Source organism: Lethenteron reissneri, chromosome 23, assembly GCF_015708825.2.
Source record: "Lethenteron reissneri isolate LAM-NWPU_2019-01 chromosome 23, ASM1570882v1, whole genome shotgun sequence".
NCBI classification, from domain to species: Eukaryota; Metazoa; Chordata; class Hyperoartia; order Petromyzontiformes; family Petromyzontidae; genus Lethenteron; species Lethenteron reissneri.
Window position 1 is genome coordinate 7210104 of NC_083801.1, and position 58315 is coordinate 7268418.

The 58315-nt window shown below is 43.5% G+C and overlaps 1 protein-coding gene across 1 annotated transcript; it reads right to left on the bottom strand.

Annotated features, from left to right (window-relative positions):
- Nucleotides 1–43493: 43493 nt before the first annotated feature.
- NEUROD1 (neuronal differentiation 1) lies at nt 43494–49833 on the bottom strand. Its single transcript, XM_061557004.1, has 2 exons — nt 49595–49833; nt 43494–47964 (listed from the first exon to the last, which is right to left on the bottom strand). The coding sequence occupies exon 2, from the start codon at nt 47960–47962 to the stop codon at nt 46646–46648; it is 1317 nt and encodes a 438-aa protein (XP_061412988.1). The 5' UTR covers nt 47963–47964; nt 49595–49833; the 3' UTR covers nt 43494–46645.
- Nucleotides 49834–58315: the final 8482 nt, after the last annotated feature.

Sequence of the window (58315 nt, forward strand, 5' to 3'; positions counted from 1 at the left end):
GAGTGCAAACTATGGGAATGGTTACCAAACCACTAAAAAACAAATTGGTACTGATTTGTGGGCAGTCAGCAGTAGTTCCATTGAGTGACTGGCCCCCACCATAGAAATGTGAAAGTCCTACCACTAGCTTATCGCCACGAATGGCCAATAATGGGGAGGGTCCATTTGGGTACTGACAAACTTTGCTTTGACTCGATGAATAAAATGCGAGCAAATATCATTGTGGGAGCCACCCACACACACCACGAGGACTACAGCAATGGAAGGGTCAGGCCCAGCATCTCCACTCACCACCCACTGAGGACAACTCTGGAAGGGCATTCGAATCTTGTCCATCAGCTACGTCCATATCTCCCCGGGGAAAAAAAAAACACATAACCTGCTGTATACATACAATTTATACTAAAAAAAGGTGGGAAATGTATGGCCGAATTGAAAAAAATATTGTAATTAATTTGAGAAAGAAATACTCCACTTAAAGACAGGGCGCTGCCACAGATGTCTCTTCACTGTCAATAATGTGGCAGTTGTGTCCTCAGCATATCCACTAGGAGGAACTCTACCGCAGGGCACTTGGCAAGCTGCCTGGGGAATCACTCCTGTCCGTGGACCGACAGAGGCTTCTGATGGAACGCGCTCGCTTCCTCAATATTTCATCCGCACAACATTGAGTGCGTCATTCGACGTGAGAATTGTGCAAGATGTGTTTGAATATAGGAACAAAATACATGTGGTTAAATTTCGTTTATTGGTCACCTACTATCTTTATCATAATCCATTTACAAGTTCGCATAGTCTGGACAAAACAAAGCTGTTTTTTGATAATACGAGTATACAAGTTTTTTTTGTATTTCTAAAAATGATTGCAGCGTTGTTACTGTCGTATAAAGGAAGATACTGCAATGAAATGTAAACAACAAATTGACTCTGCTGTATCGATAAATAAGCCCGGTAATTACGCGTGTGGCGTTGTTACGCCGGTGGTTTGCTTCGGAGTTTGATCTTGTTATGTGGCAGCATTTTGGGAAATGCTGGCTTCGTGTTAAACTCACTGGCATTCATGTCTGTTCAGTGACTTTAGACTTGGTTTCTGCTTTGCTCTGAGCGGATTTGCAGGTATTAATTACCTCCCACGAGATATCAAAGGGAAATTTTAATTCCCTGCGTGCTTCAATACAGTACCCACAGTCTGTATCTCTATATACGATTTACAATTGTAGAGGAGTAGTGGAGAGTGGTGGCGTCGTGTGCGCTGTCAGGTGCGGTGACCTCACGGGACGTGGGGTCGCACGCGCTGGGCAGTGCACGCGACATCACCCCTCCGAGGGTATATAAGGGAGACCCCGTAACGTAAGCGGGGTCACTATAGGAACGGGGATAGTAAACAGGGTGAAGAGGGAACCAGGGATAGTGAGAGGGATCAAATAGGGAGTCTGGGGAGAAGCCGGTGGTAGCCGAAGAGGTGCTTCTCTCTCCGGTCGGTGGAGTCGGCAGACTCCACGATCCGACACGAGAGAGAGACCGGAGCTAGCCGGCAGGGACCCAGACTCAGAGTAGGACCCCTAGCCCCTGGGAGTTGTGTACCCTGTGTAGTTTTGACCAAGAGTAATAAACCCTGGCGGAAGCCCCTAACCATACCTCCGTCTCCGAGTACGTCCGTCGGTATTTCTCTACAACTGGTGTCAGAGTGTCTGCACTGCTGCTACAATGTTTACATCGGGAGCGGAGCGCAAGAACCCAGCGACGGGACGATCGGAGGATGAAGACGGCGGGGAGGAGGCTTCGGCAGTGACCCCGGAGTCCGGGGCTCCGGTGACAGGCCCCGAGAAGACGACGGGCGGGGGTGCCAGCTCGCCGCCACCACCGCTGGAGACAGGGAGCACCCCTGCAGACCTGCTGAGGCAGCTCCTGCAGGCGATCGCGCAGCTCTGCGCCCGTCTCGACATCGCGGAGGCGAAGTTGGGTCCTCCCGGTCCGCACTCGGGATGGGAGCAACTGTCAACTGCCGGGACGCCGCGAGAGGCGGCCGCCATCTTCGCCGCGACGCCCCAGCTGGCTATTTTGCCTGCGACGTCGCCAGCGGCGGCCATGTTGGTTGGGGCGCCTCAGGCGGCCGCCATTTTAACTGCGACGCTGCAGGTGGCGGCCATTGTTCATGCGACGCCGCACGTCGGCGCCATGGCTGCCATGGCAACTGCGACGCCGTTGTCCACCGTGGGTGCCGCCGCGACTTCGTGCCACACCGCGCGCGCGGGGTCTGCCAGCGGCGATGCCACAGCTCCGCACCATGCTGCGCCCGCCGGGGGAGCCCCAGGTACGTCCGGGGCTCCACACCTCGCCGCACCACGGGAGTTGCCGAGGGTGCCGCCGTGGTTCCGGCCATCGCCGCGCTGGCGGGGTACGCTGCGGGTGTCGCCGTGGCCCCGTGCATCGCTGCCGCGGCTCCTCACGATGCCGCGCCGCGGAAGTTGCCGCGGTTCCGAGCATCGCCGTGCCTGCGGGGTTTGGCGCGCCCGCCACCGCGGCTGCTATAGTTGCCGCGGCCGCGGGGTGGGCCGAGGGTCACGCCGGGGCACCGCACCTCGCTGTGCATGCGGGGTTTGCCGCCGGCGACGCCGCACCAGGCTGCTATTTTACCTGCAGCGATCGCGGTGGGGGCCGCCGGCGACGACGCGGCCCCGCACCTCGCGGTGCCTGGGCGTTGCCATGCCGACGCCGCGGCTCTGCATCTTGCCGCGGCATGGGCAGCAGGAGCCGCCGCTCGGGCCGGCGCGCGCCTGGCAGGAGCTGCGTTGGGCTGCTGGGCTGCTGCGGCTCTCCCGGGGCCTGTCACTAGCTGGCACGGTGCCTGCCCTGGCGATTCGTGCCACATGGGGAGGCGTGCGCTCTGTTGATGGCCTGTGGAAACGCTGCCGTCGGCCTCCAGCCCTCATCGCTCAATTGTGTTATGTTGGCGTGTTTTGTCTAAGACTGCCCAATTGTCCGTTTTGGTGTGTTTTGTCTGGGCTGCTCAATTGTTCAATTGTTGTTTGTTGGTGTGTGTTGTCTGGGCCATCGGGATTCCGCCTTTGTATTGATGGCAGCGCGTGATGAGAGTTTCAAAGTTTTGAAATTTGATTGATTGTTGTCATGCTGCCTGGATGTTGTCGGTTGGTTGTGAATATGTTGGTTTGTGGTTCTGGGACTCCTCTACTTTTATATTGTTTACAGCCGAGTCGGCTGAATTTTTTTCACAGGGGGGGGTGATGTAGAGGAGTAGTGGAGAGTGGTGGCGTCGTGTGCGCTGTCAGGTGCGGTGACCTCACGGGACGTGGGGTCGCACGCGCTGGGCAGTGCACGCGACATCACCCCTCCGAGGGTATATAAGGGAGACCCCGTAACGTAAGCGGGGTCACTATAGGAACGGGGATAGTAAACAGGGTGAAGAGGGAACCAGGGATAGTGAGAGGGATCAAATAGGGAGTCTGGGGAGAAGCCGGTGGTAGCCGAAGAGGTGCTTCTCTCTCCGGTCGGTGGAGTCGGCAGACTCCACGATCCGACACGAGAGAGAGACCGGAGCTAGCCGGCAGGGACCCAGACTCAGAGTAGGACCCCTAGCCCCTGGGAGTTGTGTACCCTGTGTAGTTTTGACCAAGAGTAATAAACCCTGGCGGAAGCCCCTAACTTACCTCCGTCTCCGAGTACGTCCGTCGGAACTTCTCTACACAATCACCGAAATATACATTTTCTTGCATGCACTTTGCATTGCTTATGTACATTTTTCGTGATTTGTTTACCTTTCTGAAAAGAAACTAACAGCTGAGTGGACTTTACCTGGTAAAATAAAAAGTTTAGTTTCACTTTTTTTGTAATCTACGTACCTTCCCGATATGTTGCACTCGTGTCGTGTTTTTGTATCGTGTGTTGTAACTCCCTGGCCCGCCCTTACTGGACAGCTGTGAAAAAAAGCTTTACAGCTCATCGGATTCCTCCTGAAGATGCCGAGTCCTGAACGTTAACTCGTGAAAGCACTGCGCAAACTTATCCTTGCTGACGAGCCACGCGCGTCGTGAGAAACGAAACGACTGTCCGCACAAGTCTTTCTCCGCAAAAATCTTGCCGTTCCACGTACCCGCCACGAGACCAGCTCCGCTAAATGGGTATGCAAACACGTACTTCTTTTGAATGTCAATAAACTGCGAGGGGTGTTTAATGCCGCGGCGTTACAAGTAATGCATGTAAATAAACCTGGTAGGGCACTGGAGATGTAGAACCGCTACCAAAACATGCGCTGCTGTAATTACACACGCTGTGCCTCCAAGATCCAAATTAGGGCACATGCATATTCACGCAGCGTCGCGAGCAACACATCCATACACATGCGTCCATTCTCACTTATATGTCACGGGGACCACTCCTGCCTTCCGAGCTGCCCGAGGCCAAACCGCTTGATCATTATGGTTTATGCAAAGCTGTGTGTGTGTGGGGGGGGGGATATTGTGCAGGGCTGCAGTATATACTCAGTGTTGAAAGAGAGGAGGGTGAGGTGGCGGATTGTGGGTGGTGGGGGGGAGACATGGGGGGGGGGCGCGGAGCACGAGGCATCAGTGATGTCCCTGGGGGTGCCGTGGTGATGGTGGGGGGGGGGTGCCCTGTGTGGATGTAGTGACATTGATACCCCCTCTCTGCTGGATAGTGACAAACACACGCGCATGCACACGTCCACACACGCGCACACGCGCACGGGCATACGCGTGTACACTCGTCCGCCTCCCCCACCACGCTATGTATATGCACGCACGCACAGCAGCCTTTGCTGGTAGCACCGGCAATGACTTCATAGGATGAGCTAATGCTTTTTTATTACCTTTGAGGGTGATGTGTACTGCGTGTTTCAGTTCTGGCAACAATTTTCTTTTGTTCTGCGCGTGATGGATACAATGCGTGCAAATGATCAGACGTCGTCATGATGCACTTGGACATAATTACATGGGCATCAGATGACAGTTTGAAAGTCAAGATTAGCCCAGGAATGAAGAGATGATGAATAGTATTTCATGAAAAAGAATTACTATTCACTAATTCCTCCTTACGGCACACACACTGTATGCATCAGTATAATGAATGCCAATTTGGCTTGTTATAGAGCGATACTGTACTAAATGTGATGGGTTTCATTTATATTTTACTAATAAAATGTGCAAAAAAATTTGATGCGGCTGCAATGTGCGAATCAGTCACATATAATCACGCCACTTCTTAATGTTCCGTCGGCAGCATCTGCCACGTAACGCTGCCAAGCACGACACAAACTTCCCTTTTATCATTCTCTTCTCATCGCGCACGTCAACAAATCCATGGTTAATCGCCCTTCCTCTGCATCGTCCCATAGCCAGTCATAGCCCACGGCTGTCTTGCCCTAATTGACACCCAATCCGCAGTGTGGGGGCTTTTGGGCAAGTGTCCAGCATCGAGGACTCCCCACCTGCGCACCGCAGGAGCCGAGAGGGAGATGGGGGGGGGAGGGGGCTGGTACGGAAAGGTAATTAATCTGATGGAGTGGCCCCACGTCCGCACCTCTCCTTTTTCTCTCTTTCTCTCAGTTTGTCTCTGCAGTGCTTTTGCGTGCGTGCTGGGTGGTGGGGGGAGGGATTAATTGGTGGCTGGTCCTTCTGCCTGAAACCTGAGCGCATGGATCCGATTTCCCAGACACGCGGCAGAGATTTTTTGGGCCGCACGCATCTGCTGCATCATAGGACCATCTGTTTTCGGAGTGCGGAGACCAATTAGCCTTACCTGCATTATTCACAATCACAACTTGTACTCATCCGCTGATGTTTGTAGCCATGTATGTGAATATATTCAACATTTTAATGCTCCCCCGGCTTTTCGAAAATGAATATTGGATCAAGATAAAAGTTTGCCTGAATTCGTGTCTATGTTGATTATTAGTCATAAGTTTAGTTTTTGTTTATGCTCAACACTTAGACGATTGTAAATGTAGCGCGTTTTTCTAAATCAATATTTTCCAATTAAAAAAGCTGTATGTCAACTTTCTGGAGCTTCTGTTACCCTGTCGCTTTCACACGTATAATTTGCGTTCACACATTCTGAACTAGAAGACGTATTTTTAATTTGAGTGCACCTTCAAACAAGTACATCAAGTAAATGAAAAACACAATATCATATATTATACAACATTTCACTGCATATTCCGAGTTTTTTTTCAAAATCATCACGGCTCAAAATGCCTTGAGTAGAGCAAATTGTAACGAGATTATTCAGTGTTGGTACAACTAACCTCAATGTATCTTCAGCGTAAAATATCACTGTCTTTGCACCCAAATGTAGACATTTATACAGGATTTACACCTATTGTGGGACTGGTCTGAAATATAAATAATGCCAATTGAGATTTTATTTTCTACCATGTGTTGCTTTTTTCTTTTTAAACGATCCTATTTTGCAGACAAATTCAAGCCAGGTTCAACTACAAACAAAACCGTTTGTAAACTTGTAAAGAATATTTCATTTCTTGTCGCTGTCCAAATCAATTTTCATAATATAATCAAAGCCCAGCAAACTGATTTTCTCCGGCAAGCTTTCAAAGACTTGTTGGAGCAAGTATCAAATAATGAAACATGGATCAGGAAACCATTGAAGCAGTTCATTGTAATCAGTTGTGAGTGCAGTGCAAAGCCTAATCTGATAAACTCCATCTGATGCACTTGGGCATTTGTGGCTCAGTGGACATGCAATACCAAACCCACCTGCCCAACCCATCTGATGGTCCTGCCTGGTCTCAATAACATATGGTCATATTTCCACCATTTCTTGCCAGCAATTCCTTTCGTGAATGTATTTGTTATTCAATAATTGTTGTCTAAGATTCACTCGGCTTGATATTTTGTTCAATACGATTGTAAAGCAATGTTGTGTTTCCATTAAGTAGGTTACACTCTGCATCAGGCAGACATGGTCTGTCGCAGAGCACACAACTCAAAGTACGGCACAAGTCTAAATCCTAGCTATCGAGTTGACTCTTTCCCTCATCCTCCCATGGTTGATAAAAGGAATATCGCTTTGTAGAACATTCTGCAATTGTAACCACTTGCGCATGGCTACCAAAAAAAAAGATGAACACTGCCAGTGGTTGTTTGAATATGGGGCTACAACTATGACACTTGCCAAATATAACATCGACCAAAAGAGTTACAGCGTCCATACATGCTTATTTACACTCGTCAGTTGCTATCTACTGATCACGTATGGCAAGACCACTGGTGCAGTGGTTCAAGCGCTGCGCTATAAACCCTGGCACCATCTCCCTGTCGCAGCTCACATCAGTGACGAGCGATATCTAAGCAGTCCCGGTTCCCACCTTTAACAACCCACACTAACCGGTATGGTGAAGTATGGTCAAACTCCCCTTATCGACATGGCATGAGGGCCTTCATCCAGCAGTGGATTGATATGTCCAAAAGTGCATATGGGAATGTTTTTTTCCTCTGTCCCAAATTAATTGTACACACAAATATTAAACAGTGATGTTTTAAATAATAAATATCTTGTAGCGTGTGTTTTAAGTTATATCATGAAAATCGGCGTGCATATCTCTGTTACAAAAACGAATGGAAATCACGCGATGCGTAAATACTCATGACGTTAAATGCAAAACGAAATCTGTGCAGATGTCTTTCGGTGTCAATGAATTCAATGTCAGCATTGCTCATTTATGCTGAAGAGCTGTCACCTGTTATTAAAGCTGATGAGTTTGAGAAATTATTATGCTGGGCTTTGTCTTCAAATAATAAATGTCGGGTTGTTTATTTTTAAAGGCACGACCAGGGTTTTGTGTCATAAAGTCACGTACACAGAAGCCAACCAAAACAAACACTTCAAGAGGGATGCTCTTCAGCTCCAGTCTTCTAAGAACAACATTTGCTGGACCTCCTTAGCCCTGTGTACATTTCCCTGGTAGCTATACCAGCCGGCATGACACGACTCAATTACGGGTACCTCAGACTTTCACAAAGGCCAGCGGTGAGCATACGGTGCTAATGTGTGTAACGATTAGCTACGCTCCCTCGATTTCCACTAATTCAATTTCTCCTGCTGCAGCCGCTGGCCATTAGCACGTCACGACTGAACGGGCGTGCGGTGTTCGGTCACCAGGATCGTGACCCCCCCCCTCCCTCCCTCGCCCACCACTCCCCCACTCGCCTCTCCGTCGCTGACAACTGACTGCGGCTCACCCTGCCCGGGGCTCAGACCTCATCGCAACCCGCCCCCTGGCACAGCAGACCCACCCAGAGCCGCCCTCCTTCCCAGGGGTGATGAATGAATAGGGCAGCATTGGTGGCCGTAAGGAGGAGGGGTTGGTGATTCTGTGCGTTTAACGGAAGTTCTCCACGATTATCAGTGGGATCGTGCAGCCACGGGACGTGCGGACACGGCAATCCAAACAAAGGCAAAGTTCACCCGTGTAGCCTTCACAGGCGGTCGGGGCAAGTGCTGTTAGAGAGCACCTACGAGGGTGTGGGTGGCCAGCACCACGCCCGACCGCCTTTGTCTCCCCAGTGGCGATGTTTAAACACCGCAGCAGTTACTCATTTGAGGCTGAGTCGACCTAGGGGAGGCCCAGGACCGATTCAGATAATCGCCACTGGGTGTTGGCCGTGAGCGGCAATCGAACTCGGGTCGCCGGGTTCACAGCGCAGCGTAGCGCTAAACCACTACTACACTACCACTAACCATGGTAATCCACACACACACGCGCACCCTTCCCCCACGCACACTAAATAAATAGAATGTAAATACAGTTAAGCCCCTGTCCATCTCGTAGTATTTGTCTTTTTATTGTTACTCGAAGATAACTCGCTGCCCTACGAAGGAAAATAAGAAACAGCTACCGTATTGATGTACTCGCAGTGCTTAAAGTAATCCGCTTTTGATATTTTATGGCGAAAGAATGACAAGTTGAAAAGTCAGAGCAATGTCAATCTTCTGTGCTCGTTATCCCCGCCTCTTTGGTGTCACTTTCTATGATGCGTCTTCCAAACTTCTTCCCCCATTGTGGATGGAAGACCCGTGTCATTGGCAGCCTTGAATGCTAAGTCACGTGTTTTTTGTTAAAAGACATCCACGTATAAAATAAGTGACAGACATATTCAATAACTTAAAAACTAAGTAAATAAACTCATCTACGAACTCGATTTCAAGCTCAAATGAAACACACCGTAAAAATATTAGCCTCCCCGTGTGAATTGTCCGTTATTGTCTTTGGACAATGAGGGAGACGAATATATGATAACATATCTGGTTCGTGCTCACGGATTACTGTGAAACAAAATAAAAATACTAAATTATAACTTTAAAATATAAATTACATGCCAGTGAAAGGGATAATCGTCCTGGGGCATACAAAACAAGGTTTGGAGTTGCACAGTGGTGCTATCATCACCGTCATGGTCTACATGTCTTTGGATGCTTATTTGCCATGAATTACACTTAAAAATGTATTTATCTCTTAATAACACATACAATTGATGAAATATTTAATTATGAATATCAACTGAAAACAAATAATTAAGGTATTATCACAGCAAATTGCATCGTAAGTGAGCATGATTTTTTATCCCTATGATGTTAACTACCTCACTCGGTATACAGGAGATTGTGGGTTTAATCTCGACCCCGACGCCTGTATATTTGGAGATAGCATGTCTATCTTCTCGTGGTCGCGTGGATTTTTGTCCGGGTCCTCAGGTTTTTCCCTCCACATTTCGAAACATGCGTTTAGAATATTTGGCTGTTAAAATTTGCACGTGATAAGCCACTTCGTTGAGTTATCAATTGTGTCCAAGTCGCTTCTGAAAAAGAGCTACATAGCTCAGTGGGGCCTTACCTGGACAAATGAAAACAAGTTTATAGTTTGAGATGGAGAATGTACCAAAAGTAATTAATCAATACCAAACGTTATAAAATTGCAAATATTTTCCCTCAAGAAACTACATTTTAAAACTGCTTCATTAAACCGAACTTAATATATATTTCTGATCTATTATTTGGCCGGTTTGCTTTTATTTTCAAGTGAAAGCAGTGATTAGAAATGTCCCCCAATAGGACCCAGCTGGTGTGATTGTATTGAGTATTTTGGGCTGCTGTGTCACACGTAGCGGTCATGAATAATTAAAGGTGTTCTCTTCGGGAGTGACTCAGCAGCTGTGACATTCGATGGAGCTCTCCGACTGCCTCTCCACTCCAATTGGCGGGAATGCCTCCTCGTTTCCATGATCTCATTTCTCATCCATCCACCGCACCCACAGCAACATGCGTCGGCCGGACACACAGTCACTGTCCCGGAGGGAATGCCAATCAGGGTCACGGTGATTCAAAAGTGCGTAACCCCTCGTTCTCATTTTTCTTAATTGTCTGACGTCAGTGCCTGTCTCTGTTGATAGGCGTGATGTAAAGCTCACTCCGCCATGCAAATATGAATCCTGTGCGCTTGTAAAAACGTCAGCTTCATATGGTTTATGAAAGTCACAATTGAACATGACTAGAAATGGTATGTTTTGGCAAATTAATTGGAACATGCATTCTATGTTTAATCAGTTATTCAAACTTTTAATGTGTAAACCAAGTCGTTTACATTTAAAGGTGCAATGAGTGATACTAATTTATTCCAATAGCAACGCAATTGCTCTTGTAACAATCCCTAAAGTCATCTATAATACGTTGTAATGCCTAAAACACACACAGCATTTGTAAAACAGAATACAATTGAATCCTGAACGTGGAATAAGACAGGCATGGCTCTGAATGGGAAATGAAGCACAGTTAAAGCCTTGCTCATGATAGGAGATGCAGATAATAATAATAGTACAATTTGTAACGCGCGCAAATTTGCAGACGTAGTGGCCGCAACTCAGAGGCGCGGAGCCAAGCTCAGAGTCGCTCAAAAGCATGATTGTAGAGGTGAGTTTTTAAGTGTCTCTTGAAGGAGGCGATTGAGGTGATGCTGCGAATGTGCAGAGGGATATCGTTCCAGACTGTTGGGGCTGCCACCGAGAAGCGGCGCGTAGATACCTTGCATGAGGGCCCATCTGGACCATAACATCCTGACACTTAACATTTAAAGCTTTTGATTCACGTGTCACAGCCCAATTAAATCAAGTGATTCTTGTACAAGGGAAATCATAGGTAACATATCCAAAGTGTGATCATATTTTTTAGATCTTAGGCGTTGTAATTTTTCACATTGGCAAATCGGTTTTGACTACAATGGCGTACTCTTTTGCAGGATCTTTGACACCTGCTTAACACATTTTGGTGAGGACATGCAAAGCGAAGTGGGAGGGAGCGGGAATTAAACTGCCAACCTCGTATAAACTGGCTCCTTGGCAAGACTGTTTGCCTCGTGACATTGTTGTTCACAAGACAATTGATTAAAATATAAATAAATAAATACATTTCTAAGTACATATTGCTAAGAAACATAAATCCAACGAGTCTCATGTCACGCCACTTTGGCCAACGTTTTGGTTAAAGTAATAAAAACGACGCTTAATTTATCACGCAGACGAAAATTCGTTCATTTTTGTACACTATTAGCAGTGTGTTGCAAAACTGGCGTGCTTCGTTTTTCACTTTGTCAAGCATTAGACAATGAACTTCACACCTAACAATACAGTGAATTTCACTGCAATGGCGATGTTTAAAAGGAAGTATTCATTATTTAAAAAATCACGAAATAACACATGCAGAATATTGTCCACATATTAGCAGGAGGTTGTTCATTCTGCCTCATTAACAGTATATTTGAAATAAAAAAGAGACACCAGTGCAGAGTGTTTATAGATCTATTACATGAGCACATCTTGGTCTCGGATGTCCCTTGGTGGAGGAAATAGATCAGTGACTCCCAGCCTCCAGAGGCCCATAAACATCCACTTAAGGCCATTTGTCCTTGTCCCCCTGGGCTATGCAAGTGGTTTGTGTCCATTTCATTGTGAGCCGGATGAAAACTACTGTCCTCAACTCTCTATTCACGAGTTCTGTTCTACACTTTGTGCTGTGATCTTCAGTGCCCGCATGTCTTCGTGGTGAACTCGCGATGGCGTTCGCCATGCTTTAATGATTGATAGCAATAGCCCAGTAGAATGGTCATCTCTTTGTCGTAAATATCATCGCCATTATATTTGCATGTTTTTTTTTACGCTGTGTTGGCATTGGTACATAAAAACAAATAACACTTCCCTAAAAGTAAACAATACATATACGATGGTCGCATATATTAATAGTTGATGATGGCAATTGCCCTTTTTCATAGCGGATAGATTGTGATATGAAGAAGGGCCATTAACCAAAACGTGGCCAAGACGTCACCTGGTCTCATCTTTTCCTTTCAGTTCAGTGTTATCGACTAATGTGTTGAGTTTTCGTTATTAGGGATGTAGTATTGGTTTGGACGATAACTTAATTCGACTTGTTTTTTGCAAATATAAATATTGGAACGAGATGGGATGATCGTAGAGTGCAAATGTGAATCGAACAAGATGGGATCACATCCTGAGCAGCTGAACGGAGAGCATCTCATCAGCCGATCGGATAGGAAGCGCGTACATTAAAAAAAAAAAACATTATATAATGATCTAAACTAAATAGCGTACTGTAGACCTCAGGAAGTGATCTACTGTATTCGCTCAAATCGCCTGCTGACAGCTCGTGGTGCTATAGTGCAGGGTGGTAGATGGCCGGCAGGTAGTGACTTACCTCCCCGTCATAATTTGATGAACTGTCAAAATTTTAGGTTGCAATTTTATTCGATAATTAATATTTTGTGTATAATTCCTACTGCCTCGTTATTTGTGTTCCTCGTTTGTGTGCACCATTTGTGCATTTCATTCCTACAAGTTGTGAGGAATGTGCGGTGAATAATCATTGCACCCTTTGAAACCACGTGGATTATGAATAGGCAACATTCCCTCAAAGTGGTGTGGCAGTGCTGTTGCTAAGGATTCTGAGATGTGGAGATACATTTGCGAAACACATGCTGCCTTACACAGTTGTCCTTTTCAGTTCTGTAAGTGATGTTTCACGTGTCAAACTGGCATATTACTCTGCTCTGCAACTCCCAGCAAAAAAAAACATGCCCTCTCTAGCAGCCCCCCCCCCCCCCCCAGAGATGACCATGCCCCTCTCTAGCAGCCCCCCTAGAGATGTCAGTGAGCGCACATACTCCCGTGCAGATGATTGTAGAATTGCAATAGATCCCTGCCTTATATTTTAAAAGGGTTTTGTCTTGCAAGTATAACCTCTTCACGTGTCATTATGGATGAATAGCCGAGCGGTTAAAGCACTTTGCCAATGAGCAAACGTATAAAGTGTTTTATCCCTGTAACCACCCAGTAGCTTATTTATGGAATTATCACAGCACACCCGTTCTGCTGCAACGTGGATGTTAAATACCAGAGGTCTGTTTCTTTTAATAATGAAAAGGCAGCAATAGCTGCTCGTTTATAGCAAACAGAGCATATTTCCCACTATTTTATGATAAGATCCGTGATCTGGTCCCGTCTGTAAAAGATGTAGTTCCAGACATACAGTACCCTGGCGTCTACAAACTAAGTTGCCTCTGTAGTAGCAGTTACATTGGAGAAACCAAACGACATGTCTCGGACCGCATCCGTGAACATAAAGCAGACTTGAAACACGGTAGGACAAACACCTCAGCCGTGGCAGATCACTGTTACAATTCAGTGGGCTCACATGATATTGACTTCTCCAAGACAGAGGTTCTCTGCAAGCCATCTGGCTACCATAAGAGATTCGTTCATGAGGCGATCCACATATACAAACACAGAGACAATTTCAACCGAGAAGATAGATTCCGGCTTAGCAATCATTGGAAGGACGTAATAAACCATTTCGGATCTTAACTGATTGTGTTCACGTTTACGGTGACTTTCAGACCGCGTTCCACTCACCGGCATTGTATTCTCCGCAGGGAATGGATTCTTTGCTCCGCTGCAAGTTTCCTCCCACTACTCTTCCTCTTAGTATCTTTCACACGACGGTCAATGGTACAGTGTATAATAACAAATAGTATAACATTTATATGCTTAATACAATGTACAAAGTAATATATAGTATCGTAATTGTATAGTGAATATACAGCAGTGTGATATACATTAAGGTGGGTAGAATAATACATAGTGTAATATTACAATGTATAAGGTTTATAGCAATACAGTATATAATTTAATGTTGGGTTTGTCTGTGGCAGTATATAGTACGGTGTAGACTCGTGTGATGTAAGAGAATAAGGTTTAGATGGAAGCATATTATATATATATATTTTTTTACGACGTAGAATTGTAATGTATTACTTACTGTTAGTAGCTCAGCTTATTGGAGAGCATATTTAGTATATTGATGATACTGATGTAGTTTATATTTTAGTTCTTTATGTGGTGGTTTAGCTGCTGCAGCTCCTTACTATTAAAATTCCTTCCCTCTATTACTGCTAACCCTACTCCCTCCCTTTGATGCTGCTAATCCTGCATACTGCATAATGCACGGGCATAATATGACTTTGAAACCCCCCCCCCCCACCACCTCCTACGCATTCCACAAGTAGTGACTAATCCCATATCTGCATTTCCCATAAATATGCTAAATTCCTCTTGATATGCAAATTCCTTTGTCAAGGCGCCCCTTCCCCCTCCAACCCAGCTTAAATATACGCTGCCAAGCCTGGTGGTGCCCATTCAGATGCTGTCTTTCCGAAAGACCTGTTCTTCACCTGAGGACGGCTGCTTGCATTGTGGCCGAAACGTCGTGAGAATTAATTTATTATGTTTTATTATTTTATTATTTCCCTTCTACATGACTTTACCGAAAGAACAAAGAAGATGAATCCCTGCAGTCACGAACGCTTTAAATCGAAATTTATTTTATGATAACTGACCACTTTTTTGCAATATAAAATGACGAAAATTTCGATACACGAATTAGGCCCCACGTGTTGCCATTTCCCAGAATAAGCCATTGCGGCATGGCACCATAGCCGAAATGATAAATGACTTGGAACTAAACTTGGACAGGATAACAGCTTTGCGATGTGCGGTGGTTTGTGCACCTTTTTGAAACCAATTGCCACTTCTTTGTCTCTTCGTTTGGGCACTTTGAGAGCTGGTTGTGAGGAAACGCTGTGTAAAACGTGTACTCAAGTACTCGTTGATGAGGAGAAGCCTGTCCATGAAAATGCCTTTTCTGTGAGGGTCATGATGTTACTTTTTGACTATGAACACCTAACGTGATTTTCATTATTCACATATTACATTTTGGATCATTAGTCCGGACTTTTAGGATGTATATATATAATTAGTGTTGCAGTGATTAGCCCAACGTGCTATGAACCTGGAAACCAAACTTTGATTTCCGGCCATGACTAACAGCAGTGGTAGTGATATGTGACCGAATTTCTCCACCTCCTTCACCAATCTGCACTGGCCATCATGGTGAAGTATAGTAAAAAAAATATATAACAACCCCACAACTGACACGGTGTGGAGGGTTTTCATCCAGCAGTGAACTGACAAAGAGCTGTAAATTACTATTATATATTATTATTTGACACATTAATATTACGAGCCTCCCATGAAAATGGGCATATTGCATCCCGATGGGCTCTCATCTGACTTAAAATAAACCTCTGACTTGATTAGAATTTTAAAACAGCTCTTATCGTCATTGGCGTTCCTGTCCACAGGGGGGTGGGGGAGGGGTGGGGGGGCTGGCACGAGCCTGTGGATTGCGCGGTGTTACAGGCGGGCACGGGGCATGAGTGCGGTTTGGGACTGGGGTGGTTGGGAAGAATTGGGGGGATGCAGGGGAGGTGGGTGGGGGGGTTAAAGAATGCGGGCAGCTGGGTAAATGTCACTCGGCGTCGTTTTGCATTTTACTGTAAAGCTTTGCATGGCCCGTGGCAGATGGGACTGGTGTTATTGGCATGCAATAAAGTGCAGAGGAGAGAGTTGAGCGAGAGCAAGTGGGAGAGAGGGTTTACTGCAGGCAGTGTGGTAATAATAATGCGTTAACTGCCACCTTAATAAGTGGAGGTAGAGATGCAACCTCCTAAACGTTTCTCGTGCAGGTAAAGCATGCGCAGACGTGGGCCACTGCAAAACATTTTCATCATTGAGTGTGGTTAAAAAAAAAAAGTCAGCTTGTAAAACCCTGACCTCATCAAGGTGTTTTTACTCCAGCAAAAGTAGTCAAGTATGTAGGGAATTCAAAAATATTCTAAGTTAAATTTCATTTGCCTGTATTTTGAGGGATGTTAATCCTGGTCCTTGTAAAGCCTTCACGGAGTTAATAGATAGCAAGCAGACGCTTTTTGCTACTGTGCATGTTTCTGGTAATTTTGACATTAATTTCAGGTTTTATGATTGCAAAGTCCAGATGCACATTTAAGAGTTAGTGTTGAAAGCAATTTATTGTTAATTGATGGATGGGGGTAAGGCAAACTGTCCACTGAACAACAGACCCATCGCGAGTTCTGGATCTGTTCATGTTGTATAAAAGCATATGACCAGTTTTCTCGTTGTTATGTTTGCATGATTTTATGATTGAAAAAAATTCAGCACAAGGGAACATGAGAATCAATTGTATGTCTTTGTATGTATGTACGTGATACTCAACCTCATTTCAAAAAGTCTAATATGTTGCAAATCCATCACCAATAATAAACATTTCGTCATACATCATATCAATACTAGTCATGATATCAAGTATGATGCCCAAGCTGCAAGGGCTGTAATGTGCTAGTTAGCAGATGGTAGTACTATAATTGGTTTGGTCCACAGATAGATGTTGTGCACTCATTGGATTGAGTCTGCCTGTGATATGAATCGTACTCCAGTTTCCTCCCAAATACCAAACACTTATCAGTGGAATTGGCTAAACATCCATATGCAGGATCATCCTGCATATCTTTTTTCCAAGTAAATGTCTCTTTGTCATCATTTATGTTATGGCCGGTTCACGTGGGATGCACCAGATCTCATCACATGTAAGAAGATAAGCATGATCCGAGGCTGGATAGTGCTTTGGTGGATTATCACCATATCTACACGAGGAGTTACAGGCTGCAGTGGGGCAGTGCAGCAAAATACACTTTTGGATTGTAGTATGCTCTAACGTCTATGCTCTCAGTCTTCACCAACCCACACTGAGCAGTAAGGTGAGTTATTTTCAAATCACCACAATGATCTGCACAGCGTGAGTAGGCCCGTCAACCAGCAATTCCAACTGCTAAAGATGGAGAACATGCAACACCAGTGTTCTTCATTGCAAGGCACGCGAGCCACCGGCAGCCCCAGGTGACCTTTCGTGTGGCCCCTGACGTGCGGCCCTCGAAAATACACGAAATGTGAAAACGCCCCATCACGCTGTCAATCCCAATGGTTTCGAATATGTGGTGGCTCTCACGCTAATGTCTTAACGGGATGAAAGTGGCCCCCGTCTGAATATTTAGTGAAAAACACTGTTCTGTACGAACCGGCATTGAGCCACGTTGAATTATGCATGCATGTATTTGTTTGACTTGTGGTGTGATGTTCACTGTAATAAATGTATACTTAAAAGTTGTAGATTTTCAACTATGTTTGAATACGTGCCATGATGTGTTTTGCTATGTATGTGTCACTTAACACTCTGGAAATACCCTTGCCAAAACGAGATGTTCCATCTCAACGGATTATCCAGGTAAAATGTTTTAATAGATTAAATAAAATGCAATGTTACATGCCTAAACCCCACTTACCATAATCACTGCAGTCATATCTGGATGATCAACAGAGCCACATTACGCCACACATCAGAATGGTGGCTCAAGCCTCTTGTTGACGTTGAGATAAACCAGTGGCATTGGTCTAATGGGTCTCACTGAGTTGCGATCTGTTAGAATAAAAAAAAGTCCAAACGTTATTCAGGTTTTGGCTTGGAGTTTGTCTTGTCGGGCTCCTTATTGGACCAATGCTTCTGGGAAACATGGGGTAAGAAAGCATCACGCAATAGACAGTATTAGATCATATATTGAATCATAAAACTATTCTATTTCAGCAACGAAAGAGCAATGAAAATGTAACAAAAGCTGAAAAGCGCAACGCAGCGCGGAGACGTGCATGATTGGAATTACACTGAGAAACAAACGGCTAGGCTGGAAGATGCATCACTAGAAGTGATGATGGGCGGTGGCCTAGACCAATAACAGAGCCGTGGCAGCCAAAGGAGGAAACCCGCCCAAGATGATGTAGGCCGCAGAGACGGAGTAAGGAAATCAGGTCATTTGCATGAGCTGGAGAGATCATGGCATTCAAATGTGCACCGGGCCCTCGTGCTCGTTTGAGCGGTGGGAGACCTTTGGGCTCGGAATATTCACGCACATTTACACTGGGCGAGCATCTTGGGCACAGCAGCGAATGCATCTCCCTTCAGCGCGAAGTACAGGAGGAACTCTAGATTTGAAGCTTTCGTGACTGCAATGATTTATATTCTTAGGTTTTTTCGGTAAAGTCACGTAGGTAAAAACATTAAAAAGTAAAATAAAATAAAAAATCACGACGTTTCGGAGGCAACACAAGCTTCCGTCTTCAGGTGGTACCGTCACAGCCACGACAGCTGTATCAAGTAAATGAGATAAATGCAATCTCTCATTTAAATAAATGCAATATCTCATTTACTTGATACAGCTGTCGTGGCTGTGACGGTACCACCTGAAGACGGAAGCTTGTGTTGCCTCCGAAACGTCGTGATTTTTTATTTTATTTTACTTTTTCATGTTTTTACCTACGTGACTTTACCGAAAAAACCTAAGAATACAGGAGGAACCTTCGTTCGGCCGACTCGTAACCAAGTCAGCGCCACGTCCCTGCCCCCTCGCACACAAAGGAGTCGGTGCCACAGCCGGGCCCAGGAGAAGCAGCTCATCAGCTGTCAGGCCACGCGGGCAACGCAGGGACGGCAATAAGCTCCCCACGGGACTTCCCGGGCCAGGAGTGGCGACAGCTTCCAAACGCCTTTTACATGGCCTGTCAGCTTCAAAATGTCACCCCCGCTGTGGCTGATCGCTCAATAAACAAGCAGTGGTCGGGTCCTCATATTGGAATAAAGAGCGAAATGAGGGTAATTAGAATAAGTCCATCATGTGTATCCACAGGATGTTGGTGGTCTGGCTCATAGCTGAGTTAAATTGGTATTCTAGTGTGTTTTTGTTTTTAATGTGTTGCATTTATATGCGTCTTTTTTTAAATAATTGTCATTGCTCATACCACAAGCAATCAATGCAAATTAAGAATATCTTAATTGTATAGGAATAGTATTTTTATGATTTTTCATTGAATGTACATCGTGTATCCCTTAAATGTAATTTTTTATAATAGTCGACTCAGTATACAGAATCAGAATATGTATTGACACCGGAGAAACCCGATGAGCTATAAAGCTCTTCTTCTTGGTTCTTTCGGTAAAGTCACGTAGAATGGAAATAATAAAATAAGACATAATAAAATAATTCTCACGACGTTTCGGCTACAACGCAAGCAGCCGTCCTCAGGTGAAGACCAGGTCTGTCGGGGACGCTGTCTCCCCGCTGTCTCCCTGACAGACCTGGTCTTCACCTGAGGACGGCTGCTTGCGTTGTGGCCGAAACGTCATGAGAATTATTTTATTACGTTTTATTTTATTATTTTATTATTTCCATTCTACGTGACTTTACCAAAAGAACCAAGAAGATGAATCCCTGCAGTCACGAAAGCTTTAAATCGAAATATAAAGCTCTTCTTCACAAATATCTATTAGGGGCGGGTCAGTACGCTACAACGACAAACACAATACAAAAACAGGACAGGAGTGCAAAGTATAGAAAAGATAAGCACATCACTTTAAAACTATACAAATAAAACTAAACCATTATTTGATTTGAAGCTTTCGTGACTGCAAGACTTTACTCTTTGGTTCTTTGAGTAAAGTCACGTAGAAACAAAAATAAATTGAACTATTATTACGCAACGAGCTTGTTTGCCCGTCCAATGACGGGTGTATATTGCAGTAAATCTGAAATATTCAATAGCAAAATAGTTCAGCTCATAATTATTAATGAGGAGGAGGTTGCCCCAGGTGGAGTGACGTCACCCGCTAATGGTTATTGGGGAGGGGTGCGGCATGTGGAGTGACGTCACCCCCTCATGGTTATTGGGGAGGGGTGCGGCATGTGGAGTGACGTCACCCTGCTCATGATTATTAATGAGGAGGGGGGGGGGGCTCATGTAGAGTGACGTCAAACGTTGGACAAATACACATTCTTGGCTAATTATATGAGTAATTATATGACGAACTTGTGCAGCCAGTTTGTCAATCCGCTCCTGGATGAGGGACTCTACAAGCAATGCAGGCAGTAAGGGTTATTTTACCATACTTTGGCATTCTGGAAAAAATATGATATTATCATGAAGTTATTCTACAATCTGCATACTCATGTGATTTGTTCCTTCGCTTCAGGTTTCTAATTTGAGCTTACCGCACTGCATTGTCTATTTCCAAATTTCACGTGCAGTCTTAGAGTAGGCTACTTTGTATTATGACATTAGATAGGCCCAAAATTGTATTGTAAATTGCATGTGCGTTTAATAATATTCATATCAAATTCTGATTCTGAAAATGTTTTCCTGTGACTAAATTATGCAGAATAATATGGCTAAATGCTATCAGATCTCAGAAGCTAAGCAAAGTTAGGCGTGTCAGCACCTGCACTCGTGGGAATAGCAGTTGTTGTAGGTTTGGGCTGCTAGATGATGGTCATGGTATGACGGTCATTGGATTAGAGCCATCTCTGTGGATCTCGTGTTAACGGGGTTTCTCTGGGTTACTCCAGTTTTCCTCCCACATACTAAATGCTCTTCTGTAGACTTGGCCAACCTATTCCAATGCAGGTATCTCACGAATGACGTATCTTGAAGGCCCGGTAAGAATTGTATGACTGTACCATATTGTATTAACCCAACATCATTGTGCAACAAGGAATACGAATTTTGACTTGTATGCTCCCTAAAAGCCGTCATTTGGAAATCTAAAGCCTCTTGCCAACCGATGCACAACATGTGCCGATACCTTTGAAAAAACAATTGTGCAGTTGTTGCTGTCAAATTTAGGAAAAAAACACAAGCTTGTATTTTTCCCCACTCTGAATCTTTCATAGTCAAATCAAAGTGGTGTCAGCTCTTCACTCAGAGATAATGTATGAAACCACTGAGATGCCTATCCAGCTTTTAAGATGTCGTATTGTTTGCAAGCACTGGCCTGCCTTGTTTAGTCATTGCTTTAGACTAATTTATAACCTTTACTTCAGGGGTGATTGCCAGTTTTAAGGTATAGTATTGTATCACACTTGCCTACTGCTAGATAGAGAGTTAATGCTGCAGCGGCTGAGTCACTTTTGAGTGGTAGTGTACAGTAGTTTTTAAGCATTCATACGCTATATCCATAATATATGTGTGTGTTTAGCCAAGCAATCTAAAAATCTGTGTCAGCATCCTAAGGATTGCAAGTGACCTCGAACACTGACTCATTTGTAAAAATATAAACCAGCATAAGCCCCTAATGCTCTTACAACCACTAAATCAGTGTCTGGTTTTGAAATAACCGCAGATGAGTTTATTTTAGGATATAGTACAGTGATCATTAAAAACTGGTGGTGGTAATTGTATTTTAACAAAAATATCTAGAAAAGCTCCATTGAGTTGCAAGACTCGTTTTTAGAGAGTCTTGTATTGCTTTCAAATAATATTTTGCATTACATATTCACTATGGAATTAAATGAAATATGATAAACATTACAGCATTATCAACATTGTTTTCCATCAGTGCATCAGTAAAATATAAAGTATGATAACAAAAGTTAAAGCCTGTCTTTAAGTCCATACAATGTTTTTTTTAAAGAAACAAATGGATATTATGGGAGCACTTTCTGTACCCTACCTTATTATAAACTGTCACCGTATTTCTATTCTTAACTCGGCTCATGCATTTCGCTTACATGTATTCATCTCCACGTCTGCACGTCAGGCATACACGTTTCTATTCATCATGTGGTAGTCTGCAATTGCACAAGCTAACCCGATTGTCTGGTTATGTGTGGAAAATATGGGGACTCCCACCTCATCCAAGATCAAGATGTCTTGCCAACATGGAAGAGTAGGCCAAGTCCCATCTAAAACTCCTTCTTGTAGAGGCCCCTCCGCCAGCAGTCGCATAAGCAAGCAACTGTCAGGGCTGGAGCTTTATCTTTTACATTCACCGCGTCCGCAGATTGTTACTCTCACAGTTGACGCATTGTGACTTCCACCACGGCGCTCGTCGAAACAATTAATCTCAGTGGGCTCTCACCTGAGCAAATAAGGATGTCATTCATTCATTCATTCGTCCCGGCATAGTACCCCCCATACGCCGGCTCGAGCCAGCTCTTTGTGGCACTCACTTCCCCCGCTGTATCTGCCCCGACGCACGCGCTGCGCTGTTATCGCTGCGCACCTTCAGCTACCACGGACAGCGGCATCGCACGCGTGACGCGCCGCCCGTGGCGTGTTGCTTCGTCGTATCGGCGTGCGCCTGCTTGCCCTGAGAGCCGCGAGCTGATGCACGCCTCTCTCTCTCTCTTCGCCCTCGGGTGATGGACCGAGAGAGTTCGCCGCAGCGCGAGTGCTCTCGCTCGCGTCGTCCGGCTCTCGTTTTTTTTTACACACGAAGCTGCAATTCCTCCCCCCCCCCCCCGTGAAAATAAGTTGAGTCGTTACTACGTATATCTCTTTCGATTTAAAGCTTTCGTGACTGCAGGGATTCATCTTCTTGGTTCTTTCGGTAAAGTCACGTATAAAGAAAAAAGAATAAATTAAATTATTTATTTGATTTATTTCTAATAAAAAAAATAATAAATTTAATATTTTACTTAATTTATTATTTTTTCTTTATACGTGACTTTACCGAAAGAACCAAAGAATACGTATATCTCTTTCGATTTAAAGCTTTCGTGACTGCGGGGATTCATCTTCTTGGTTCTTTCGGTAAAGTCACGTAGAAGGGAAATAATAAAAAATAAAACAATATAAAATACAATTCTCACGACGTTTCGGCCACAACGCAAGCAGCCGTCCTCAGGTGAAGAATAGGGTTGTCGGAAAGACAGCGTCTGAATAACCACCACCAAGCTTGGCAGCGTATATTAAGCAGGGGTTAGAGGAGGAGAGCGCCTTGACAAAGGAATGTACATATCAACAAAGGAATTTCACCTGAGGACGGCTGCTTGCGTTGTGGCCGAAACGTCGTGAGAATTGTATTTTATTATGTTTTATTTTTATTATTTTATTATTTCCCTTCTACGTGACTTTACCGAAAGAACCAAGCAGAACACGTATATCTCGTTCATTGTTTTGGAGACACCCAATCAAAACTCTGATCCTGAAGGACAAGAGCCAATTGAGACGAGAAGTCTGTGGCTCACAAAACATTACAGGGCATCATTGGACAAATGATCAAAGCAGCAGTGCGCAGGGATAAATGATTAGTCAAGAAAAAAAGTCATGAGGGGGAAAAAATACCCTTCTGGAATTCTCAACATCTCGCAGACCATTGGATTGCAAGACTAAACTACATTACTACCTGAAGTGTAATTTCATTCGGCATCTGTTGCCCAACACTAGGTAACACTGTTTTGTGCTATGTAAGCAGTGTTTGGCACATTCACTTTTTCAGATATAGGTTCATAATTAAAAAAAACATCTTTAAAAAACACATTTTACGATTTTTTTTATTTGGGCATTACTGTAATGATAAACTGGGTATACATTGTCATCACACTCCACTGGTAAAAACATGTGAGTGTTAAAAGTTACCGCTCCAGCACGTATATTCTCAGAAGAGTCAGTGACACAGAATTCTGCATAAATTAAATTCCACGAACATAATCTAAAACCAACAGTGGAACTTTCTTCTCTCTGGGGATAAACAAACAAAAAATTGGGCTCCGTTCCGATTGCGCCCGGGCCAAATCATTTCCGTGCTGCAACACTGCGTTTGTCACGCGGCCACCAGTGCAGCTCGGGGCCTGTAATTGAGAAGCCACGTTACTGTCAGGCCAACTAATCACCCATAGCTGATCGCTGGAGCTCCATGAAAGGTGACGAGCATCCTGGAACATAATCGCTTTGATCCACTGTGACGGTTCTGTGACACCAGAACAATGTTTCACTGCCATTGCCATCTGTTTCTCAGTTGACGGACGCTTTCTGTGGACGTTGTGCTCCGTGTGTGGTGGATGAACGCATTGTCACTCCGATGTGCATTCCACTCTCTTGGAATTCAGAGAGCGTTAAGACACGTGCGTACATTTTCTACTCTTAATTATATTACAGGTATGGTCGCGCGATGGCATCGTCTGTAATTAAACACAGTCGTTGAAGGGGTTGTACTGGTCGATATTCGGTGTGGTTACGTGAAATGCAACGTTGTTTTATATACTTCGGTGAAGGTTGTTTCGTGAAGCAATTTTCTCATTGATAAACACAGGGACTCAATTAGTAATTGCTGTATAACGATGAAACAATCTAATAATGTGCAATTTGAATTAATATGTATGGATTGGCTGTACAGGCTAACCAGCATGCCAATAAATGATTTGCTCATACTGCGTTGGCAGCAGTGCACAAGCACAAATGACAAAATAAGCTCCACAAATTCGTCAGTGACAGTGTGGCCTTAAAATGAAAAATAAACAAAATAGATTATGTTTCTGGCATTGTGTTGAGCTTTTTGTTATTTCAGCATTACAATAATAATGTACATTCAGTAACGTATTCATTCACTTGTGGGGTAAAGTGAATGTACTTACGATACCTTGTTATGCTCATTTTCAATAGGATGAGCACTGTTTGGAGCACATTTAGTTCCTAATATATTCTAAATACATTAAGAAATATGACACAAAGTGATTATACAATCTATATTGTGATATAATGATATCACAACTGTTGTTTTCATTTACTCTGAGTAGTCATTTAAATGTGCCCAAAATAATTGTGAGCGATGCCAACAGATTTTCCTAGAATTCTATGCTATTGAAAGGGAAATATTAATGTCCATAATCATTATGGACAAATTATTTCAGGGATATAATGATTCTGAGTAAATAAATTAATTACAGTGTTATTACAAATACACAATCACAACAACATGTGATTCCATTCGTGACGGAATGTAATTATCTGTTTGATCAGTTCAACAACTGTGAGTGACAAGAGTAACCCTCATATATAAACAATGTGTACACACAGACTCATTTTATTTTTGTCAAAATCTTCAGTCACTTGATAATTTTGCAAGCAGTGCATGCATTTACATAATGCGTGAATACTGTTGGATAAATATTCCTGATGTGCGTTTTAACATTTGTTTCACATAAAACACGGACCAGAACTAGCTCTGCGTGACGCAAATTTCAGCATCGAAACGGCGTGGGCCAATTTGTGGGCTTCAGGTAACGTGCCCAACAAATACCCTGCCCGGCTTCAATCTTCCACGCAAACAATCGTCAGTACCAATCCGGGTGAGAACACAACACGGAAGATGTAGACGCCTCACGCACAAGTGGGAAACAAAAGGCTTTCCTCTGTGTGACCGCAGCTACGAACACCAAACCACGGACCATGCAACTTGGCATTGCCACAAATATTAATTTGAAAGCATTGGGCAGGTGGGTGTGTTGGCGAGTGAGTGGGTGATTGAGTGGGTAAGTTGGTGAGTGATTGGGTGGATGGGTGAGTGACTGAATGGGTGGGTGAGAGGGTGGGTGGGTGAGAGGCGGGGTGTATCTGTAATTCACAAACTCTCAGACAAAGCAATGGAATTGCAAAATACTCAGAACTGAATCTCTAATAGTTTATCTTCATTGGCCGTATAGAATTATCATCAGAACTAACGTGGACTTATTAAACAAAAGCAAAGAGCTTCGTATTTTACAGTTCAGGGCATGCCCGTGCCACTAATACAGTTGTGGAAATGCCACCACAGCAGTCATCTCTAACTGGTCTTTAAATATCATGTGCTTTAGTCTCATAGACGTCAAAGTGTCTTTCTACTCAACCGAACACAGAGCAGTTCACATCTCTGTTGATGGCCTATAGCCACCAGTGGCAAGTTCCACGCTCGTATGTTGAGAGCCAGTCTAGCCATAGTGTAACCTCTGTAGCCCATCATCACTCCAGAAACCGAGAGATGTAGATGATGGGCTGATGTGGCTCACAACCGGGATTTGAGTCCTCATGCTCGAACCACAGTGCCACATAATGAATAATCGACAATAGCAAGGTGCTGCATTCTGGATTTTGGTGGTGATGATAATAATGAAGGACAATTATGACTGATCATACCAAAAGAATATTATCCGTTCCATTCGACATTGTAATTAAGTCATTCAAATATGTGCTTGCCAAGACTTGTTACGAAGAAAGCATGTGCAATGTTAAATTTCGATTTGAAGCTATTCGTGACTGCAGGGATTCATATTCTTGGTTCTTTCGGTAAAGTCACGTAGAAGGGAGATGATAAAATAATAAAAATGAAACATAATTAAATTATCACGACGTTTCGGCCACAACGTAAGCAGCCGTCCTAAGGGAAGAACAGAGCTGTCGGAAAGACAGCGTCCTAATGTGTTTAATTTGGATATGTTGCATTTAAAGGGTCTAAGTGATCCCTCCAGCCACTAGAGGCCGTGACATTCACTTTAACGTAGAAACGAATAATAATTGATTGGAATTGTACTGTGATCTTTTTATGATTATGATCATTTGAATAGCGGGTTGCGGGGGACATTACAGCCATAATGCACTATTTCTTAATGACTAGCACACTATGAAAACATGTTTTATAGATCCATAATAGAGATTTTTTGGGTTAGATAGCGTAAATATATAAATGTGTCGTTAAAACCCTCCACCACCCGACACAGCCAACTAGTAAGGGTTGTCACGTAAACAGAACATGCCAATTAGTCACTAGTACAGCACACCCGTGTGTTGGAGAGCCAAGCCACAACATTTACAATCTGAGTACAATGTTTCGCCAGTAATTACAGCTAGCTAATGTTGTGATTTATAATTAAAACAAATAAAATGTAAACAGGCAAATGGTACTGACTCGCAATTAACTATATTTCCAGTATTATTTTTTTAACGAATGCGTATAAAATAACACAATTTCCGTGTTGTACATCTCAACATTGGAAACCCTTGAGACTGCAGCCACTATGAACGTAGGTTAGTACGTAGCTTTTCATGACCAATATTTGTCATTTATAATTGGATTTTAGGTCGGATTGCCTCAGTATTAAACCAAATTAACTAAAACACGATTAAACAGTATTTTTAATTCATCTATATAATTACTCTTTGGTTCTTTCGGTAAAGTCACGTATAAAGATAAAATAATAAATTAAATAATAGCATACGACGTTTCGATTGCAACACAAGCAATCATCATCAGGTATAAATGAAATAGCAACAAAAAATCTAACCAGAAAACTATAGACAGACATATAAGCAGACAGATATCACCTGCTTATATGTCTGTCTATAGTTTTCTGGTTAGATTTTTTGTTGCAATTTCATTTATACCTGATGATGATTGCTTGTGTTGCAATCGAAACGTCGTATGCTATTATTTAATTTCTTATTTTATCTTTATACGTGACTTTACCGAAAGAACCAAAGAATAATTCCTGCAGTCACGAAAGCTCCAAAATTAAGATTCATCTATATAGCTCTTTTTCAGAAGCGGCATCGGCCATGAAAGAAAGCTCAATGAAGTGGCTCATCACGTGGAAATGTATAGCAGCCAAAAACTCTAAACGCCACTTTCTAAATGTGCAGGGAAACACCGGAGGATCCGGAGAAAAATTCCAAGCGACAATGGGGAGAACATGCAAACGACAAATATACGGGCATCAGGGTCGGGATAGAACCCACGACCTCCTGCATAGCAGGCGAGGTAGTTAACATCTCCTAGCCACCGTGGCGCCATCCACCTGACTCAATGCATTACACTCTCCTCCACTCGACTCAGGCAAACCAGTCGAATTGTCAGATTTCGTGTGCATTTTCTGACAACATCAATTGGCACGGGTTGTTCATGTGACAACTTGATTTGTTTGGCTGTGTCAGGTGGAGGAAGATGGATGACACCATTTGTCTTTTTTTCTTACGTGGTGTGACCCAGAAACAAACATTTATGAATCACTTTAAGGAAACAAGCTTACGGAGACATTTGTTACGTTGCAAAATGACAGTCTGTTTTTCTTACGAGTAGTCCAATTGTCTTGGTGTACGCTAACAAAATTTTACGAGGTCAAAAATTATTATTTTCTCAAGTCCGTTAGTTTTGTTATAGCGAACGTTGTTTGGGGCACTTAACAGAAATATTGTATATATTAAAATGCGTATTTGAAAAACTGCATATTTAATACACCATTTTTATTTTCGTTTAGCCAGCTAGAGTGTGGCCAATGAAAGAGTACAACGTATTGACAGGTAAAATCCCAGTAGGTATAACACTGACTTTACACGTAATATCTGGCTTTATATTTTTTATAAAATTAACTGCACGATGTAATGGAACATCTTATGTTACATTTGATGGCAAGCCAAATAACGCACACCATCACCCTTTAATGGTATCAGTGCAGTGATTAAAGAAATGAAGAAAAGAGTTTTAACCTTGTCATGGTTAAAGATGATATGATTGAAGTGTGTGCGTGTGCACGTAGGTGTGTGTAAAACGGCCATAATTTCCACTGGGCCTCATTACGACTTGTTAAGGATTTCCATACAACGTCTATCAGACGTGTTTATATTCCAGGTTTGTTGCACATCTGTTCAGTGCACGGTCCACTGTGTGCACTGAAACCAAAAATATGATGCAGTGATTTCTCCTGGGGCTGCGCTCATAGCTGCATAATGATTGCAAGATATACATGAATGGTGGTATCCCATTGTCACCGTGGTGATTAAAGTCAACTTCATTTAGTCGTATTCTTCATCGGAACAGATACAAACTTGCATGCTTAAAACGTGGAGTGTGCGACGTACCCCTGGCGAACCCCGGTTCCGAACGCTGTCCCACGAGCGATGAGAGAGCAGGTTTTTTCTCACTTGACGTACCGTGTTAATGGCAGGTTTCTCATCTGTGCATGCTCTGCTGAAGCCAATTGAGCAATTGAGCCATGTGCACCAGACGCGCACGGATGCGGTGAGACAAAACGCACGCACCTAGCGTGCTGTGGCCCTTAAGAAATTAATTTGAAGGACATGACATGGTTTGAATTAAGCCGTGCCTTCTGAATATTCTGCAACTGCGTACCAAAGTTTAGATTTAAAGCTGTCGTGACTGCAGGGAGTCATCTTCTTGGTTCTTTCGGTAAAGTCACGTAGAAGGGAAATAATAAAATAATAAAAATAAAACATAATAAAATAATTCTCACGACGTTTCGGCCACAACGCAAGCAGCCGTCCTCAAGTGAAGAACAGGTCTGTCGGGGAGACAGCTGTCGGAAAGCAGTTTTTCCAACAGACCTGTTCTTCACCTGAGGACGGCTGCTTGCGTTGTGGCCGAAACGTCGTGAGAATTATTTTATTATGTTTTATTTTCATTATTTTATTATTTCCCTTCTACGTGACTTTACCGAAAGAACCAAGAAGATGCGTACCAAAGGCCACGAGTTGGCTAAAGTATATGTAACGTTCAGTTTGCAGCGTAGTCGAGGGACTGTATTGTCTTGGTGTGGTCTTGGACTGTTGTTGTTGTTTTGCTGCCTTGCCCAAGCTTGCATTTGCTCTTGACAAATATTGCAGGAATTGATGTACTTGTGCAATTTGTTTAGTTATGTTTAAGTGACTTACCCCTTATGTCGTTTTTTTTGTATCGGTTGTTCGTGTAGCTGGCTGACCCGCCCTTACTGTACATCTCTGAAGAGCTTCATAGTTCATCAGATTGTTTTCAATCTAAATAAAGATCTTCTATGGCATTAACAGTGAGTTCATAACTATTAGCAGATTCGACTGAAAATTGAACACAAATGTTACATGTGAAACGCTCGCGCAAAGACTGAACTTTAAATGTTACTTTGAGAATAAGATGTGATTCGGTTATCACAGTTGGAATATGAAATTATATCCAAATCTGCGTAATTCGAAATTGATTCCAGCCCCATTAATGACCAATTTACGTTCATAGCACAATGGTGCATTGGTCCTCGGCACTGTGCAATGAGCCTCGTGACAGAATCCTATTACCATCGATGGCTAACATCAGTGGCGATTGTTATCTGACCTGCCCCCCCCCCTCCTTCTCATCTTCACTCCAGAAAACCACACTGACCAGCGTAGTGAAGTGGGGTCAACCCCCCCCCCCCATGACTGACACAGCTTCCATTTCGCAATGGATTTGCAACAGTATGTAAATTAAACATTTTCTTACGATTCTTTTTCATAATTAAAACAAATATGTTTGGTTTCTTAACTATCTTCGCATTTGAATTACATAAGTGTAATTGTATTCAGTTCCCATTGCAAGATGGTAGCCACCTCATGGACAAGTTGTTTTTGTGCGAGACCCTTATTGGCAGTCCTTATTTCGACAATTTGATCTATTATTCAAATTGGGATGATGCAATAAATCTGCAATGTCCCGCAAAATAAAAAATAAAAACCGGAGAATTGTCCCAAGCCTTGGACTGGGCAAAGTCTGGTAATGAAATCATAATCATATCTGGGTTATTACTGCTGGACTGTTCTAATAATTACACGAGCTGATTTCCGTAATTTGAGTATAATTTTTGTAGCCCATGTTCCATGCCTGCAGTAAACTGATGACTGGTGTTCGTGAGGAGGCAAATTAGCCCATGGAGCAACCCCTACCACCATTTTAATCATTTTTATTCATAAATTATGCCTGCAATTTTCTAAACCCATGCCCAAAGCCAACAACAGACATCTGCATTATCTTAATACATTATTTACAAGTGTTGACCTTTAGTGCCATTCAAATTAAAGCTCGACAAAGGTCATTGCGAACCTTAACATTTGTGTCAAACATTTGTCCCCTTATCATGCCAAATATTCCAATTTCCCAATACTCTAAATAACACCTTACACGTCTCATTCAAAGGCACCGAAGTGTCTGCAGTACACCTATTTTAATATAATTATTTCTACACAGAATGGCACAGGCATATTGTTGTGACATTTACTTGTATGTTTACAAAACATATTTAAAAATCGTGTAAATGTACTAACAATACTCATCAATGAGATATCACTCCTCACTAATAGTAGCCATGGCTGAAACTCAAACTGAGGTCACCAGGTTCAGATGTGTGGTGCACTAATCACTGCACCATCACTTACTAAACACCTATTTTTCTACTTTAAATGTGCAATAAAAAAATATATAGTGATGTTGATATACCGCATTCCCGCAATTAGGATAGTATTGCACATTCAACAGTTTTAAAAGGCAGTTTGTAAATTCTGAGTATAAAAACACACCTGAGAAAATGGCATTCTTCCACTTAATTCTTACACACAAAGTAACCGTGGCATTGCCCTTGTTGGCGAGTAGAATAATTATGTTTTCATCCTTTCGGAGGTCTCTCAGGATCCGTTGTTCATTTGTCGTGGAGTTAAGAGTCGGGTTTATTTCCTTATGCAGTGTCCGACTAACCTCGTGTCTCTCCTCCTCAGCCTCATCAAGGAACAGTGAATGTACCACGGCTTCAACTTTCATTGCTGTTTCTTCCACTGGGATCTTGTTTGGGTGCGATGGCAAAGTTGAAACCCTTGGATATGGCAGTCATAGCTGCCTCAGAGAGTGATCTATCAGAAATGTTATCTCGAACTGTTATTAACGACCGAAATCTGGAGGAGTTTACATAATTAGTCAACATGTATGGTGATTTGGTCAAATCCCGACCGCTCACGTGTGTGAGTTCTGGACAGAGGTTTCTTTGCTTCATGACATGTTCATCACGGCACTAATGAGATATAAACAGTCAGTGATATGAAATTAAATATTGAGCATTCTCGAAATGATCCATACCACAATTTGGTGACAGCTTCATAAACATGCAGCAACATGCTTTGTGTGTGTTGACATCCGAGACTTGCGATGATCAAACTCAGTTCACATGACGCCCGTGAAATTTGCACCAGAATGAAATGAGCTCTGTCTTACACTTTATTGAACACTGAGTCCCACTGCGCCCAGGGGGTAATGGACACCATAACCTCATCGGCGGGGCCCTACTTAGACGCCCAGCAATCATTGATTGTCATCGTCATTCATTTATTTCTACCACAACGTGTTTCATATCTAGAATGTTCGAGCCCAGCGCAGGCAGTTTAAGATTTGCATTTCTTTACCCAAATGGAATTAAACCGTTTCGCAATTTAGAGTTGAATACTATTATCATCAATCTGTATTCCCTGTGGAGATATTGACAGACAAATTAGCAGTATTAGTTAATACAGTGTCTGCTGTATAAACAGAGTGCATGTTGGTGTCAGTTGTTTGCAATTGTATGTTCTTAATTGATTTAATAAAGCATTTTAGTACAATTTGGTCAATGTTAATATTTCAAAAGCAGGAAGTGTCGTCTGTTTTATTTAAGCAAATGTGATAAAGAAAAAAAATAGCGAAAGAGCAGTGTTGCAGCTGTTAGTGCACTGTGCTATCAGCCCGGAGACCTGAGTTTTGATTCCCAACCATGGCGAACGTGAGTAGCGAGTGATATGCACACTGGTTCTGTAGGGCCCCCTCTCCCATTCACCAACCTGACCTGAATGGTGAAATATGGTCAGTCAAATGACCCCCACTACATAATATGTAGCAGCGAGTTATTTAAGTATTCACGAGTAAACTGTAAATGGTAGAGAAACCTTTCTAAACTCGACTTTCTCCTATGGTCAGTTGGCCTCTGATTGTTCGTTATTTTATTCCAAGTGATGTTTGTGATTAATTATTATACGAAGGGATTAGGAAAGGTTCCTCTACTATTGACCACGTGCAATGAATCTGTTCCTGGAAATACCAATAGATTTCCATTGTCATCGTGCCTAGCCTTTGAGCATTGTGACAAAAAAATTCAACTCAATATAAATGTATACAGTCATCCAAGACATAATAAAAACATATTTGTAAAAACAAACCACTGAGATTACACAAAGGCACCACATACGTAATGAAGGACAGGGGTGATTTTCACGAAAGTTATTTACAGCAACAGAATATTTTATCCGAAAGTTATATTGCAAAAATAAAGGCATTATCATTAATCAAGAAAAAAATTGCCATCTCAGATTTGCTGATTATATGGTAAGTATAACATCCATTCAGAAACTTAATTAAGAAGGATGCAAAGTTTGGTTCAGGATGAATAACAAACAATTTAACAGTTGTATATATAAGACGGCCAGGCAAAACCGGAAAATATAGCTCACATAATGTGATATTTGTGTGTGTATATATAATGTAATTCGGATGAAAGTTATGAAATAAAGGGGCAGATGACAGCAGAATGGAGGGTTTTTGAAAAGCTGAACATGATCAATAAATGGAGCATGCCAATGTGTCCGAAGAAGAAGCCAGAAGTAATGGTAACCGGTGGTCCAGAATAATGATGCGTGGTAGTCAACGAACACAACGAATCTGAGAGAACGTTCATCAGGGAGGTGGAACAACGAAATCTACTCGCATGCAGGTGTTAGGTGGATTATGACATCGATCGATGGTGAGAGATGGTGATAGCCGAGGGAAGCCTTCTTCCATCATTGACTGATCAGAATCAGAATCTTTATCTATACTGTATAAATCCGATGAGCTCGAAAGCTCTTTTTCAAAGATGTCCAGTAGGGGCAGGTCAGAAAGTTACAACAACAAACACAACAAAAACACGATGGGAGTGTAAAGTACAGGAGATGTAAGAAAATCACAAAAAAGTTGAAAGAAAGCTTAACTATTGTATTTACCAGGTAAAGCCCACTGAGCTATTAGCTTCTTTATCAGAAGCGACCTGGCCACAATTGATAGCTCAACGAAGCGGCTTATCACGTGGAAATTTATAGCAGACATATACTCTACGCGCAAATTTCTAAATGCGGTGGGAAAAAGCGAGGACCCAGAGAAAAATCCACATGATCACGGGGAGAACGTGCACACTCAACATATACAGGCGTCTGGGTCGGGGTCAAACTCTTGACCTCCTACATACCAGGTGAGGAAGATGACATGTCGCCAGTGTGGCAACATCATGCCACCTGCAGTGTGATGATGACGATGATGACGATGAAACTGTAAATATATAAGGATTGCATTGTTCCGCATGGTACTTTGGTGTTACCTACTGTATCCTTACTTTTCAATGCTTTTATATTCCCCAGATTACCCTCGAAAATAAACCCGAGGTTTATTTTACAGACAACTTGCCATTAGAAACGTCTAAAATTTTTATAATATATACATCCTCTAGTGTCTATCTATGTAGTATAAAAATAACAGGATTCGCTCATGTATGCACACATGTTGCATGAGATGCAAGCATTTGGACATTTGGAATCTGAGTACTGATTTTTTTTAATCTGAGAAATGTTATACTCCTGCCCATAAGCTGTCGCACATATGCCTGGACTTTTCTCAACTATCTAATGAATCGCTATTCATTATTGCAATTCAATTTCATCCTGTAGACAACAATACTCAATTACTTTCGGCATTTACTTTTATCCTCGCTTTCAATATCTTGTTTAATAATGCCATTATGGTGGTGCATTATATTTAATGATATATGTATATTTACTGGCTAAGGCATCATGCATTAATGCCTACACTTGAAATGTTGGATTTTAAAATAAAATTAATCTAACTCAATGCATTTACTAACTGGCAATAATAATGGAATTGTTACGATGGAAAACTTTTTCAGCTTCAAATTTCTTGAATACCACTTTAATTGTATCTCCCTCAAAAAAACTATGTATTGATTTTTGTTTTCTTTGATGGTTACCAGTCATTAGTATATGTCATATTTCCACTAAAGATTGATAATATAATTGGCCAAAGCTCATTTGTACTTAATGATAGATTGTGTTAATACTATATTCAATGCTTTTAATGTAATACATGTGCTTTCTTTAATGCGCAGCATTACTAAAGTTCATCAGAACTGCGTGTTGTTTTTTGTGGGTAATACTATTTTCAACGTAAACTTCAGAAACACAAAGCAACTACAAGTGACTTCACCCCTGATTAAATTAAAGAACAAATCACCACCATACTCTTTGGTTATTTCGGTAAAATCACGTAGGTGTAAAATAAAATGTTATTCTTTTGTTCTTTCGGTAAAGTCACGTATGGATTCCTGCAGTCACGAAAGCTTCAAACCACCACGTGACATGTTTAATATATTTAATGAAACAACTGTTTTAATAAAAAGACATTTCATTGTTTTAGCAATGGCATGATTTATTTGTTTATTACCCCGGTATTATTGTCGTTTATCTGGGCCCAACTTGACAGGGATGCCAAACCGTGTACTTGACATTTGCATTAAACCAGTTATAGGTTGTCATAGTAATGCACCTTAAGAAGCAATATTCAAGATGATGTAATTCATTCTACTGACACCTAAGGATAAATTATGCAGCAACTGGAGTAAATATACAGAAAAATAACAAGACATGCATCATTAATACACAGCTTGTCGCATTACCCTTTTGGTAAATAAAAAAAGAATGTGCCCAGTGTGAATGAAAAATAATAAGTACGGGTAAAACCTTGCATTTAAGTCAACCCAAAGTGCTATAATTAGGAGAGCATCAAAACAAATCTCTCGAGAGGGTGCACACCCCACAATGCAAGCACATTCGCTCTTTATTAGTGCTTTTTGGTTGACTTCAATGAGACTTTTGGCTGTAATTAACATACATATTTAATCGTACCTTTTGAAGTTATTGCCTTGAGTTGAACAGCACAAAACTGGTGCATGCAAATCAAAGCGTCCACAAAGTGCTTGAAGAGCAAATGTCAGGGATGAACAGCAAAGCAGGTTTAGGTAAGCAGCACGGACCACTTAACTTTGATGCATTTTACATGATTTCTCTCATTGCTTCAGTGTTTACCATTGCCTATGACCATGCGCCCATCATTGTCCCGGCTGCAAGTTTAATAGACACGTGCATTGCCCGTGAAATATATCGCCACAGTTCCATATGCCTCGCTCAAACAATTACATTTCTTTTTTTCAATGGATAACATGGTCGAAAGGTGCCGTTATTTGGTAACAAACTCAATGCTGGGAGTGCTAAGCATGCTTTTTGGAATTGACTTATGTGCAACGTAATGTAGGAAATATTGCACACGTTCCGAAAGCTTTAACATGGCTTATAATTGTAATTGCTGCTTAAATGACCGGACAAATGGTTGGCAAATGGATGCTGGAACATGCCACTCTATGGTGGTCCCGAAAAGTCTTTCATGCTATGTACCTGAGCAGTATCCCAAGGCTACAATTAAAACATGTTAATGCTACATTTGCATGCATTCATCTGCACGTGTCCATCCATACAGCAGTAAAACTCTCAAACTGGAGTGAACCAGGTGACTAAGGCGACTAATACTATATCAGAACCCTCAGCCATCTACATTTGCTGGATTTGAATCCATGATACCAAACGCGATTAAACTGGCTTCTCGTGCCTGACGAGCCGATCATTTCAGATCAGCCACCAAACGACTTCACACATCAAAAGCCATGAACACACATGTTTGGCTTATTCCAGCGGTGATATGAAAATGTTTGATTGACATATAATCACATCTAGATGCGGGGGCATATATAAAACATGTGCTCGTCGTGCAGATAAAATAATTAGGTTGCGCTGACAAGTCGAAGTAGTTTTAGCTGATGTCATCTTTAACTGGCACAAGGTTGGTGCACTGCCAGACTGCTTCATGTAGGAGGTTGTTGTTGCTGTTACATAAGGGGCCGTCCATAAATGACGTCACGCACCTAGCGGGGGGGGGGAGGGGTCAGACATTTGTGACGATGTGTGACAAATGGGGGGGTGGTTGAGAAATGTGACGTCACATCAAAATGCGCAACTTTAAATAAATATAGACAACACGTTCTACTTAATTAAATATACTTTTAAATAAATGTTTTCTCCTACAACATCAGACTGCAGCGGCACATTAAATGCGCAATTTAAAGCGATTTGAAGCATATTTTACATTTTGGGGGGGGGGGGGGGCAGAGCTTTGTGACGTCATATTTGAGGGGGGGTCTGACTTTTTGTGACGCCGTATGACGATGGGGGGGGGGGGGGGGTCCAAAATCGTCCAAAATCGCGTTAAGTCATTTATGGACGGCCTCTAAGACACTGAACGCGACAATGCGGTTCAAGAGGATGGTGGACTGGACACACAAATTAAAGTTCGGGTGCAAAAGGCAACGCTTAAACGGACAGAGGCAAAGAAGAAGGCAGGAGTGGTACCCATCTCAGGCAAGCTGAGAGGTGGCTAAGATATGTCATAACAAGAGTGGAAAAAGCAGATCTGGAAGAAAGGCAAACGTGTAAGCTCCAGGGTGGATACGCAGAGGTAGGCCTCTTAACGACGTGGCTCAAAGTGATGAACCGGGATGTGGGAATGACCTCGGACAGGAATGAGTGGAGAAAGTGAACGGAAGACCCCAACACTAGAGTATGGGGGGGGAGGGGTATTAATATCATATGCTATATTAGAAACCAGTTTTCTGGCTGGATTCCTGGCTGGTGCGTGCCCAAAGGCAGGGTGTGCGTTGGTGACATCACAACGCGTATGTGCGTGATGATGTCACCCGCATCCGACCGCGCTGAGCCGGGTTTGTGCCTGCCTACGCCGCGTCCCCAAAACACCCTTTACCTGGCTGTGTATCCCACGCAAACACGATGGAGAGGAGGGAGAGAGAGAGAGAGGAAGAAAGGGTGAATGAGATGAACTGAGAGGAGAGGGGCGTGGAGAGAGTTAAAGGGCGTCACGCAGAAGTAAGAGAGGCAGAGAGCAAAACGGAAAGAGGAGAGAGAGGAAATGCGACAAGTAGTGGGGAGATGATTAGAGAGATGGGGATACAGTGGATGGACGAAAGGAAAATGTAGGAAGATGTCGAAGAGCGGAAGAAGGAAATTGATAAACATTAAAACTGCGATAAATCGAGATACATTGGTTTATGCACCACAAAACAGGCAAGCGACAGGTTTAGAGAGGCGGGGTTCCTGTATGACATTAATGGTTTAGCTGGCTGATTGCTCTTATGCATATACGACAGGACCTTGCTTAGACTGCTTGTAGTGAAAAATTGTAAATGATTTCCCCAATGTATCCAATAACGGGACAAACATCAGAAACGGTGGCCCTATCTGCAAAGGTTTGATTGCCGTGCAAATAAAAAATGTCTTTATCTTTTAAAAATTAATTTAAATAGGAAATTCATACGAAGCAAAGCGCCAGGATTTTCTACAAATTCACGAAACGAGTTGAAGCAGTTACACGGGCAGGCGCCGATCGTTCTGCATTTTTATTAAATCCTTTATATTAAGTTCACTTGCTTGCATGCGCTTACGACCGTGCAAATCTTTTGGTCGTTTTTTAACCCACTTCCCGTGATCCAATCGAGCTGACATTTTGCACACAGACTCGTTGTGCGTGACAATTTATTTTCGTGAAAATTTGTTTCCAAAATGTTCCACTCTTTTGGAAAAAAGAAAATTTCATATTTAATTTAAAATACCAATGTGATAAAAATGAAACTCTTACTCAAGAAAAACAGAAATGAATAATAAAATAAAACCGATGCCACGCATATAAAGGATTTATAGTGAAAAACTTTGTTTTTACGGGTTAATTTTTATTTTCAGCACTCGCTGGCCATGACGTGTGACACGCTGTGGGGTGCATTCGCTTTCTGTGGGGCGACTTCCTCTGGTCACCTGCGGCGATGGAGTCGTAAAGTAGATGCTGCACCGTAATATGAATGAACCAGAATCGATCGTTTCCTTCCACAATATTTGTAATTTTAAAAAGTGAATGCGGAAGTATTGTGTAATGACATTTGGGATTACCTACGTATGCTGCATATATATGACGAGGAGCTGTAAAATGTTCTTTAATATGTTTTATCTTTCAAATATATATATGAATACCGTGTTTTGAGGATGATTACGTCTGGGTAGAGTTATATGGTATTTAACATGCATTCTGAAATATGCTTGTGTCAGACGTAAAATAGTGATGTCCGAACTATGCAATTCTGAATGTGATTCGTATATTACTACAGGTTTACTTGCAAAGGTAATTGTGTATAATAATGATCTATTTATAAAGTTTTGAGTGCCCTGTATACTTGTATATGTAGAACAAATTCCTTCACAGACCAAATTTTATCAAACGCTATTCCACACAGTACGCGGTCATGCTGTCTTTGCCTGCTTTACAGATGCTTTTCTTCATCAGCAGCTCCACCTTGATAACAAGATATGACCACAATTTTTGAATAAGTAAAGCGGAATACAATTGTTAGCTGCAGGGTGTAAAGGATGGACACGCTTATGAAGCTGTATAATACACATGGATTAGGAATTAGGGAGATAGAGAAAGTGTCAGGAGCACGAGAGGGCTGAAGTAATTCAAAAGTGTATTACTGTGATAATAGGGTTTTCCCCTTTTTTCTGGCAACAAAACACGTATTAAGATGTTAAAACACCAAACTGAAACCTTTTACAAGGAATCATGTCTGCATTAACCACAATGCTTGTGGTCAGAATGCAAACAAAAAACACACTGATAATATATGCATTGTCCTTGAAACTGATTGGTCCACACCAGAGACAGCGTTCTGTTTAGCCTCGTCTAAATTGGTGCTCGACCAGATGACGCCAAAAGGCGTAATGAGAGCTTACTTTGATAGTGCATTGTCTTTGAGCTGTACGCCTTTTGGCGTCATCTGGTCGAGCACCAATTGAGACGAGGCTCAACAGAAAGCTGTCTCTGGTGTGGACCAATCAGTTTAAAGGACAATGCATATATTATCCGTGTGTTTTTTGTTTGCATTTTGACTGCAAGTATTGTGTTTAATGCAGACATGAATCCTTGTAAAAAGGTTTCAATTTTATTGCCAGAAAAAAGGGTAAAAACCCTATTATTATATTTTGGTACTGGCAAAGGAGGTCTAATGATGTCAATACCCACAGATGTCATAACTTGTGTTGACTGTATGGGAATATCACGGAGGGGAGGAATGGCGAAGTGGTTTGAGCAGTACGCTGTTCACTCCCTCACCTGAGTTCGATTCCTGGCCACGATTCCAGCGGTGCGGTTTATCTGAACCGGTCCTGTGCCCACCACCGGCTTCTTCCAAGCCTGCACTGACCAGCAAGGCGACCGCTGGAGAAACAACAAACTGCAGTGTCGTGCTGCAAACATCATCTCTCAATCGTAGCTGAGAACCCCGGGTTAAATCGCGTTTGTCTGACCTGCATTCATACCCGTATAGCGACGGCGCTGCCGCAGTGGGTACGTCCAATTTACGATTTCTTTCCCTTCTGTGTGGACGGGGCACACAAATGCAAATGAAAAAAAATGTCAATGTAAAAGATTTCATTTAATTGCTGCCTTCCCCAGCGATCGTTAAAACGTCAAGTATTTCTCAGACCCAACATTAAGTGGCATTTATCACCTTCAATTTACCAAACATTTGTCCAAACGATCTTTAAGTAGCATTTACAATTATGAGATATGTTAATGCATCGATCCTGTAGTTAATTGCCAAAGGGCTGTAATTTATTATAGTATATCATAGGTAGACAATTGCAAGTAAATAATACTATATATTCGTGTTTAACATAGTTATATTTTTGAGGAAAATGTAATGCTCTTCATTTTATGTTTATAAAGGTCTTTTTTTACATGAGAGTACCCAGCGTGGTGTGTAAACATCAGTACTGGGGAGACAAAGGCGGCCGGGCGTGTTTGCTTTTCTACACCTCTTTTTATCCATGCACCTCCTCGCGTGCCGTGCCGGCCTTCCACAAGTGCTCGCGAACAGCAATTGCCCCAACAGTGTTCGAGACGGCACGGGGGGCAGGTGGAATCTTTGTTAACCCCACCCCCCTCCTCTCCTCTTGTATTGTGTAGCATGAGCACCACTTCAGATCTCAGAACCCCCCCCCCCCAATCAGTGATTTGCGAGACGTTTGGCCGGGGTGGCCCCTCTACATAGCGCGTGTTTCCAGCCTTCACGAGCGGCTGCCTCTCATGCATATTCATGGTTGCGATTTTCATAAATTAGAATGCTCACCCCGCGGAAGCAACATCTGCGTCTGTTTCCCATGAATGGAGAGGGGAGGAGAAGGAGGCAATGCCCCCCCATCTCCCCACACACGCCCTTCAGCGAACCTAAGGAATCTTTTTGCCGTTTTGAAACCCGGTGATTGGCCGGCAGTCCCTGTCCTTCGGGCGCGGATGGAATTCGGAGGGGGCTCGTTCTTGTGTCCAACAAAAAAATAAGCTGACGCCACCCCTACAGCCTGGCAGGGAATCACAGGAAAAAAGCACCACTGGTTTGTGCTGTAAACCAATTACACACAACTTAAAGCTACCCGAGCTGCTTCGATTGAAGGTGTTGTGATTTCTCTGCTTTGCATTTTTCTCGGTAAAAAGAGACGAATTTTATCTCTTCTTTTTTGCATGGGAGGTAGGGGGGGGGGCTTTATAATCCTACTTTTCACGGGATCGCCCTCGCAAACTTGAAGCAAAATGTTAAGTGATGTGAGAATAAATGTTGTGATTCGCAAATTTGATATTTCAATTCATTTCGTCGAAGTCAATGAAGATCCAGATACGACACAAATATATGACATTAAACTTTTGATGTCTTTGTGTGTGTCTGGACTGTACAAATACTTGAAACAGTATTGTATATGGGGAGCGGTAGCGTAGTATCGTGGTTAGCGCGCTGTGCCGAATTCGATTCCCGCTCAGCCAATACCAGTGAGGATTATCTGATGCGGTTCTGTGTTTTCCCTAGGTCGACTCAGCCTCAAATGAATACCTTGTGCAGTGTGTAAAACATTAGTACTGGGAAGACAAAGGCGACCGGGTGTGGTTCTGGTCAACCAGCCCCTCGTGTGCCGTGTTTGCCTTCATAGGTACTCGCTAAATTTTGATTTAAAGCTTTCGTGACTGCAGGGATTCATCTTCTTGGTTCTTTCGGTAAAGTCACGTAGAATGGAAATAATAAAATAATAAAAATAAAACATAATAAAATAATTCTCACGACGTTTCGGCCACAACGCAAGCAGTCGTCCTCAGGTGGAGAGCAGGTCTGTCGAGTAGACAGAGTCTATGTTTTATTTTTGTTATTTTATTGTTTCCATTCTACGTGAGTTTACCGAAAGAACCAAGAAGAGGTACTCGCTACCTGCACTTGCCCCCAAGATTATGTTAACGCTGTAAGGGGGATGTTGTTGTCTTTGAACTTGCAATACGCATTTGGCAATTTAGTTAACAGCTAATGGAAAAATGTACGTAGGATGTGCAAAGCATGATAAATTATAATAGTAGTGCCAATGTTGTTTGATAACTACATATTTACATTGATGAGTAATCCAGTGCGTGTCATTGCCTCAATGAAATCATAGGCTTCGCGAACGTGTGAAAATATATAAGAACAATATTCAATTAAAAAAAACGAATGGCAAAGAATGATTTCCACGGCAAATTCTTTAAGCGGGATGTTTATTTCGGTCAGTGACACACAAAAAAAGGAGGAAAACAAACCGACTCCGATATAAACCGATCACAGAAAATCCTGGCACCGCCATCGCCACATCAACGGGCATGTTAATCTAAACTCCCAGTTCCGTCTCAATTTATTAACATTTTGTTCGGCCTAATACGGCGTGGGCAAATTGCCGTGGACACACAGAGAGCGAGAGACAGAGGCAAGCAGGCAGGCAGCGAGAGGCTCTGGCTCCCCTCCCACGTGCAGCGTGGGCCTCCGAGCTTGGCAGCTGGCGGCAGGCGGGGTGCCGCGCCGTGTCCGCGCGGCTGCGGCTGCTGCCTCGGGGCCACGTTTTTCCGCCCTCCACTCCACCGCGTGGAGGCACCCAACGGACTCACGGGTGTTGTGCGCTGGCGTTGTGGCCCACCCGCCAGATCCCTCGCTGTGATGAACAAGCAGTGGCCTCCCCGACGCCTTTTTTTTTGTTGTTGTTGCACGTTTTCACGTTTTTTTGTGTTTGTTTGTTCCAGAGGCAATCTGGCAATCCATTTCATTTCAGCCCTGCTGCGACAGCGTTCTGCATCAGTGTTTGGACTTTTGTTTGTTTGTTGGTTTTAAATCGTTTTCGTGGCAGGGGGGCTTTTTTGGGGGGAGGGGGGGGGTCAGGGCCAAGTCTGGCATGAGATAGTCGATATTGAGGGTTGTTTGATGTGGTTTCTGTATACAACACTGTAAAGAAGTTACTACAAAGATTGTAAAAACACAATGTGATTCAAGATCATAATTCTGACCTGTTAGGTTGGCCCCTGAAGTGGAACAGTGTGATTGGTTAATTTAATTTTTAAATCTGTGAAATATTTACGTTCATTTTTTTGTATAGGCCTTGCTAACCACTGCACATCCCACATCACTCATTCTTAATAGATATTGTCGTCATGCAACACGCTAGGAATTGCAATGCCACTATAAATATTATACTTGTGCGTGCACTTACGCATCCACCTGCAGGACTTATCACTACAGATCACTGACGACAAGTCTTGTGAAGCTCTCTATGAGTTTGAAATCAGCATTTAGAGGCTCCGTGTTTTTTTCACATGCGCGTGTCACCCTTCAGTCTCTATTCCAACCCCAGTGCTCCAAGAGATTTGCCAGCACTGGTTTCCTGGCAACAGAAGGGATAACGTATGATGCCAAGGCTATGACAAGCTGCAATGTGCCAGCACTCTTTACCTGGGAGACCTGCGAAAGATTACGGCACAATCAGATTTGCAGGTCGACTGCACCGACATTATTACTTAAAGTAGAGGCTTAACCCCTTTTATAGAATAATAGCAACGAGTAGGGATTGTATGCCTTTGTCATTTCATTCAACAGAGGTAGCAGCAGATGGGCTGCGGCTAAAGTGACCTATTTTTAAGTAGATTTTATTTATTTATGAGTAACCAGTAGCGTTTTTTCTTGCTATTGGCTTCAGCATCACACTACATGGGAGGCAAATCACTTTTTAATTTAGAACTTTAGTCTGACTCTGTGCAATGAATAAAACCAATCAATCTCTGGGCTATCATTTTTGAGGACTCAAAGTTCAAAGTTCGTTTTTTTAATATATGGCATATAGTTGTTTTTTTTATATAGGTAAATAAGCATAAACTTGGCTATGGTTGTGTGTTCCAAATTTCATATATCTATATATCTTTCTAGACTATCATAAAAATGCAGTCACGATTGCATACATATATTATAATCAGTGCGTTTATGTGGTTATGTACTTAATATCTGTCGTAATGGAAATTTAATATGTTGCCATGATAATTATGGTAAGGTATTAGAAAGCGAATTTTCCACGCACGTGGCAAATGTGTTACGTACATTTGCCTATATTCAATAACACAGGTGGTTGCTACCTAATTATTATCTTAACCGTGATAAAACATTATTTGACAATTGATGAAAAGATCCCTATTTTTCAACAAACCTTTACAATTTACGCTTTTGTATGCATCCATAGAAATTACACGAAGTCAATGTGATTTACATTTTGTGGTTGGGTTAATTTTTAACCTCATCATGAATAATATAATGGATGTGCAACATTATCGGAGCATAGTCATAGTGCCTGATGTACCTCCATTGACTTTACCTCCAGTGTTCAATTGCTCAGAATGGAATTTCTATTACATAACGTTTGTAATTCTTTTTTATCACACGAAACATTGTATAATGATCAAGCTATGTATAGTCATCCGGTATCCAATACATATTTTCGGGTATCGTATTGTGGATGTGAACATCACGCTCATAAAATACTTCATACAAATAAGAACCACAAACAGTTTCTGATGTTGTTAGTATTAGTATTGAAGTGTAAACGCAGCGAAAGATTTCCCACATTTAAGCATTTTGAGTCACAATAGGCAACAAGCCACCAACAACAATTTTTATTAACATTTATTTACGATAATTTATTTGCAAATAAATTTACGCATGTACACTTTTGCAGTCTATCAAAATAGACATCGGTTCCATTTAAAAAAAGATCAAATAATGAATAAATCCCATCAAATAGGATGAAGAGCTAATTTCATGTCACTGGGATATACATAGAGCAAAAATATATATGTACAAAACAACCGCTAGTGTTCCTAAGCACAAGTTTCCTATTCTCGCACAGAGACCTGCTGTGTGGTAATGAAATGGGACACAGCAAGCACTTGAATGTGGTGCACATGAATAAGGTATCACCGATGGCAAGAGGAAAGACTTGATGATTGGCCCAACAAAAAATAAATTGGCAGCAAAACTACATTATTATGTATTTGTTTGTTAAATATATTTAATCACTTTCTTAATACATATCCATCAACTTTCTTCATGCCGCATGTTGTATAAAACGTCTAAGGCAATCGTCTTTAGAGTAGGCTGTTTCTTGGTAGACATAAACTTTATTTTTTAACGTGTTTTTTTATCATTGTTATTATTCGAGCTTACAAACTGACTACCCTTTATCATCAACGTGGCAGCGATTACAAACTCACACGCAAAAATATGGACTCGTCGATATAAAAGTCTCGTTAGAAATTGCATACAAAAAGCAAGTGGAAGTCAAAAAATTTGTCATTGTGTGAGAAGACAATTAAATAATCGTAAAATTCGCGGATGGTTCACAATTCAAAAATTGCATAGCTTCCTAATTATTGCTCGCAATGACAGTCAGGGACCCAAAAAAAACCGCGTTCAGTAGTACATTTACCTTTTTCTTTTTTAAATATGCAAAGCGTCTATTAGGGCACAATAGCGTCGGGCAGGTGATTTTACATACGCACACCTCTTATTATATACACAAGCACAATCGCACTACAGCCAAAATATTGTTGCTGTTACATTGTGAGTCACGATATACGATTCTCTTACATCGAGGGCTATTAACGCGACGGGCGAATTCTAAAAAAATCACGCGGTCACCTCGGCGTGGCGCCACCAGTTAAATACTCTCGAAAAGTGTCACAAATGAGATTTCACGAACAGCAGAAGGAAATATTCGTTTCCCAGTGATACCAGCAGAAGCAACGTAAAAAAAACACGCGTTGTAATAAAACACAAAATAGCAATACAAATAAGCGCGATCACTGTTAAGTTTATCACACAGAGTGCCAACATCGTTGAACTTTTGCGCCGCGTGTGAACAACGCAGTTGGGGCGGGGGAGGGAGGGGGTGCGAAGTTGTTGTTCATCATTGAACAATCAGTTATGAAATATGGTGTTGAGATGCGAGCTCATGAGCAGTCTTTCGTGCTGCGGGTGGATATCGTAGGGGGCCGCCTCAACGGGGGGGTCACAGCGCAAGCTTGGCGGGGGGTAGCCGGCTCCGTGCGCGGCACCGCCGGCAGCCGCCGCCGCGTAGTGAAACCGATAGGGCTTCTCGAAGTCGGCCGACGTCTCCTGTCGAAACGAGAAGTTCCCGTTGATGCTGAGCGGAGGGCTCAGGGGCGGGTCGTAGTTTTCGGGGCTCGCGCACTCCTGGCCGCCAGCAGCAGCAGCCGCAGCAGTAGCAGCCGCAGCAGCCGCTGCCGCAGCCTGTGCGGATGGAGGCTGCGGTGGCTGCTGCTGCTGCTGCGACTGCTGCTGCTGCGGCGGCGGCGGCGCGGTGCCCGTCTCAAAGAAGCCGTCCAGGGCCGCTCCGTAGCTCTCGGGCCGGATCTGGAACGCGTGGTGGGCGCTGTCCATGGTGCTGTGGTAGGGCGGGCTCGGCAAGCCGGGCGAGTGGTGAAACGCCGCCGCGTACGGGTGGTGATTGTGGTGGTGGTGGTGGTTGTTGTTGTGGTGGTGTTGGTGGTGGTGTGGGTGGTGGTGGTGGCCGCTCATCGCGTAGGAAGATGGACCTCCTCCACCGCCACCCGCGCCACCTCCACCGCCGCCGCCGCCGCCGGGCGCCTGCATGTGCATGAAGTCCGGGCTCTGCTCTGGCAGGAATGTCCGCGGATTCAGCTGCAGGCAGCCCGCGATCAAATTGGCCGTGGGCTGCGAGAGGCCCCTGCACAGGGTCTGCACGAAGCTCAGCAGGTCGGGGCTGGTGCCGGCGCGCAGGATCTCCGAGAGCGCCCAGATGTAGTTCTTGGCGAGGCGCAGCGTCTCGATCTTGGACAGCTTCTGCGTCTTGGAGTAGCAGGGCACCACCTTGCGCAGGTTGTCGAGCGCCGCGTTGAGCCCGTGCATGCGGTTCCGCTCGCGCGCGTTCGCTTTGACGCGGCGCATCTTGAAGCGCTCCTGCCGCGCCTTGGTCATCTTCTTCTTTTTGGGGCCCCGGCGTTTGGGTTTCTGTTGGTCGTCGTTTTCGTCCTCCTCCAAGTCGTCTGCGTCGTCGTCGTCCTGCTTATCGTCGTCGTCGGCCAGGTCGTCGTTGTCGTAGGAGGCGGAGAGCGAGAGCAGGTCGTGTTGAGATTCGCAGTCCTCACGGCCGCTCCCCTTCATGTCCTCGTCTTCCGTGAGGCACTCCTCGACCCAGTTCGAGAGGTTCTCCATCATTCGCGTGGTGTCGGCGCACGGCTCGGCTGTCTTCATACCTTCGATTCAAGTTGTTTCAAAGAAATGGCCGTTAGGAAAACAAAAAGCCATCACTCACAACAGTCGCCACATTACAGCTCTGAGTTGTGTTTGCTGCCACAAATGACAACACACACACGTATTGTTACCAGACATACGCGTGCTTCCTTGTTCATATAATAAAGTACACCTGACATTACTTTTGTGAGAACGTTTTCATTTCATCATTGATCCCACGTCTTGTGTGTGCATATATATATATATCGTAATGCAATGAATATACATTTTTCCAAGAACATACTGTATACTGCACAAATACTGCTCAATTCGTTTGTACGATGCTCACTCTTCACGTCGTTTTCATATCGACACGTGTTCACGCCGATGTAGACTTGATGCATTTTTACCAATAGCACTGTATCGCAGTTCAACTGTTTACTAAATAAAAGCTTTATTCTCATTATTATTGCAATTCCATTATGAGTATTGTAAGTGCACGCCACGGGTCGTTGCATCTCATCTCTCCAGACGCACATCATCTGCACCCCCCCACCCAGCCGCCCCCCCGAACGAAAAAGAAATCCCGAGAAGGGATTGTAGCCGACCAAGTAGATAGCCTATAGATTAGTATATAAGGGACCGATTTGTGCGGCATGCAAAGGGATTATGTAAATGAAAGCTGATTGGCACATGTAATCAGATTATCAGGAGTCTGCATCATCCCAAGCCAAGAGATTGGGGTTGGACTCGCTTCGGGCAACTCGAGAGTGGCGGATAGAAATAAAGCGATGAATGATCATGGAAAACGTGACTCTTATTTTGTACTCGTTTTTTTATCGTCCGCACTGACGCACAGCGTGTCCAGCGCGGCTCTATACATGCCATATAACTAGAGGCTACGTGGTATTTCTGTACTGCATACAATTACAATACTCGCGGGTATATTCAAATAAGCAGAAGCGCGCTGGCGCAATAATCCTCGGGGATCAGGTGCGAAATCTGTGCAGTCATAAACATTGGCGAGACGGGCTGTTTGCGTGCAGCCTGCCCGGGCGAAATATATAGCAACCCCGCACGCAATGTACTATTCTTTTCCTCTATTGTACTTCATAATTGATTTCGATTTTTTTCATTTGAAATTTGAAAAGCCATTAAATTTTCCAGGAAAAGAACAGTGGGATGTATGGGCAGCGCAAATGCGCAACTGATAACAAACAGGTAGCTTGCAAAGCTTTGTTTGTGGTAAGAGCGGTGAAATCAAAAGAGAGAAATTGCATCCCGAATGCAGGAAAGTACGCGCATACAAAGTTAAACTAGGGAAGCATTTATATTTAACATTGTTACATAAACTAACGCTAGATTTGTTATGGGTTACACTTCCATGAAACTAAATAAAATTACTCAAAGAAACAAAAAATAAGTTCATGCGTACGATAGAAAATACACTGGACTGGTTACTCGATCGGCGCATTCAATATTCTCCAATAATTTGTCTCACTGCAATCGGTCGCCAGCGAATAGTTCCTGTGTAGAACGACACCGCCGCGTGTGGCGCACAGACTGTCACGTAACCGACGCGCTCCCTGATGTTCTATTATAATCATTATTACTATTACCATTCTTCAAGCAGTGTTTAGTCCCTGCCCGTACCTGTGTCAGTAGCCGGGCGTCATAGGCAGTGCAGGGCTCTGGGGCTCTGCGCGCGCTCGCTCGCTCGCTTCGGCTCCGTGCGCGCCACGTCAGGAGAAGCTTCAGCGCTTTACCGGAGAGCCTTCCCATGCCCTCGCTCAGCGCTCTGTCCGCGAATCCCGCCACCAGCCGCCAGATTATAGGAGAGGATGGTGAGCCATATGGCTCCTCTACGTCACCGAGAGCCCTGGCCACGTGGTGTGCCACGATTTGTATTGCAGCCGCGCCGAGTCCCGATCCGCGCTTATATCCCTTTGTGGCCCGAGCAGAAGCCATCTGTCGCTAGTTAGAGAGGCGCCGTAGAGCTGCTATTCTCCTCCTCTAGGAAAAATTAATTTTGCGTCTCGGGTTCCGACTTTTCCATGAGATATTAATAGCTTGCGTAGAGGGGGTGAATGCTGGTACGGTAATGATTTTTAAACAAACAACCAGTACACAACATCTCTCGCCCCGTGAAATGGACTCGGCCGTGGAATTGCTTGAAGGTTTTATAATGTGTTGATAATTGTATAATGCGTGTGAATGGTGTATGGGTTTTGTGTGTTGGCACACTGTGATCAATCACGCGGTAGGATGGTGTGGTTGTCGCTATCAGTGCTTAACGGGAGGTCAATCACTTTTCGGAGTGGGATGGTGACGGAAGCGTGACATCGGCACGTGCTTAGTTTATTGAATACTGACATGTTCATCAATAGTAATGATAATAATTTAGAAACGTTTGACAATCCACTGTTTGTAACGTATAATTGATATGTAAAGAACGAATGAAATATATTTTAAGTACATACAGTTCAAGCGTCACACAATTGTAGCATTCTGTAGCAAAGATTAAAAAAGAGATAGGATATAGCAAACGTACAATTTATTTTGTTTCATATTGAGGGTAAAATCGAACACGTTTTAATCGTACACGAGTTGACTCAGCACTGTGTCGAAACTTTTAAAACACTCCTTTTTAACCAATAAAATAGATATAATCGAAACGCGTCTTCAGTGCATTGCAATAACTAAAGTTTATCCCAGTTTTTATTTGCTAAGAATTTACACGCAAAAATGTAATACAGTATATTCAGTATTCATATGGCAGTACGTGAGTTATAACAAGACAATACATATATTATCAGAGAATGTTTATTTTTGCATGTTCACGACAAGTATGTGTGGTTAATGCAGACATGATCCCTTGCAAAATGTTTCTGTTTGGTGTTTCAAAATCTTAACACAACTGTTTTATTGCCAGAAAGGGTAAAACCTACTCTGATATTTGAGTGATAGTTTATACAATTGCGCTTAAGTTCACCCTAATAGTTCTTTAATGCCCCCCCCCCCCTTATCGACTCTTTGAAACGGATTAATGCAAGTTATAAACTGTCACACACCGCTTCCTTTATCAATTGCTGACAATTCGCGGGCTATTAAATGCCTCTCCGTTGTCAGATACAATCAGGCAAACAGTAGAAGCACCGCGGCCAAAGCGATTGGCACGTATTCCTCGCGCCGCATGTGGAGCACACAAGCTCCGGGTGTTGTCGCCGAGAGGGCCAGAAGTCTCTATCTTCCCTTAAGCCGAGGGCCCCATTTTGTACGCGTAAGCCTTTAAGCCTCGTGATTAATCGATTACTCGTCGGGCACGCGTCCCGCACGCGCTCCGAGACAAAGAGAGCGGCGGCCCGTGAGCCGCGCGATCCGCGGCCACGCGCCGCCTTAATGAAGGTGGAAATCAAATTATTTGAATTTGGGGGTCCGCGGGCACCCATTGTGCACTGAGTGGCGCGAGCGCGCGCGCGCGCGTGCTCACGGGGCGGGCTTGCCTCTCTTTCGGGGGCTTGCGCCTCGATTCTCTCCTCGCGTGTTTAATCGCGTTATCCCTCGGACAGATCAAGGTCCGTTTGGCAAAAGCGCGGCGGAGACGAGCAGGAGCCCGGGACCCCCCCCCCCCTCCGCCGTCCCCCACCCCGACTGACAGATGGACACGAAGCGAAATAATAAAAGAAACGCAGCGCGTAACAACACAAAAAAACACAATGCCACGCGCAGAGAATGGCTGGGGGTGGCTGGATGGGTTGGCGAGTGGGGTGTGTGCGGTGTGTGCGGTGGGTGGATGGCTTGGGTGGCTGGGCATTGATCACTCATTTAGGCTCCGTCATCTGAGGTCTCGAAATTTGGCGGGTAAAACCGTTATTCGGCGCTTTTCTCAAAAAGCACGCCACCAAACACGGCCCGTCCACACCCCCCAACACCACCACCACCACCACCACCTCCCCTCCCTCGCGCCGTCACAAGCGCAGATGAGTTCGGCGTGGCTCTGCTGCTGCTGCTCCGACCGACGGGACGGCCGAGGGAAGGGTCCCTCGCGTGCGCATTAATTGCGCAAAATGTATTCTTTTCTTGTTACTTAACGGCATTGTGCGTCGACTCACGGGGCAGTTGGCGGCTCGCGCCTGGTTTTTTGTTGTTTGCGTTCACTGAAAATGCACCACGGCGGTCATAATTAAACTTTAAGCAGCGTCTCTGACAACGCGTTAACAACGTTTACTTACCGTGGATTATCGCGTGTGGATTTTTTTTTTGCACGATGAACGTGATGTGACAATTTAAATGTAATCACACGTTTATTGTGGTGTTTTTTTTTTGCAGTGTATTTTTTGTAACTTTGGAGAACGGAGAACTCCCAATTCGGAGACTTTATCGGTGAAGGCACACGTCTCGTACGCGGGCGTTCCTAGCGAGACGGATTACGCGCTTGACAGTCGGATTGTTAGATTGCCACCGGCTCCCCAGACGTGGTCTCTTGCCCTTAGGGGCCCGGCTAATATTGCTAATTGATTTATATGGTACCTGCGAGATCGCACGGAGATGGGGAGTCAATCGTGCCCAAATAGATCTTTGGCGAAACGTGTGCACACTTGAGAGGTCCGATGTTTATTTTTTATTTGTTTTTACAATTCCGGAGAGTAATCGTACAAATACTGACACCCAACGCGTACTGCAAATCCCTATATGTCCATTCCCACACTGTAGCCATTCCTTGATAAAGAGACTTGTTGTCCCATTGGGTTCGAACAAGAAACACGTCAGATATCGGCTATAAATGAACGGAACGGTATGCTTAGCGTGCTAAAGCTCCTCTGCAATGAATCTCACCTTGAATCATTAGTCCAGCATTGGCCAAGGGCATTACATACAATGCTATGTATGAATGCTTGAGGAAAACACGAGTGAAGGTTGTACGAAGTAGTGTGCGAGCGAATGTAGAGCACAACACGCACAAGTGGGAATTATTCAACATCCAACGCCTTACATAAAGCGTAGTAATGCCCTTGGATCGGGAAAGGCTAAGTGTGTGTCTTAAAACCCTTTCAGGATGATCTTGCATTGGGATGTTTTGCTAATTTCACGAAAGAGTGCTTGGCACATTTCAAGAAACACTCAAATCTTCGGACAGATTGATTTAATAATCGTTTGCTTTTTCATCTGATGGACACCTCATCATAGCCCTACGATAACAGATATTCCCAGGCGGTCTTCCATCAACAGCCTGAAGTTAATACTATTCTACTAATAAGTGCAACTTACTAATATTATTGTGGCTCATGTTATTTCGGTTCAGTCCCGTGACTTGCGGAGATTTGGGCTTCATCGCTGCCCTCGGCCAGCTTAAAGGTGCTTTCTACAGTATTAGTTATCGAATTCTTTTGAGCAATTTCCCTTTATTCCGTGTCACCTCTGCTTTACCTCGCATGGTAGTGTTCATTAGTCCTGCATCTCTGCTGACGTGTCCATACCATTGCAGTGTTCTGGCTTGCGTGATCTGGAGTCGGCTTTATTGTTTGTTCCAAGTTCTCGTTGCATCATGACAGCACCTGGTCTTGGTCGTATGTACGGTGTATAGTATGCGCAGGAACCTTCTAAAGCATCTCACTTCCCTTGTCTGGATTACACGTTTCCGTGTTTGCTGTAAACGTCCAGATCTGGCATCAATATAGGCACACCGAAGTCACTGGTGTTCTGTAGAGTTTGTATCATAGTGCCTATTGTGATGTTTTATTGTATTTCAGATCTTCTTCATGTTGGGGGGTAGTCTGGCTGTTGCCTTTGCTACCCTTGAATAAACATTCTGCTAGAGATGTTCTATCATTTATGATAGTCGATTCAATGTGATTCAATGTATGTGTATCCCTTAAGATTATCGCTAATCCCCTAAAACCATAACTTTGCATTTCTCAACACCTATCTCCATACTATATTGATGGCTTGTTCATCCAGTCACAATGTGAGATCGTGTCGGTACCTCTTGATTTACCTCCTCTTGGATCAATGTCGTCGTCAAAGTGTAAGCTTTCTATGGTCAATCAACCAACCGCTACAGTTCCTTTAAACCCGTGAAGTGCTTCAGCCTTATTCTTTGGGTCTTTCGGTAAAGTCACGTAGATAGGTTCAAAGAAAATGACAGAAAACTACGAAGTTTCGATCGCAACGCAAACGGTCCTGATGACGACCGCTTGTGTTGCGATCGAAACGTCGTAGTTATTGTTATTTTCTTTGAACCTATCTACGTGAACCTATATACGTGACTTTACCGAAAGACCCAAAGAATATTAATTCTTGCAGTCACGAAACGCTTTAAGTCAATGATTCAGCCTTGACAAACTCCAACTGTTGTGTTGAATAATTCCTGCAGACGTTTACCAATGAGCATGGCACATGTTTTCGTGTTAACGTCTGCATATTTATTCAACACTCGTGACGAGTTTCATTTTCAAGTTCATTTGTTCAAAAGCACTCGAACCCACTATCATTCACCTCGCGGGGTATGCATTCACTAGATGGAGCTACTTACTATAGTGTAGCTCTATCTATTGTTGCTCCATTGAACTAAATCTTAGTCTTTAAGTGACAAAAGACAAAAACAGTGAAAGGAACTGGAGAAAACACAGGCAAGAGCATCTCTCCAAACGGGGTTATTTGTTTTTATTCAAAGAGAAAGGCAAACAACATACTCTAGTTTAGCAGGATCATACTGGAGTACGAATTACTGAAACCCACGTGACGTCTGCCGAGGTGCTCGGGGCTTCTTCTACCTGAGCACACAATGAGTCTCTGTATGTCTCTCTCATGCGGACTCAATCTGTGCAGCAACTTTGCTCTATGTGTACGATTGCACATTCACTTTGAATATGCGTCACTTGTATTTTATATGGATGAATAGGACAGCGCACAGATGTGATATGGGCACTGCTCCAATCGCTGCTTTATACGTAGTTTACACTCTTTCAACTTAAATCAAGTTACGCATTTAAATGCATCGTAGACACAATACGATAGTAAGCATATACCTTTGTTGTAAAAATCATGTCAATACACCTCTTGGAAAGAGCAAAAGGAGTTCGTAGGAAAATTGTCAACATCAGCAAATTGTGATTTATATAAAAACATATATACAGTGTACACGTGTTATTTATTTTTTATCGTCGATGCAGTGAAGTCAATCGGAACGCAATGGCGTTGCACTTGGCCGTGAGTGTGACGCACGGTTTGAATCACCCTAACTCCAAACGCGTTCGAAGGTAGCATGCCAGTGATGAAGGCATTTCCTTAATCTTTATATCTGTGAATAATGAACACAAACAAATGCACGTTTACATTAATAGCAACCGCTTTTGCGCATCCAATGAGTGATCGCGATCACCGTACGAGACCACGTGTTCTTAACCGTCGGCTTGAGAACTCCTTTTGTAAAGGTCTTACTATCATTCGACTCGTGTGTGGCGCTTTAAGTGCCTATTTAAATCCGTTATTGCTTACAATTTAATTTACGAGGCACAAAGCACATCAATATTCGCCACGTGCTGTCTACGGTGTGTCGATACACCTTATAACCAAGAGGCCCATCCAGCCACACAACGCAGTAGGACTACATTAGACCATTACACTGAACACATTCGTGAATAACAGTGCATCAAAAGGTGTGTGGGTGGGGGGGGGACTATAATAGGCGACGTTTCTGGCAATGAACCTTCTTCATGTTGTATAAATAGCCATTTCCCGAATTGTCGCCTATGATATAATTTCCCTTTTCAGACAGTATAATGAACGTATTTAGATTTTTGTTTCTTGTCATTTGTGCTTGCGCACCACTACCAACGCATTATCACCAACAATCATATGTTTAAAATATAGGTGGAAGGGAGGGAGGGACGGCGATGACGAGTAGGAGTAGAATCTCTCTGCAATCAAATAAAAATAGCCGCAGGTGGAGTGCCGACCGCCAGCCAGGCAGCATCGACATCGCTTCTACAACGTCACTGCAAACTTGGACATCGCCCCCGACTGCAGGTGGAAGAACTCTTCGGTCCCCTCGTGTGTGTATATGCCGTGACGCGTGCCTGTTGTAGACTGACTGTGATGTGCAGTGAACTTTATTGCGGCTTTTCGCCGCGAACATCTGATCGGAAACAAACAAATAGCACAACGCCTCTCTTTGCTGTGCGAGTCACACGCCACTCGCGAATACGGTCCCTTATCCCGAGCTGTGGCATCACGCCACTGGGTTCTCGGGCGTCTGTTGATTTACACAATGTGACGCATGCACGTACACGTATATATATGTACATGTAAATATTGACTTCCTCCTCTTTCCATCCTGATGACGATCGCTTGTGTTGTGATCGAAACGTCGTAGTTTTTTTTGTTATTTTCTCTGAACCATCTACGTGACTTTACCGAAAGACCCAAAGAATATGTACATATATATGTATTTTCTGCTGCGTGGTCAGTTAATGGATAATAGTCGGGCAAACAGGTGTCGGGGCTCGCGGACTTTGTCGCGTTGTAAACGTGCCTGGCCCCGCACGTCGTCGCAATCTGTGCTTGCAGGTGGCGGGCACGGCGAACCGCCGCGCTCTTCAGCACCACGGACAGCGCACGCTTCTTGCCGTTGTAAACGCGGAAAACAAATTAAAAAGGTGCAGCCGTTTACGAGGTGTTATGTTCACCAAGTATAAGCCGCGCCACAGAGGGAGCGGAGGGGACTCCATACCCCCCCCAACCCCACGACCTCCAAGACTCCCACACCCATACTTCGCCCCCCCCCCAACTTGGAAGACCTGGGGGGGGGGAACGATGGACTTGTTCACCAACTAAAAACCCATGTGGATAGGGAGGTAAACGCCATACGAGTTAAGGTGAAGAATTCTATTCTTGCGTATGGCAGTATGTTCAGGAGATAAATGGGAACGTCGAGGTCTGCTAGCCAGGAGAGGGCGTCATGAGAGAGAGAGAGTTCGTGTAGTTTTTAATTAGCTGTTGAAGTACTACAGTGGTTTACTCTATGGTCCCAAAGTTTGGGCTACATGGGAACACATTCGAATTGTGGCTTGTCTTAATTTTCCCATATTTGAAATGTGCGCATCGGTCTGTCTATGTTTCGATTAGGGGCCCCCCACGGTAGCAGTGATGCACAATACCGCTAAGGAGGGGATACTTGCTCGGGTGGTGCCATCCGAGAGGATCTGGAGCCGTGCCTGCTGATGGCAGCTGTCCTTGTGCAGCACAAGGTGACACAGCACTGGCATGAAAGTGGGCATTAGTCCGTCAGTAGGGGGGAGGGGCTATGTTGCGATTGGAAATTCTAATTGTTAAATTGTGAGAAAATTTGCTAATTTTGGACCATGACACCGAGACACATTGCCGATTTGTTTTTCGAATAAGATCGTCGGGTCTTCAACGTCCACTGTGATGCAGACAATTTGTATTAATGGATAATATACTCACAGTACTACTGAGCATGTTTATTGAGATGGCTGGTCTTTTTAATATATTGTTGCTTGTTTGATGAAGCTGCAGGGCCTGCCTTAAAGCTACTGCCCCATTTAAACACCACCTCGCCTCGGAGATAGAAGTCCCACATTGGCTCAATCTCTTCCAGTCCACATTTCAGACATGTGTGCTACCACATGTGTGCTGGCTTTGTCACCTCCATACGGTGCTGTCATGGGCAATACGGTCAGCTTGACATCAGGACTGGAGAGGCATCATTTATAATTTGGGTTTAAGTCAATGAAATCATTAGGTGCATTGCTATCCAAAATTAACAATATTTCTGCACTTATAAGTCAGCTTGTCAACAAATGCGTTTTTGTTTATTTGTGAATGAGTTGAATGTGTTTAATTGGTAATTTACTACCTTGATCGCTTTATTTGTCATTTTCGTTTATTCCCTTTATTTCTACAAAACAACCCATCATTTTGCCCCCAAAAATCTGACAGTAAACCTCTTTTCAGCCACACCTATATTCAGACGTTAATTTGCGCTGTTAAACAAGCACCCAACAAAAGCAAGCTATCACTCTCCTCTTAGTCATCCTTTAGGATAGAGAAAATACAATCGTGGCTTCATGGACAAGGATTTCCTGGGTTTCATCTTTTCCGGAGCAGTCAATTCCTCACAGACCTACTCAGTGCACACGACACCAATCCCTCGGCTCAGCACTCGATGCTACGAGGAAAGAATAAACCTGGCTATTAAAACCCTGCTGTTGGTTTGCCACCTGCTCAGGTGGCGAATTATCGCCTCATTTATTTTGGCTCGAAATTGGGAAATCGTATGCACAGCTCTGTGGTTCTAAACAGGTCTCAGATGATGGGAGTTGGCTAACAGAGCACAATATTAATTAATGACTG

Excerpts from the sequence above, each read along its gene's own strand:
- NEUROD1 (XM_061557004.1), bottom strand. The coding sequence starts at position 47,962 with ATGAAGACAGCCGAGCCGTGCGCCGACACCACGCGAATGATGGAGAAC.